This window comes from Nomascus leucogenys, chromosome 12 (assembly GCF_006542625.1).
Source record: "Nomascus leucogenys isolate Asia chromosome 12, Asia_NLE_v1, whole genome shotgun sequence".
Classification (NCBI taxonomy): Eukaryota; Metazoa; Chordata; class Mammalia; order Primates; family Hylobatidae; genus Nomascus; species Nomascus leucogenys.
Window position 1 is genome coordinate 75,635,366 of NC_044392.1, and position 72,089 is coordinate 75,707,454.

Sequence of the window (72,089 nt, forward strand, 5' to 3'; positions counted from 1 at the left end):
ACAGTGAAATAAAAGTCACTTCTATATCAAATGGCTCATCTAAATATTCTTTCAACTTGAGAGCATTGTCAATGGGGATCTTCTATAAATAGATCTTACTTGTAATCTATATACTATTACTGAAATATATGCTTTCTTCAAATGGGAACATTTGGTCCTAGGGCATTTTAGAATCTTCTTACAGAATAAAGGCAGAAACATATTTAAGCAGACGAAATGAAATATCCAGTCACAGACAGGCCTTTGGCAATTTTCCAAATCATAGTTGTTGTTTTTTTAGATTAAATCATCTTAACTCATTTTGATCTTTTCATTTATATTAATTACATTACTCTCTGAATCATGCATACATGTTTATATTCCCTTTGACCTGTAATATGGAATTACCCATAGACATCAAGTAAAGACTTGACCTACAAAAGACAGAAATAGCAGGGCCCTTAATGATAGAATCTACTCACCTGTTGCCTCATGATAACGGTACTAGGACTAGGGGTATGTGTATACAGGCCACCTGTTTTCATATGTTATGTGGTGAAATAGTTGACATAGGCTTTCAGCAACCCCAGTTGGCTTGCTTCTATTAACCTTGTAGTCAAAGATGGCAATACTAATTAGTTACTTATTTTAGATCATCAAGTTATTTCCTATTTTCTTACCAGTTTTTGCTTATTGGATAAAATACATAATGATAATCCATAGAAATTGATAACTTTAGGACATCTTTTAGAAAGGGAAATATGGCTGAATGTCTCCATTTTAGAAATGAGAAAATCAAGACCTAGAGAAGTTTAATTTAAAGACCTAGAGAAACTGTATTTCACCCATTATATAAGATACACATTGTTTTTTCACATGTTAACTTCTCTAAAACCAGGATGTTTCCTACAATCAATAGTATCTTACATTGGCTGTTGGCCAGGTAGTGATTGTGATATTGTTGCCTGGTATGTATGAGCTTGGCTGCGATTGGACAGCTACGTGAACTTGGTGGCATTACTGGACATTTGTAACTTCACATATCATTCAACAAACTCCTTAGGACCATTTGAGTAAATCGTAAGTTCTGGTTGTGGTCTAAAAACTTGTGCTAATACCTTCCAGTGAGATGTACAAATCATCAGCAGTAAAATTCATATAATGAGTCTTCAAGGCTTGAAAGAATATCATGGAGTTAATGGTGAAGCATTCTTTTAAGAAAAGCTTCAATGCCAATGGCCATGATGACATAAACGGCGCTACTGTTTGGGAAAATAAGTACATCAACTACTCTTAGTCGAGTCCTTCATATTTTCTTTTTCATACACTGTAACATTGACATGCAAAAATATGTGTAAAGTATAAAAGAGCTCGTTTAATAAGCATAAAAGAAAATTCTAAACAATAAGAAAACATGTCATAGATTGAGAAACTTTTCTTTCTTAATTGTAACCCATTCCTAAACAATTATGAATTTAATCAATTCTGATTTTTTCTTATTTCCTCAGTTATTTTCCTATAAGCCAAGCTATTATCTATTCAGACTCTGAAGTAAAAACCAAACTATTCCAATTTTGATGAAGAAATCTAATCTTTATTTCTATGATTTTAGCACAATATACTCACACAATAGCTTTTATCTGTACTTAACAAAATACATTTATAGCACTTTACAAACTTTATCAGTTTGGAAAACATTGCATAACATTTTTTTAAACACAATACTTTATATATACTATATATATTTTCATAATTTTATTTACTTTAAAAAGATAATTAACTCTCTTTATTCAATACTTGGTTTTATCAGTAAAGCACAGCCTAACAAAGGAAGAAGTGCTCCCATTAGCAAATAAGATAAATAGAACACTAAGAAGAGATACCACCTTTTAGTCTGATTTATTTTAAATTAAGGTACCAGTGGAATGTAAACAAATTTTTTTGTAATTTTTTTTTACAAAAGACATGTTATCAAATATACATGCAGAGGTCTGAGTTCTAGTGTCTATCATTATATGTCCTTAACAATGTGGTACAATTTGTTAAGTCATTAAAAACTGTAGCCTTTGGCACTTTGAGTAGAAAAAGAATATATCAATATTTATGTAAAGAAAAAAAACTTCAATGACTAGAGAAGTACTTTAAAATCTTTTGTTAAGAAATAGGAAAGATTAGGAAATATCATACTGCACCTGAAATGCTGTAGCAGGGGTTTTTGTTTGTTAGTTTTTGTCCTTCAGAGTACTAAAACCAGCCCACCTTTCCCTCTACAAACTGGCAAAAGCCAGTAGGAGCGTCATGATGGCGGAGGTGGTGAGAAGTGGGGAAGGCAACATTTTATTCCCACTCCCCTCTCTGAGAAGGAGATTGCCAGAAGGGATATGGTTGAGTCCATGTTTTATTGCCAGAGTTTTCAATTCTGCTGGTTTCAGCTAAATTCCTAATGCCTTAGAGGTTGCTTTTTCTAGAAAGCTCCGCCTTTTTCATGTGGAAATTGATAATGATGTGATACTATTCATCTGTAAACAACTCCTTCTGTTATTGGAAAGTGAGCTAAGATCAGATCAACCATCTCTGTTGTTTCCTTTCATCCCCTTGGCAATCATCAAGTATATGTCGGAATTCTTATGAAATGGCGTAAAAAAGTTTAATACTAAGTTCCAAGAACTGAGTATGTCTTCATACTTTAAGTTGGAAAACACTCCAAAATATTTTGTTTTTATCTTCTTATCAATGGTATTGGTTTGCTTTGATTTAGGCTCAAGGCTTGATTCAGGATAGGTAGCAACAATGGTTGTTTGCATGTTAAACTAAAACTGCACCTATTCAGATATTTTGAAGAAAGTCATTCTTAATTTATACCGTGAGATACTTTGACTTACCAACATGCATTTTTTTCAGATTCTTCCTCTTGGTGTCCAATTAACAAAAATGTTTTAGAGACAAGAGTCAAACTTAACCAGTGTGTCTCTAATTTACTGGTCATCAGGATATAGAAAAAAAAAAGTTAATAATGTAGAACCAAATGGGACTTTTAGATTACTTGTTAAGATGGCAACCTATGCCAGCTAGTTGTAGACATCTAAGGGCAAACTTGACCACCATTTCTGGCAATGTGACCCACAATGTCAAGTTTTGGCTCAGATTTCTTGTTTGCAAACTCACAGCAGTATATTTTGCTCAAGGAATGTCAATTGTTATTTTTGCTTTTAAAATAGGAGAACATATCTATAACATCAAAAAAATTAATCAATAAGTTAAGGAGAAGCCATAGAAAGCAAAATATGATCACAACAACTTCAAAAGATTCTCTAAAATAATAATATTTATAAAATTATGCAAATTTACTCACTAAGAAAACAGATTCGTTAGCAGTACCTATACTTAAATAAAAAGTAAGCAGCAGAAAAACTATGCAGAAAAGTACTAGTTATTCTCTTTCACTGAAAATATTCCTACACAATTTTTGATGTTGAAGAAAGCAGAATTTTGAAGAAACGCACAAAAACCTTTTCATTTTTTTGACTGTGACAGAGCCACTACAGAGAAGCTGCGGGGTGTTCTATTCTAACACAAAGCAGCCAGCATCTTCTTAATAAAGTAGCATTTCTTTAACAAGGAATTGCACACCACTATTTCACAGCTAAATAGAGTTTGAGAGTTTACATGGTATATGTACTATAATAATCAGCACCACCCGTATTGAGCTGTAGGTGCAGATTCTGCAAAATGAATATATAATACTGCATGGCCTCTGCTGTAGGGAAAACGTGTGTGTTCTGGGTTCCCACAGCTCACTATAAAGAAAAATCCCCAAAGTTGGCACATTCAGGAAGTAAAATAGTACACATTTGAAGAAAACCACTTTCTTTTGATACTGCCCTCTGCAAAACCTTTTAAGTTTGACGACAGGTCTTAAGAAAACTCTTCACATCATCACGTTAGTTAGGTTCTTGCATTGTGCTTTTCCCTCTCCTTGATGTGAGATCTACAAGTTTGAGTATAGCAGTTCTGAAAAGTTACAGAGTTCTGGGCTGATGGTAGACAATCTAGCTTGGTGAGACTTCCCAATTCGCTGGAACAGAACACAGGTAGAATCAACATATGGTCTTTTGGGAGTAGCGCAAATGATGGAATGGACATCACTCAATCCTTATAAGCCCGTGTGGGGGAGGTTCCTTTGTAGAAGATATTTCTAGTGTTTTCGGGGCTGTTGCTTCTTTCAGGGATTAGAATGATGTTGCCCTTTCTCCGCAAGGTGGAGTCGCGGGAAGAAGAAATGGACAGCGTCTCTGAGCCAATTTCGCTGCCCTCTACTGGGGTGACGCGGATGGTGGTAATTCCGTGGTGGTGATGCTCATTGCTATCAATGTTGCTTCTCTTGCGATCTCCAGAACCAAAGCTGTCTTTCAGAGACTCACAGCTTTCTGAGTCCCTGTTGAGATCGTTGAGCTCGTAAGTTTGGCGAAGGCTGCCCTTTTCAGGGGCTTTCCACTTCCAGGAGCCACTGCCTTCACCTTCAGTGGACGGGATCTGTATGATGGGCCTGTTGTTCTCTGGGTGAGCCTCAACCCTCACTATCCCACTGGGCTCATGGTCTGTCAAGGTTTTATAGCGGATGGAGCCAGTGCAGGAGACCGTGCTGCCTTCAGTGTTCTTGGGGCTGCTTTGGAGGACACCCTGCTGCTTGGACATGGCTATGACTTGCATGATTCGGGGCTGGCTGTTGCTTCTGTTACAGGCCACAGTCTTCTCAGCAGCTTTTAACCACTTGGCCCGAGCAGAGCTGCTTTTGGGGGAGGTGCTTATGTTTTCCTGAGTCTCCTCAGGGATGTGCACCAACTGTGAGGACCCAGGGCGGGACTGAATGGACACTCTTGGCCCTCCAGGCATGCTGTTGTTACATCCGGGGACAGCGCCAGGCTGGATTTTGAGGTACTGATTGCCAGGACCATGGTGGTCTCCATTCACCCCTACCCTCGATGGCTCTGAGCTTGACCTCATTTCTATGGATCTGGGTGGTGACTGTCCAGGCTCAGGCTCTATGACTTGCAACGACAACTTTCGACTTTCATTCTTATTCTTCCACTGGGTGAGGAGCTGCTTTGATCGAGCGGAATCCATAGAGGCGTGAATGCTCGCATTTCTTCTGACAGGGTCTTCTACAGATGGGGTATTGGCCCGCGGCAAGGTATTGCTGAAGGTAACCATGTTCTCCTTCCCCATGGGGCTTCGTGGAGTAATGATTTCCACATCAGCATTTGCTCTTTTGAGATTTGTCAAAGAGCTAGCATCTCTGTGGTTTCGGTTGAGGATGCCTTCTGTGTGAGCAATTCCATCACTGCTGCTACCATTTTTAGCAGATAAAACTCGGTTGGGATCTTGATTGAGGTCTGTCAGAGACCTGAGGGCGTCTCTGTGCTGAAACATACTCTCATCACTGGGCAGGAAATTCCCCACAGCATACAAGCCCTAGTGTTTGAGAGAAAGCAGTAAATATCATGCACTAGAAGACAGTCGCTAGGGTTTCCTTAGAGTACCCACTGAAGTACATACATAGGTATATGCTTCCTGTACACCATTGACTAGTACAAATAATGAAACATGAAAACTATATTTTTGCAGGGAAATACTTTGTAAGTTATATCATAAATCACTGCATGAATTGCTCAGCAATGTGAACCCCATTCTTTTCTCCATCCTACTGGATGTTTTTGTCAATCTTATCCTGTGTATATTTTCAGAAGAAAAAGCAGACAAAAGAGAAATAAGGACATTTTTTTTCTGCCTTTCAAAGCAATTCATTTTTCTGGATTTAGGAACTTCTTGTTCAGTGACATCTCAAATGGCTTAAATGATTTATTTTACCTTCCATTTTCAATCATATGATGGAAAATAGAAGTGTACAAAATATAGAACAATATATCATTTATAAAAAATGATATCTGGTTTTGAAATAAGGTCAGAGACATATGTTATTACTACTCACACTGAGTACAGCCTTGTGTGTTCTGCATTGTACAGGGTGCTCTTGGAAGAGAGGGCAAAAACCATCGCCAGATTGGGGCACCTAGATTCTTTCCTGATTTAAACTTGGTCATAAATCGGGAAATACTATTTGATCAATTTAGTACCATTGCACTAAATTTGAGCCAGATTTTATTTAATTTTGTCTTCATACACAGTGTATCTTTTTTTGTTTGTTTTCGATTTGGGAAGCAAAAATTTGGAAAAAGGCTAAGTTCAGACTCAAAATCATTACCCTTTAGGCACATAGAAGATCTAATCCCTGCTGGAGTTTGAGTTTTTGAGATACTTGGTATTACAGATAAAAATCAAGCAGCAGACACCTATTTGTGTGCTAATTTCAAAAGGAGGTAACCACTGTCTACTATTCAAGTTCAAAACAAAAATATTGATTTAACATTTTATAGAATGCTTAACAATGAACAAAGCGTTGGCTTAGAACTGAAAATTTTCCAATTTTAGGGCAAGAGTGCAGACAGAAATGAAATAGTCAAGCTCCTGCCTCTTCAAGTATTTTAATTCCTGGCAGAAACCTTCTTCTAAATATCTGTCTATGCTCTCACCAGAATGAGCAATCCCTACCTCATGTTCTATTAATAATTGTACTTAAATTTGTAAGTTGGGGAAAATCCTCCACTAAACTATAAGCTCTCCATACAAGTACAGCCATGTGTCACTTAATGACAGGGATACATTCTAAGAAATGCATTGACAGGTGATTTTGTCATTGCACGAACATCATAAAGTTCACTTATACAAATCTAGATGGCATAGCCTCCCACACACCTAGGCTCTATGGTATAGCCTATTGCTCCTAGGCTACAAAATCCTACAGTGTGTTACTATACTGAATACTCTAGGGAATTGTAACACAATGATAAGCACTTGTGTATCTAAATATAGAAAACACATAGAAAAAAATTCTGTACTCTAATCTTATGGGATCACCATGGTATTATATATGGGGTCCATGGTTGACCAAAATATCATTAGGTGACACATGACTGTAGTTGTTTAATTCTTGTTATGACATGGGACAGAGAGTTAGTATCTTTATTTTGTAGGTGAAGAAACAGGCTTCTGAGAAGCTGTGTAACTTGGCTAAGTGGAGGAAAATTTGGATTCATAACCAAATCCTTTGGGCTATAAATCCCATGCTAATTCCAGGACATCATGAAATGACACACATGCGAAAAGCAATACATAAACTAGAGAGTGGCATTTTCAGTCTCCTTTATTTCTTCTGCAATGCACATTGCCAACTAACACTCCCATGGGCAACCCAGGCTTATGCACAATTCCTGGCACACCAACTTTAACTCGATCCCTTTCTCCTGCAGTGAAGAACGCATGCGAGTAAGAATAACTTTTAAGGTGACAATCTTGACTGTGCCAGTTTATGAAAATAAAAAAGCTTATAAAATTATAGCACACTTCAGTACTTTACCTGTATTTCGGTAATCTTTTTCTTGTAATACATTTCCAAGGGCACTAAGACCACATGATTGAGAACTTTGGCTACAGATAATTTATTTTTATTTCTGTCAGCTCTTCTCAGTTTCTTTAATTATTGCCTTTTCCTCTGCATGTCAGTTGTTTATTGGTATTCCTTGGCTACCTTTTATTTTTATGACCTGGCAATTTTATATACCCGTAGTAACTACAATGGTACTTCCATTAAGTATCCTTCTCCAGTACTGATTGCTCTTTTGAACTCCAGAAGCAACTACTCAAGTGCTTATTGATTCAGTTGATCCCCTCTACTCCCTTAACCCCCACAGATCTGCTTCATCTGTCGTTTACCTGGTCTGCTAATGAAGTCGTCATCTGCCCAGTGCTCCATGCTGGAAACCTGGCCATTATGTCTCATTCCTCCTGTTCCCCCACCTTCCACTTCCACTTGCTCTTTCAGATGCCTGTCTCTTTGCATATGTAGTTTCTTCTTCTTGAATGCCCTCCCTTCTTTCTTTACCCCATGGAAGTCCCATTAAAAACAACAACAACAACAACAACAACAACAACAACAACAACAACACACATACATCACTTTTGTGACGTCTTTTCTAACTTCCTCAGGCAGTTTGCTATTCCTAAAATACTTTGTTCATACCCTGTTATATCGTTTAACATGTTGTAACCATTTATATTTATGTTAGTCTTTACATTGTAAACTTCTAAAGAATACATCTCATTTCTCAGTGTTACAATGTTCAGTATAATCCCTGGCACAGAATAGATATTGAATAAATGTAAAATGCATGAATGCATGCATGCATGACAAAATGAAATGGACAATCTCAGTTTCCTTATGCTGAGGATATTTCCCTTAGAGGGAGACCAGGCTTGAAAAAAGAGTAGTGTTAAAGAAGTCAGTATTAGTTGGATCACAGTTACATTCAGGTGCTAAATCTGTGGTGTTGGGCAAGTTATATAACCTTTAACTAAATTTTTGCTTTCGCTAACCTTACTTTCGGCAATAATCACTTTCCTCATCTGTAGCATTATAATTATACTATTAATAGTAGTCCCTGCCCACCTCCTGTTTGGTTGGCATAAAGGCAAAATTCAAAAATCTTTCTGAAATTACAATTTCTGGCTCATAGTAAGAGTTCAATAAATGATTTTGTTGAAAGTGGGATATGTGTTTTGGCATAGAATGGAGATGCGGCCAGAGATTTTCTCATGAATATAAAATATATCGCAAGGAAGCTATTATAGTGCAAAATATTCTATGCATGTTTTCCATTTTAAACTTGGGTTTATAAGATAATAGTAAATTATTTACCAAGTACAGTGCAATTCCTCCTCCTATTAAAAAGCCACAATAGACATCAACTGGGTGGTTCTTATACTGAGTTATCCGTGTTAGCCCGCAGATTATTCCACAGATGATAAATGTGAAGACCAAGAGAGGTTTCAGAAGCTTAGAGGAATCCGTTAATGTGGAATTGAAGTACATCTTAAAAATGGAAGAAGTGGGTTAAGTATGTTAGAAAGGCCATTTTATTAGTAAATTATAATTAAATAAAAAGTTAAAAGTCTGATACAATTGACTTCAGTTTTACTGTTTCACCCCCTCTTCCTATGGCTACGTTCTGTACCTGCCAAGAAGGGATATGCATGATGAAATTTATCAAATAAATAACAGATCTCTCATTTAATTACATGAAAGTTGGAAAAATACCAAAACAGTAGAGTTAGCCATTTAATTGTTTAGTCTCCATGTTACTTGTCATATAATTTTGCTCATTTTTCTCAGGAAAGACTTCACGGACTATTGTACAAATTAGATAAAATGACTATTCATTGTACAACATTTCTAAATTTACACTGACCTAAAACTTATTGTTACAGAAATACTAAAGTAGCGTATGTTTGTGTGTGTGCGTGTGTGTGTGCACACTGTATGTCTTTGTGGATACTTATTGTGATTCTTTCAAGTTTTGTAACATTCCTATAATTCACAATATCCTTCTATGAAGTATAATATTAAAGGGATACCAGAATAAATGAATACTATTATAACTGTGTAGAAAAATTCTTTTACTGTACTATTTTTTATAGTAATGTTTGATTTCTGCTTTGGATGCCATTGTATTGAAAGGCTGCAGTGCTAAATTTACCATTCTGTTATTACATGGCTATATCATCTGATTAGTCACCTGGAGAAAACACTCATTCCTCAGATTTTCTATAGAACACAACTTAACAAAAAAGAACCAGTTACTTACCGAAACATACACAGCTGCAAAGGCAGCAAGGGTTGCATGTTGAGAAGGGAAGGACTTTCTGCCAAAAGAAGATAGTCAAATTATGCCTTGTAGTTCAGATACACTGCTAGCAATCATCTCAAAGACACTGAGTGGTTAAAATGTTCAACTTAAAAGTCACAAGGCAATAAGCAATAATTTTACTTTCTGTTCAGCTTTCTGGTGAAAGACCTTAGTGATAAAATAAATACTGCTAATCACCATTAATATTAACAAATAGTAGTGATGTACTTTCCAGTATAAAGAACTGCTAGCTTGGCAAGGGGCCACTTCATTACATCACTAGAAGGATGATTGAAAGTAAAAATGGATTGGAAAACACCATTGTTCTTTGGTGTAAGAATTATACCAGTTCTAAGTAACAGCTCATAAAACGTAGGGGTTTAAAGCTTTAAACTTTTTCTATGCTCCTAAACACATTGTTTTATTTACATAAAAATTTTAAAAAATGAAGTTATTTTCTCATGGCATTGGATCTAAATGTGTTTTGTTAATACTGTAGAAAGCATAAGAAAAGTCTAATTTTAACAAAATGTTTCTCTACAAAATTAACAAAATGTAGTACACTTTACAATAATTTCATCTCAAGAATCGTAGATCATCTTATTTAAACAGTTTAAAGAGCAGGCAAAGGTAGTGAAGAGACACTGAAAAGGGCAGGCAAAAGAAGAATAGAGATTTGTTTCAATGAATTAAAAAATTAGAAAAAATAAAATTCACTAAATTAGTGCCTTCCTAATTATTTGGTACCATGATAAAGAAGATCCCCATTCAATAGAGATAAATTAATGTAATAGGACTGAGAAAAAAATAGAGGACATAGGTCTTGGCTGTAGGCCCAAAATTATTGAATGATACATGAGAAACTTAATGTGTATAATCACATAACATCAGGCTTTAATTATTCAGGCATACCCATTAACTTATTTTTGACTCTTTAGTCAATATTTGGGAACTTATTGAATGGAAAATTCAATTCTTTCAATAATTGATTGGCCCTTATCCCTCTGCAATTTATTTCTTTTGAGTCTCTAAACTACTATCTCTTGTCATGTAAGTTTATTTTTACTTTGTTTATTAAAAAATTTAATGCATTGGTAACTTCTTGAGTTTCCTTTATATTCTGACATGTAAGGCCAGAAGCTATGCACACCTGGGTTCATTCAAAGAATGAATGAACTTATGGCACAGAGTCTGGGGCATGAGTTATATCTGATTCAAAGAAAACATATGCAATCCTAGATGTTACCCCTTCTCAAACTTTACAAAAAGGAAAATTCACATTTTTTTATAGAACATATAATGGAGATATAACTTTCATATGTGTTTAGTCTTTAAACCAGTACAAGAGTTATATTGACTGCCAGCCATGACTGACTGTAAATATTCTGAAATAAACCATTTATAGCAACCTAAAACCATAATGAGTATAGGATTGATCACAAAACATGGTGAAGTTTGGCGAAATAGGGACTAGTGGCAAAAATGTGAGGCTGAAATTTGGAGACATAGAGAATTTGGAATAAGCCCCCAATGAGTTTCTATGGTTTAGTAATTGAAGAGATCATTGAATTGAAAAGAAAAATAAAAACAAAATCATGACTGAAAAAGGCATGCTTAAAGTGATACTCCAAGCAGCAATTGAATAATGAAAACAATGATGCAGAGTGTTTTTAGATCTATTTCTAACCTGCCACTGTTGATAACTGTGAGGTCAGATCCTGAGCAAATATCTTCCACAATGTAGGAATTTTCTTTGCAAGATACGTTCAGAGAGGTATAGTTTGGTTTGCACACAGTCAGAAAGTAAGGTGCTTGATATCCTGTGGACAGCTGTATGATATCTGTAATGAGAGCTGTAGAGCATAGTCCAAATACATGAACACCTATAAGCAAAATGAAAGAAATTGTTACCAAGTTGGTGGTTGTGTCAGCATCAAACATAATCATTAAACATTAATGAATTAAGATCTTAAAATCTATTGTGTTCATTTTCTCTAAGTTAATTTCAAGAAGACAGTATAGAAAATTCCTAAACTTCTAAACAGATACTTAAGGCCAAAATAAAGGCAATGAGTATCTCCAAAGTAGTAACTTCAGGCACTTTTGTTAATTTGGTGATAAAGGGCCAATTCTTAACATTAACTGTAAGTCACTTGTCAGACACTTGGAGCATGCTAAGGTATGATTTAAGAGGGATGACATGTGTGGAATGAAGAAAAATTTAAGGTAGTTTTAATTTGCTTAGCATTTCTAAGTTGCCAGGGTTATTTCTCCCTAATGGTCTCTAACACTAGCCACAGTTATCACACCCTACAGAATCCATTCTAATTCTCTTCAAGCTGTGATCATACTAGGAATGCTAATTAAAACAGAGAAGTCAGACAGGCCCTAACGTGGAAATGACAATTGTATCCTAGGTACACGAATGTAGGGAGCCTACGTGTGTGTTTGGAATTTGGACGTGATGTTCTTACATCTCTTGGTCCAAATTCTTTTTTCTGTCTCTCCTAGGACCAGTCTTAAACCATGAAATAAAAAAATCCTCGCACTTGTACATGCAAACTCCATGCCTGCTTAAAGTTGTTTGCTTGGCCTTATCTTTGGGAGTCCAGCTCTCTGCTCACAGGCACATGATCTGGAACTTTCTCACTCTAGGTTTTCTTGTCACCCTAGATTCATTCTGACTTGACAGCTTGCATTCTGATTCATGAGTTACTCATAGAAATCATTATGAGAGGACCAGGGTAATTCTTCAGTCACCGCCTCCAGACCAAGAGTGCTGGCTTGCACATTACCCTGTTTTGCATTTTTCTTCACTGCTTACTGTCACCTAACCACCATTCCTCCAATTGCTTCTCCACCCACACACCTGGGATTCATGACACAGAAACTTTATTTCTACATTTTAATTCCTAGAAGCATGCAAAGGCGTACTTTTTCCTTTGGATAATGGACTTTCTAGACCTATCGCTGATGCAGGCTCTGGAACATTGTTCTCTAGGATAGAATGGATCATCCTTCCAGTCGAGGGAGGGTATGTGGCCCTCTGTCCAGAGTATTTTGTTACATTAGGGAATATTTTCTCTGTGAGCAGCTACATGTCCTGGAGTTTTATTTCCTTGCCTGAGTTTGCGATGCTGTTAAGCTGTCTATTGTTTTCTTATCATCTCAATGTGATGGTAAGAAAATGCTTAGTGGAGCAGAGTCTGGGGCAGGAGTTAGACCTGAGTTTTCCTCTGAGAAAGAAATTTGTGTATAATTATCTATTAGGGATTAAGCAAAGCCATCAATTATTTTGAGCTTACATGTTACAGGTAAAAATAATTTTATGCTGACTTATTGGGAATGAATAGAAAACATTCAGGTTGGTGTGATGTATTGTGGGTGACTATTCAACTATATTAAAAAAATAAAAGACCTGTGACTGGAACAACATTAAGATGGTCCAATGCTAAGCAGAAGAGATGAAGGTTTGAAAACTGGTTTGATTCCGATGCTGATATCCAAGTCTATAGATTTTCTATAGGTCTCATAAAAGATGAAAGGTAACATTAGGGGCTACAACCAAGGAAAAATGGCCATGATGCAGTACTCAATGGTGACATTTTAAAGTGTAGTAACTTCTGGATGAAAACGCTCTAGGACAATTGAAATGGAATCACTAATGTGGCTAAAGTAATTTCTGAAGAGTTGTCTATTCATTCTGGCCTGCTGACGTTTGTTCTCCATTTTAAAAAACTGAACACAGATCCAGTGAAACCATTTTAAAATAAATTCATACTTCAACCAGAGCTAAGGCAAAAATAAGTTGAAACACATGGCATATTAGCTCTCAAAACAAGGGCTACGACTGTAAATAATACATTTCAGATACAAAGCCCAAATTTTGGTGTTTTAACAGTTTCTTGTACAATGTAAAACTAATCATGTACTGAAATTATACCTCTAAATTATACTGTAAGAGACTTGATACCTATAATTAAATATAACATTTCAATTTGAAAAAAAACATTTCTTTTCTTTGTGGTTCCCCACACCCACCAACGAATCTGACGGCTCGTCTGAGGAAGGAATTGAAGTTGCAGCCTCCAGCATTAATGTTGGGCTCTAGTCCGACCCCATTTCTTCTTTTGGAGAGGCAACAGTAGAGAATTCCTTCTCCTACCATAATCTGCAAAGATAGAAGGGTATTCAGGAAGAGGCATGTTGGAATACCTATTAAGCCAACAGGTATAAAGGAATTATATATCACTCTTTTAACGTATCCATTCAATAAAGTAAAGATGTAAATTTTCTTAAAAGCTTTAAGGCACAGCAATTTCTTCTGAGAATTTGATCAAGCAGTGAGAAGTAAGTAATCAGGCCACTCTGATGAGATTTTGTAGGGTCTTCTGGACTCTCATGTACTGGAACATTTTACCAGCAGATTAGGTCCATAAGCCAATTTGGGATTGAGCAGAAGGATCAATCCATGGAAAGTATGTGAGTGTAGAAAGGTGCTTTCTACAGCATAGCTGTCCCATAAATATTTCTGCAATGATGGAACTATCCTTTGCACTGTCCAATACAGTAGCCACTACCCATATGTGGGTATTGATCACTTGAAATATAGCTACCGCAAATGAGTAGCTGAATTTTTAATCTTATGCCATTGTATTAATTATTTAAAAATTAAATACACTTAAATATAAAATGAAGTGGCCACAGGTGGCTAGTGGCTGTCTTATCAGAGAATGCAGACTACAAGAGAATCTAGGTCAGCAGGGTAGTATTTCCTAGATATAGACATTTAGACAATGTGTTCACAATGTCATACAGTAGTGTCAAGAGGACTGTCTTAAGATAAGGAACAGGGCACTTTGCTGCAGGATTTTAGGAGCTGTGAGATCAATGAAGGAACTCAGTATGATTTAGGCATGATTTCCTTCAGTAAGTTTTCTTTGAAACCTCTTACTGTACCCTGAATTGAATCACATCTCTGTCTATGTGGCTCCCTTAGCATCTTATCCTTCCCTCTAGCATAGCTTTATGAAATTGTTCATTTGGCTGTCTCTCACTAGACTAGGGTCCTCTGAGGGAAGAACCATTTCTTGTTTACCTTTCACCTTCACTGTCTAGCACAGTGCCTGGCACAGTGAGATTTGCATTTTTGGCTTTTACTGTGGGACTCACATTTGCTAACTACCTTAGGCCTTTGAGTTGTCAATTACTTTGTACAACAGAAGCAAGATTTAAAATTATCCATTTTATTCATGAAAAAGTCTTTCAAATATTTGAGATAATTGTGCCTAAAAGATTGTTGTGAAATTAAATATTGGTTTGCTATAAATGTGTGGAGCTGAGGAAAGTACAATTAATGAGATACAAACAGTCTCTTAAATGAGATACTAACAGTCTCTTAAATAGAAATAATCATGGCACTGTAAATATTATAACCCTGATTTGGACTGAAACAGGTTTTCCATGGAAAACCTCTCAGTTGTCATTACTAGCTTAACATTTATTTTATGAAGTGTTCAAAATTATATATATATATTTTAATCTAATGACAGTAAGCCTATGGCCTTCTGCTTTGAATGCTTAAATTGCTATATTTACTTCTGTATGGAATATGGTACATGTTTAATTATAAACAATCTTACTTTGTATTAAAAATTTAAAGAGTAATTATCATAGTAGAACTCTACCCATAACCATATGTGTGAAAATCGTGTGGCATAATAAACTCTTCTAAGATCAATCATTATATCAATAATCAAAAGTAATTCATTTCAAACCATTGGATGCTGAGTTAACCATTTATACTTTTTGAAAAATATAGTCCTACATTAGCACTTCAAGTTAGACATGGAAATTCAATAGGTTCTATACTCTGTGTAGACAGATACAACGTAGTACAACAATTACACAGAATAATATAACTGCTACCTCAAATTCATCATTTCCAGAAAATTAACCACTTATTCTTGAAATGTATTTAGCTAAAAGAGATTAATTTCACCTTCACTTCTTCAATAAAAATTCTGTGAATAATTTTGTTTTTCTCTTTATAATTTTATTTGTAATGATTCACACCTTGTCCATGACTGTTGAATTACATAAGAATTTATCTGTATAGAAAAGTGTATTTTGTCATACAATACAATAGTCATTATCTCAAATGACCTTGAGACCTTGAGATTTCAGGAGTTTTTTTTTTTTTTTTGAGACTGAGTCTTGCTCTGCAGGCCAGGCTGGAGTGCAATGGTGTGATCTTGGCTCACTGCAACCTCTGCCTCCTGGGTTCAAGCCATTCTCCTGCCTCAGCCTCCCAAGTAGCTGGGAATACAGGCATGCACCACCAAGGCTGGCTGATTTTTGTATTTTTAGTAGAGACAGAGTTTCACCTCATTGTCCAGGCTGGTCTCAAACTCCTGACCTCAGGTGATCCACCTGCCTCTGCCTCCTAAAGTGCTGGGATTACAGGCGTGAGCCATCGCATCCTGCCAAGAGTTTTATTTTAGTTGTTTGAAGATGTTCAAAACTCATATGCAAAGAAAGTGCATCAACACTTATTTGTCTAGACCATGTAATATGGATAGAGGTTTCTTGTCAGTATTCTGACATCACCCACAATCCAAAAAGTCTTTCTTGTAAAACAAAACAACAAAAATTGTTATAGTATTCATCATAGTATCTTCAATGTTTCAATTTTCAATGAATGTTTTTTGGAAGCCCTAACATGTCTAATATTCTGCATATTGATTGCATAGCCTCTTAAAGCTAAGGCTATCCCAGGACCTAGGATTAAATTCTGATAGAATTCTTCTGTAAAATTAGATGTATTAATTCTTTAACAATATGTAATAAAATTATATTTCCAGGAAGAAAAAGCCCACTTTTTTTTCTGTTCATATAGACTTCATGAAGATTTATGATAAACCCAAATAGTCTTTCTTGTTTTCTCTGAGAAATAATCTCCAAAGAACCTAAAACAGAATGCTTGTTTTATCACTCTAAAGTAAATGCAAATTGAATATTAAGGAAGAAATTTTTCAATTTAAGGGCAATTTCAGAAAAATAAAAATATACATTTCACATAAATGAAATACATTTTTCCATTTTCATGTATAACATCACGAAGACAAGTTATTTTTAAACATCTCTCAAAGCATTAAAAAAATCTGGGAAGCAAATACTGAATGATTCATATTTAAATTCCTGCATACAAATCAGCCGATCTTTTTATTCATATGAAGGTCCTTTTGGAGAATCTGGCTGAAGCGAGGCCTTTTGTTTTGCTTTGCCTTCCCCCCACTCCACGCGGCGGGTGTCAGCTCTCCTCACACAGGTCCTTTTGGACACCCATTCCCAAACGGAGAGTTCTGCTTACCTCCCTACCCCTTCTTATGACCCCATTTTTGGAACAGGGGCTTATGCCACCCTAAAGATAGAAAAGAAACTGGCATCCTTGAAGTCAGAAATTAGAGTCTGTTATTTTTACTTTCAGGAAGAGAGAGGGAAAGGAGTTAGCATAGCTATATATGTAGGAAGATTCGAGATAAAATTATGGTTCTAGAACAAGATGACTGCAGACACTAGAGGATCACTGCTGAGAAAATGTATGTTTGGGGAGAAGGCCTTCAAAACCAAGAAAAAAATGAAATTAGAGTGAAATCTAGAAGTATAGTGTATGTTTGGAGAGAAAGCTGTGACAAAGTGTTTGATGTCAGCAAAGTCAAATCTGTCTCACCATCCAGTTGGTTACCTAAAACCTATAAAACCAGTGTGGTGGGAAAAAATTGCTGTCATCTTGGAGTATCCTGAAGTGATATAGGGAAATCAGGGATCCTGAAGTGTAAATAGTCCCCTAGTTTGCCTTTCCTTCCATGAAGAGGCATGCAGCAGCTATGGGGGTTCTGTGGAGATGCAGGAATTGAGTGGCACCTTTCTGGAAGGAGTTGGCACTGGACTTCCCAGGTCAGCCTGGTGGAAGGGAGCCATAGTATATTTTCCCTTTTATTTCTCAGGCCTCAAGAAAGAAAGTTTTAATGCCAAATCCCTCAGAAAGCATCTCAAATTTGTATATTGAGAATTTATTATAGGATGTGAAGGAGTCAACACAAGCAGGCACACAGTGATGACACCAAGGTTATTGTCCCCAGGACATGTACCAGTGTCAGCAAAGGAAGCAACATGAAATAAATAGTGCTGGCAGGGAGTGCCACAACTAAATTTGCTTTCCTAGCAACTTGATAAAATACCCTGGAGGAGAAAGACTTCTAGATATGTACAAAGCAAATTGTTTCAATGATTAAATATCAATACAGCTTTTATAACAGAGGCATGATCATTTGTGTAGTATTTTATGTAATTTATTTCAAATTCAAATATATCAATTATAATAATTTTGAGCACTTTACCCAATTAGGATAAGCGCTTTCTGGTGTGACAGTATGATACATTTAAAGCATCTATTTATGCAAAATTTATATATATTATAAACTCTGTCTATCTATTTATTTAAACTTTTATTTTAAGTTCAGGGGTACATGTGCAGGATATGCAGGTTTGTTATATAGTTAAACACATGTCATGGGGATTTGTTGTACTGATTATTTCATCACCCAGATATTACACCCTGTATCCATTAGTTACTTTTTCTGATCCTCTTCTTCCTCCCAGTCTCCACCCTCAGGTAGGCCCCAGTATGTATCTTTCCCCTCTATGTGCCTATGTGTTCTCAATGTTCAACTCCCAGTCATGAATGAGAACACGCAGTGTTTGGTTTTCTGTTCCTGTGTTAGTTTGCCAAGGAAAGTGGCCTCCAGCTCCATCCGTGTCCCTGCAAAAGACATGATTTCAATTTTTTATGGCTGCATAGTGTTCTGTGGTGTATATGTACCACCTTTTCTTTATCCAGTCTGTTGATGGGCATTTAGGCTGATTCCATGTCTTTGCTATTGTGAATAGTGCTGCAATGAATATATGTGTACATGTGTCTTTATAATAGAATGATTTCTGTTCCTTTGGGTATATACCCAGTAATGGGATTGGTGGGTTGAATGGTAGTTCTGACTTTAGGTCTTTGAGGAATCACTACACTGTCTTTCACAATGGTTGAACCCACAACAGTGTATAAGCGTTCCTTTTTCTCCACAACCTCACCACCATCTAATATTTTTTGACTTTTTAATAATAGCCATTTTGACTGGTGTGAGATAGTATGTCATTTTCATTTTGCTTTGCATTTCTCTAATGATCAGTGATGTTGAGCTTTTTTATCATATGCTAGTTGGCTGCATGTATGCCCTCTTTTGAGAAGTGTCTGTTCATGTCCTTTGCCCACTTTTTAATTGGATTTTTTTTTTTTGGTAAATTTAAGTTTCTTACAAATGCTAGATATTAGACCTTTGTTAAATGCATAATTTGCAAAAATTTTATCTCATTCTGTAAGTTGTCTGTTTACTCTGTTGAAAGTTTATTTTGATGTTCAGAAGCTCTTTAGTTTAATTAGATCCCATTTTTTAATTTTTGCTTTTGTTGCAGTTGCTTTTGATGTCTTCATCATGAAATCTTTGCCCATGCCTATGTCTTGAATGGTACTGCCTAAGTTGTCTTCCACAGTTTTTATACTGTTGGGTTTTGCATGTAAGTCTTTAATTCATCTTGAGTTGATTTTTGTATATGGTGTAAGGAAGGGGTCCAGTTTCAATTTTCTGCATATGGCTAGCCAGTTATCCCAGCATCATTTATTGAATAGGGAATCCTTTCCCTATTGCTTGTTTTTGTTAGGATTGTCAAAGATCAGATAGTTGTAGGTGTGCAGTCTTATTTCTGGGTTTCCTATTCTGTTCCATTGATCTATGTCTCTGTTCTTGTACCAGTACCATGCTGTTTTGGTTACTGTAGCCCTGTAGTATAGTTTGAACTCGGGTAATGTGATGCCTCCAGCTTTGTTCTTTTTGCTTAGGATTACCTTGGCTCTTTGGGCCCTTTTTTGGTTCCATATGAATTTTGAAATAGATTTTTCTAGTTCTATGAAGAACGTCATTGGTAGTTCAATGGGAATAGCATTGAATATATAAATTGCTTTGGATGATATGGCCATTTTTGTGATATTGATTCTTTCTATCCATGAGTATGGAATATTTTTCCATTTGTTTGTGTCATCTCTGACTTATTTGAGCAGTAGTTTGTAGTTCTCCTTGCAAAGCTCTTTCACTTCTCTTGTTAGCTGTATTCCTAGATATTTCATTCTTTCTGTGGCAATTGTGAATGGGAGTTTTTTTTAATTTGGCTTTCAGCTTAACTGTTATTGGGGTATAGGATCGCTAGTGATTTTTGCACAACAGTTTTGTATGCTGAGACTTTGCTGAAGTTGCTTATCAGCTTAAGAAGTTTTGGACTGAGACAATGGGGTTTTCTAGACATTGGATCATGCCATCTGGTGACTAGTCAGCAATAGTCTTACTTCTCTTCCTATTTGAATGCGCTTTATTTCTTTTTCTTGCCTGATTGCTCTGGCCAGAATTTAATACTAGGTTGAATAGGAGTCGTGAGAGAGTGTATGCTTGTCTTGTGCTGTTTTTCAATGCAGAATGCTTCACGCTTTTGTCCATTCAGTATGATGTTTGGGTTTGTCATACATGGCTGTTATTATTTTGAGGTATGTTCCCTCAATACCTAGTTTATTGAGAGTTTTTAACATGAAGGTATGTCAAATTTTATTGAAAACTTTTCTGCATCTATTGAGATAATCATGTGGCTTTTGTCTTTAGTTCTGTTTTTCTGCCCTGGTAAAATGACTGTATAATATGAATTTTTTGTTAAAACTTTAGTTAATAATAGGAAAATAATGGTATTCTGAGCAATACTACACTCCAAGAATGTTTTATTAGTCTCAGAGTCTCAGCTTCTTCCAAGTACATTATTAATAGTTCTAGTAATCTGACAGTCACTATAGAATAACTCATTAATTTTTAAAGTGTTTAGAGACTTCTTAAATATGATAAAGTTCTATTAAAATTAAGTTTCAATTTTATCTTCTGAGAATGTTTTATACACTATGTATTTAAATTGTAAACAGCATATTATAATTATTTAATATTGGGGAATTAAAAAAATCCATAGCTACATATAAGTATAGAGTTTAGAACATCTATGCAGAGACTCTTCTTAAACTGCTGCTGTACTGAACCTGAATAGGCCAATTCATTAGAATGTGAAGCTTTCAAATAAAGCTTTTAATTTAACAGCCATTTCCTTTGACATTCACGAACATGCTAAAAGCAAAACAAGAGTTTTTCACTGTAGAAGTAAATACCATTTCCCTTGAAAAGTGTTTCTTGTCCTCTTAGGTAGTATTTTTGGGGCAAAAGAGGTGGTGGAAAGGGTTGGCCAGTCTTATTTATTAATAGATTTATCTAAAAGTGTGTTACTCACAGTGTATATTAACACATTAAAAACAACTACGTTTGAATTCAGTTCCAGTACGTTAGAGCATTTCTTTATGTACATATTTTATTTATTTATTTTAGATTTTTTATTGATACATGATAGATGTACATCTTTTCAGGGTATAGCTGATAATTTGATACATTCATATAACATGTAAAGATCAAATCAAAGTAATTAGGATATTCGTCATCTTATATATTTGTCTTTTCTTTATGCTAGGAACATTTAAATTATTCTCTTCTAGCTATTTTGAATTCATGAACATATTTTAACATGTAAATGCCTTTTCTGAATATAAAACAGTTTATTATTTGAGTATGTCTGTATGTATGTGTATGTGTGCATGCATGCATGGCTGGAATGAGTTTTTCTATCTTTATAATTATTTATGCTCAGTACCCATAATCAATAAACAGTGATAATCTAGTAAAAAATAAAACTGTGAGTGGTAGCAAACGCACTTTTGGAAGAAAGTCTGTTGGGTATGTAATTTCTCCCCCATTTTTTCAGGCTTCAGATACCAAATAAACACATGTAAAGTAAGTTAATTAGGAAGTGTATCAGAAATGTCCTATTGGCCATTCAAAGAGAATTATAAAGTTACAAAACTTTTCATAATGATTTATAAACATAAACACTAGGAATCAATCATTTCTCCAATCATAAAATGTTTAAATTTTAATGCCAATAATGTTAAGCTATTAACTTCCACATGATACTGTGAATATATCTCAAAGACATGACTTTGATTTAGGATTTAGAGTTCACGTTTTGTTTGCTTTGAACCCATTTATTATACAAATGTGGTGATTTTTAGTTTTCCAGGACTGATAAACACAATTTTGGGGGTAATTCTTACCGTAATTGCAGGTCCAGCAAAAGCCAAGCTAAGCAACATGAGGAATGGAATTGCCTCCTGGGTTGGTTCAATGTACGGCATGCTAAGACTCCGGTCATAGCAGCTAAATCCAGAGTGTACAGGTTTGAAGACATCTGTGAGTTCGAGGAAATAGAGGCTAACCACCGATGATGCCAATATAGGCAACTAAGAATGAAGGACAAAGAAGATCAATTTATTCTACCTGATATACAGGGTATACAGAGAAAATAAGTGGCTTTCTCTCCTTCTCTCACTATTCCTCTCCAATTCCAGAGTTAAAAATCATTCATAAGTTCTATTACTTCTACGTTCAACATGGATTCCAATTCACCCCCCTTAGTCAGAGCCTGTTACGCGTCTATGTTGACCCCCACCTTCTAACTGGTGCTACACCTCCACTCCTACCCTCCCACCATACCCATTCATTTTCCACACAGCATTCCAAAGGGTCTTGTAGAAATATTTCAGATCAGACAGGTCAACATCACTGACAATCAGAGAAATGCAAATCAAAAGCACAATGAGATACCACCTCATGCCAGTCAGAATGGCGATTATTAAAAAGTCAGGAAACAATAGATGCTAGTGAGGCTGTGGAGAAATAGAAACGCTTTTACACTGTTGGTGGGAATGTAAATTAGTTTAACCACTGTGGAAGACAGTATGGCGATTCCTCAAGGATCTAGAACCAGAAATACCATTTGACCCAGCAATCCCATTACTGGGTATATACCCAAAGGAATAGAAATCATTCTAGTGTAAAGACATATGTGCATGCACGTTTATTGCAGCACTATTTACAATAGCGAAGACATGGAACCAACACAAATGCCCATCAATGATAGACTGGATAGAGAAAATGTGGTATATATACACCATGGAATACTATGTACCCATAAAGAGGAATGAGATCATGTCCTTTACAGGCACATGGATGAAGCTGGAAGCCATCATTCTCAGCAAACTAACACAAGAACAGAAAACCAAACACACATATCTCATTCATAACTGGGGGTTTAACATTGAGAACACATGGACACAGAGAGGGGAACAACACACGCCAGGGCATGTCGGGGGTTGAGGGTTGAGGGGATGGAACTTAGAAGACAGGTCAATAGGTGCAGCAAACCACTATGGCACACGTATGCTTATGTAACAAACCTGCACATTCTGCACATGTATCCCTTTTATTTTAGAAGAAATAAAGAAAACAAACAAACAAACAACAATAACAAAGTATTTCAGATCGCATCAGTCTAGTGGTTCCCACTTAACTTGAATAAAATCCAAATGCCATCCCATGCAATGCAAGTTGCTTCATGCTTTGGCTCTTGATTCTTCTTGTACTACATTTTCACCACTCCTCAGCCCTCTGCTCACTGCAATCTAATTGGTTTTCATTCTTTTCCTGTAATATTCAAATTCATTTCTGCCCAGGGTCCTTTGCACTTGCTGTTTCTTCTTCCTTTTGTGCTCTTTTTCTGGCTGTTTATACTACTGGCTTCTTTACATCATTTAATGATGCCTTTCTGCACACTCTACCCAAGGTAGCTCTTGATCCATCCCTCACTCTCTATCATCTTGCTTGATTTTTTTCATGACACTTATCATTAACTGAAATTACCTTGCCAATTTAATACTTCACTTATTTATTTTTCATCTCTTCCAGTCTCCCACTGAAATAAGTGCTCTATGAAGTGAGAGTCTGCCAGTGTTATTTATAAGTCCTGGCACTTGGTAGGCAGGGAATACGTAATTTAATAATTTAAGGAGGCAATCAATACTTGTTGATAACTAGATAATTGAATAAATGTGTAAACCTTAATTTAATTACAATAACTAGATTAGAGTTACCAGAGTTAGCCAATAAAAATACATCACCCAGTGAAATCAGATTTTCAGATAGCAATGAATAATTTTTAGTGTAAGTATACCCCATGCAATATTTGAGAGATACTTACACTAAAAATTATTCATTGTTAATCTGAAAATCCTGACTTCACTGGGTCTCATCTATTTGGTCTCCCTAAACTAGGCACAGTGTACTTTCTAGGCTTTGTGTACCATTTTTGTGTTTAATTGTTTATTCATTCATGTGTGAATGTGCCAGGCACTAATGTAGGTAGATATAATATAGTGAATAAGAGATAGACTTGGTCATCAAGGAGAAATAGCTTAGTGAGAGACCTGCTCTCAGCTAAAGAGAAAATATCACACATGCTTAACCTAGTGCCAGACCTTCCAGAACCCAAAAATGTGGACTTACATAACACTTAAAGAACTGCTTAATTTAAGGCTTTGTTCCTTTGGAGGATATAATATTTATTTAAGCAAACAGGAAATGTTTTTGATAAAAACAATATTAACTACCCATGATTTCTGATTGTTTGGTTTGAAAAAACAGTTTTTTTTAATTTTTATTTTTAGAAGACAGCATTATGTCTTCTATTCCCAAGAGGTCTTTTTTTTGTAGTTAGGAAATAATTAGGTTTACTGGAAAAAAAAAGAAATACATAGTGAGTAAACTTGCATTATCTTCCTGTTTTTCAGATGGATGCTATGCAGAGAACAAAAAGTATATCAAAAACATTTAGTTTTTCTTATCAGCTATTATTCAATCACTTCAAATATCTGATCATTTCGCCTCACTACTTCGCTCTCCTATAGTGCACGAATAGTAGCTTTCAGTCTTGACCAATAAATCAGCATTTCATGGTGCATGCACATTATTGAAATTTCCACTTAAATCCATATAAATATATTTAAGTATTAATTTAACAAATGCTTCATAAAGTGCTTACTATGCGCCAATATTATGTTTTAGAAATTTTAATTAATTTGACACATTTTAAACCCATTTAACCTAAAACTTTCTGTTGTGACATAAGATAATTGCTATCAGTATCCTCATTTTGCTGGTGGATAAGTAGTTAAGCAGTTACCTATCGTAAGTGACAGAGGTGGATTTTGAATCCATGAATTCTAGTTCCAAAGTCAAAAATATCTGGAATAGTTTATAAATATTATTAAGTATTGTTGTTATTGTTATAACCAGTAACAATAATATATTCATTAAACCTCACCTTTCTCATGAAGCTTTACTGGATAATACCTTTTGAGAGTGATTTCTTCAGTCTTAATGCCCTAGTACTTCTTTTTAGGAAATATTTACCCACTGCTCTTTTTTATCTGCTATAAACTAGGTTTAGCCTTTTGCTTTGCTTCCCAGACTGAAATCTCCTTAAGGCAGGGGCCTAATCATACTGATTTCTATGTTGCCACTGATATACATTATAGTGACTGCCAAATACATATGCATGTGTCTCTATATATACATATATGCTACATTAACATATGAATTAAAGTAATTTGTCATTAATATTATGCATTAGTCTTTTCAGCCAGTAGCCTTCCTGAAACTGACAATTTTTCCAATTATATCATTTTCCATATATGTATTAATATCTTCTATATTTCTATAGAAGCATGTTTTAAAACCTTCATTTGTTTTCCTAATAAGAATCTTTTTTTCTCTGGGCATGGTGGCTCACGCCTGTAATCCCAGCACTTTGGGAGAGAGGCGGATCACGAGGTCAGGAGTTTGAGACCAGCCAGACCAACATGGTGAAACCCCATCTCTACTAAAAAGAACCTTTTTTCCTTTTTGATGTTTATTTATCTTATTTTTTTAAAAAGCATATTTACTCTGTTCCTTACATCGTTTTGTTTGTAATAAAGAGTTATTTGTATAAAATCTTCATTATATTCATTATATTTTGGAAATAAATAATTGTATACATGGTGTTCCCATACTGTAGTTTACTACCCAATGTAATGAATTAAATGACAATGTTTATTTCTAACATAATTGTCTTCAGAGTTACATTTTATCCTTTGAAATGCTCAACAACAGATTTTTTTTCGAGTATAAGGAATTTAACAGATGGTATGTGCCAGTTTCGGCATACATATAGAATTGATATGCACATAATAAAATTACACAGACTTGTTTTGATTGCATTTAAAATGAGATTTTGAAAATGAGATTTAAAGAGATTTTTTAAAAGTCTACATAGCAGCCAAGAACTACAAATTTTATTCTCTAGTCATGATACAGCCCCCAAAAAAGTGTGAACCAAGCTTTTTTTGTTTTTTTTGTTTTCTGAGACAGAGTCTCACTCTGTCACCCAAGCTGGAGTGCAGGGGTGCCATTTCGGCCCACTACAACCTCCACCTCCTGAGTTCAAGCGACTCTCCTGCCTCAGTCTCCCGAGTAGCTGGGACTACAGGAGCGCGCCACCACACCCGGCTAATTTTTTGTATTTGTAGTAGAGACGCCGTTTCACTGTGTTAGCCAGGATGGTCTTGATCTCCTGACCTCAGTGATCCTCCCACCTTGGCCTCCCAAAGTGCTGGGATGACAGACGTGAGCCACCGTGCCCAGCTGAACCCAAGATATTTTTATGCAGCAATAGAAAGGAGGGAAATTACCTGAGGATTTATTTTCAAAAGGAAAAGATTGATTCTTATAATTATCATCTGCTAAGGAACCTGTGAGTGAAAATAATAGGTCAATTTTTAAGAAGAAAAATTATAACCGTTTCAAGAGAACAGGGCAAACAAAAGAAAGGTGTTTCAAAATACCACATTTGCTACATAATATTGATTTTTTTGATGCCAAATTTAAAAAGACAAATCTAGATTATATATCCATTTTAGTGAAACATTTTATCAAATCTATCATGATATTTTATCTAGATCAGATAGTTTACTTGTTTTTAGCATGATTATAATAAAGGCAAACTACTTTTCATTGGGGAAAGATCACTTTGCTCTGAGCCTAGGGCAATACAGATCAGCTCCATTCTTTGCTTTTCTCATAGCCATCGTGAATTCAGAGTCCTATAAGATCCTTTTGAACTGGTGGAAACCATAGTCACAAAGGGCCAATTAATATGTATGGTATTGGTGCCTCATCCATTTATTCATTCAACAAATATCTTTGATAGCCTGCTAGCCCCAAGCCTCGTCCTGGGAATACAGTTATGATAAAACAAATTATTTGTTCCCATGAATATTTCATTCTAGTTGAGGAAGCCAGGTAAAAAATATATATTTCATATATATAATATATATAATATATGAAATATATATTTCATATGTATGATATATATTATATATGAAATATATATTATTATAATATTAAATATTATATATCATATGATATATATTATATATGATATATATATTTCATATGATATATATGATTTCATATATATGATATATGATATGATATATAATATTTAATATTATAATAATATATATTTCATATATAATATATATCATATATATGAAATATGTATCATATATATGATATATAATATATTAAATATATATCAGAAAGATATATATATCAGAAAGAACACACACTATAAAGAAGAGGGCTGTGTAATTAAGTGCCTGAATTCCTATTTTACATCAAGGAAGACCTATTTGAGTAGGAGCCATTTAAGCAGAGACTTGAATGGGCAAGAAAGAACTAACCATATGAAAACCAGGTAAAGAGCATAATCAAACGGAGGAAGTGATACAAAATGAAGTCAGAGAGGTAGATTTGGGACCAGACGTTGCAGAGACCTGAAGTCCAAGGAGGAAGTTAGAATTTTATTTAAAGTAGGATCAGAAACATTCTGGAGGGTTCAAGCAGAGGTGTAATATGATTTGAAATATATTTTACAAAGATCACTGGCTGTTAGATTGAGGATGATCATGGTGGGTCAAAATTAGGAATAGGGTAAAAATTTAGAAGGCTGTTCAAAACTCAACAAATATTTATTAAATACCTAGTAGGCATCGGGTACTTCTCTAAGTGTAAGGAATGCAGCAGTAAACCAAACAGAGAAAACTCCATGCATTCACAGAGCTTACATTCTGGTGGATGCATGGCAATGGTGGAAATCCAGGAGCAATGAGGCAGCATGTACAAGAGTTTAGTACTGGCGATACAAAGAAATTGGCAGATTGTTGATATGGTTTTAGAGATAGATATGACAAACCTTGTTTATGGCTTGGTCAATGAAGAAGATAAAACAGTAAAGGCTGATTTCAAAGATGGGGTTTGAGGAATTAGGCCAGTGATGTCATTCCTTGGGATAGGGAGAAGTTTGGATGGAAAGAATAGAAGATTCTGTTTTGAAAATATTAAAACTGTTATGTCTCTTAGTTATTAAAGTAAGAGGTCGATTTGGAGCTAACAAGAGAGTCCAAGGCTGGAGGCATAAAGCTGCAAATTATTGGTACAAGATGATTTAAGCAGCAAAATCCTCACTTTTGGGGAATAACAGTAGCATGAGATTTCAAAGTTAAATTATTTTAGTTTTGATATAAGTAATGTCACAAGAAGTCAAAGAAAATAATTGTGTATATTCATGCCAATCATATGCAAGAGCTATTCTAAGAGATAAAGGAAGATTTTAATATTAATAACATTTAAAATGAGAGGCTTAGAACCAACTTGATAAATATCCCAAAATCATATAAATTTGAAACAATAACAGAATACATTGAAATTCAATTAAAACTGGGAAAAATACTAGCAGATCAAAGCAATCGTATTAAAGCCTGTAGCCATGAAGAAGCTTGTCACAGGTCAACACACACGTGGTGAGGGAATTTTCTACTTCCTACAGTATGATCTTTAGTGGTATTCTGTACTATTTTTTGCCTTGTAGCTAATACAGATTAATATTTTCTTCAAATATTGATAATAATAACATAATATTAGGCTTTATGGTCTATAAAACTATCTTCACTCTAAGTATAGCATATTCAGATTGGCTGCAAAGAACTTCAAAAATATAGATTATAAACACACACTAAAACTTGAAGTGTCATTAAGGGAAATAATTGGTCAGAATGAGTCTGCAACATTACTTAAGGTCTAGAAATCTAAACTAGTTTTTATACATAAAACATGTGGCTTGTATGACATGAATAGATACAAACTGAAACAGGGCAGTGTGATTGAGGGAAACCAGTGCTGGCCTCGACCCAGGAGAATCCAGTTTCTCCCCTCATTTATTCTGCCAGCTTCTGGGATTTGGGAAAGTCACTTAACGTTTCTGGGCTTCATTTGTTATCAGTGAAATGAGGGGTTTTTTTACATTGCCATCTAATACTGAAATGCTTCATATACTGTCATGAATTAAGAATCATTTCTCTCATTTCTTTCACGCTGTCACTGCCTTATATAAAGCATCAGGGCCTTTAAAAAAATCTCTATTCTCTTCATAATTTGTTTCATCCTCCATAATGCTTCCAAACTAATTTTCCCAGAATTCACACCTCATCACACATTTAATGGTGCCTCATTAATGACAAAATACAGTGCAAATTTTTTAGAATGATATTTATGACTTTTTAAAATATGGCCTTGATCTGCCTTTCTTGGTCAATTTTGCTTTCCACCTACTCTCCACTCTCCTAAACCAGAAAGACAGCCCATGTTCCCACTATATTTATATTTCAAAAAGACATGTTCTAGTCTCTGCTTCACATTACAGTTCCACATTTATTTCTCATAAAAATTGTACTTATCCTTTCAGGTTGAGATCATGTAATTTTTTTCTTCCTGAAACTTTCTCCAGGCTCTCCATTCAGAATTGAAGACTCCGTCTCACATACTTCATATATAACTTTATCGAAGGATCTGTTAGTCTGCCTTTGATTATGGTTATTTATATATTACCAACCCTTGCCCTAAGATCAAGTACTCAAAAGTGAAACTTTGCAATTCACCCAGTGCTTTTAATGTTTTAGGTGTCCAATAAATGTTCACTGAATTTAATTGAAAGAAATCAAGAAATTATGATTAAAGGAACAAAAAACATAGGCAATTTCTGAAAAGTACACAGCATGTGTTGAGGACTTAGGTGCCAGATACTAGTTAAGTTTAAAAGATCGCTATATTTGATCTACACTGTATAAAGTATCTATTAGTATCCCCAGATTACAAATGAGAAAACTGAGGCAGAAATAGGTTACATAAATTGTGCAACAGTCACAAAGCCCCCAAGTGGGAACACCCAGACTCCTACCCAGGTGTCTAAGTTGGGAAACATGCTCAAAATTCTTTGCTCATGGAACTCAACTGGCTTTCCTCCTCCACACCACTAAGATAACTGCCTGTGGGGTGCCCGTGTGGGGAGAGGCGGTCCTAGGGGAAAGGTGCAGTTTGAAAAAGGCCACTCTGTTTCTCTTAATTCTGATTACTCTTAAACACATTCTCTACTCACTTATTCCTTATCACCCAAACATGAAAATTGCTTTGTGTGTTCCAATCTGAGATCTGTCTTTTCTAGAGCTCCTCTCAGTTTCAGCAGAATTTATTAGGTATGTACTCAGACCTAAAAAGCAAAGGACATTTACTGAGTTTTTATTTCGACATTTCATCCTAATTATCTAGTTTAATTCTTAACCTCCTTGGGATTCTTAAGATAAATTTAAGATAAGGACCATGCCCCAGATAAGTAAAATAGCATGCCTGGCTTCAAAGGCCAGAAATTGAAACCTGGTCTGTTAAATTCCTGGAAGCATGCACCGCCGTGTATCCTGCTGCCATTCTGCCACATGTCACCATCTGGCACTAGTCTAGTGCTTTTCAGGAAAGGATGGCCCCAGGCTTCAATGAGATTGCCAGTTTAAAGGACACAAGACAAGAGATAGCCATGTGTCAAGGGGTTTCAACGGCAACAACAGCAAAGGGGTGGCAGGCACTGTCAAATCACACTCTCACTGATGTGGTGCCCTCAGGTCCTGAAGGTTGTTCCTTGTGCAGTTTCTTTGAAGTTATTTGTATTATTTTGGTTTTTGGGAATATCTTAAGAGCATTTAATTATATTTTGGATATGGTCTGCTTTTATTTTCACATTTGTCTTCCCTAATGAATGATTTCTAATATAAAGTATCAGAAATTAGGCAAACTTAAGGCTCCAGATGTTTTCCTGCTTTTAGTGCTTCCTTCGGATCACTTTCTCTGACCATACAGAGATATCCTGATGAATGCCTGGATCATAGCAATTGTCATATGGGATGGCAGTTGTTCCTTTACATTCTCTCCTATTCAGCGACAAGATCTTTGAGAGCAGAAAAGTTGTCTTATCCATCTCTTTATCCCTGACATACTAGGTGTCCTCAATATGCAATAAACTAATACATACATGGATAATTTGAAGAGAGATGCCAAATGTTGAGACATTCTTGCAGTGTTGTTAAGAAAATATCCGCCATTTAAAAAGATCTTCATTTATTCTACCACAAGAAAATGCTTTCTATTTTGAATTTCTAGAATTCTAATGATTTCATTAGCATTAAAAAATCAAGAAACTTAAATTGGATCTTCCATAGCAATGATAATTAATAGAGAAGAGCTACCTCACCTAATAGATTGTATTAGGTTGAATGGGAAAAAATTTGTTCTATGTTTTTATACATGAATATGAAACTACATCTTTACAGCTCTAAAAGGACCAATACAATCACACAATGGTCTAACAGTAAAGTCAAAAATAATGATAAACGGTTGTTTTATTACCTGAATATTGATCTAGCACTAGGCGTGGGGTAGTAGGTTTCGTACTCACCAGCCTTAACCTCAGGTAGTGAAAATTTGTTCTTCTTAAATAATTAGACACTGAAGTATGTGCATTGTCTTGGAAAGTATTTTATTCTTTAAACCATTAGAGACTAAGACCTGAGGCTGAGGATCTGTATTTCAATTGTTATAAGTAATTGCTTTTAAATCCTTTCTTCCAGCTGTAATTTCTCTTCCCTTACAACATACAGCTGACATTTAAAAATTTGAGTAATAATAGTAATTTAATGCTACTAATGTCTGACAGGTACCATTTAAAGTACTTCATATGTTTGAATTCATGCAATCTTCACAACACCTTTTTGATGAAGGTGCTATTATTACTGCCATCTTACAGATGAGGAAACAGATTACATGAGATTACATGATTTGTACAAGGTTATACGGTAAGATTCCATGATTTTTGTAAGGTTATACAGCTTGTTAGCTGGATTACAAACTCAAGAAATCTGGCTTCCCAATTCATGTTTGTGATTATTGTACATATTACCTCTTCCTAGAAGCTTATACAATGGATCAATGGGTTTCCAAAGACACTGAGAAATAACAAAATAAAAAAAGAGAGTATTTCTCTTTATAGATTGTTAATGCTACCCTACAATTTCTATAGTGCATGATATTGTATATATTCATCATATCCTTTAATAAGGTAAGATCTTAATATACTTAGATTAAATAGTGTTTTCACTATTAGTGGGATTGTTTTATTCATACAGAGAAAGCATATAGATGTTCACGTTGTAATAATGTCAGGCAAACGTGACATAACTAAAACTTCTACATAAGCGATCTTCAAAAGTCATGGAACATGTATATTATGAAAAAACAGTGAATGGATTTCAATTTTTTGCACCAAAATAAGCTCATACACACTCATAACATATCTGAAAAAGATCTAGTTTGAAGCACCAAGAAGGATAAGACATCAGTTTGAAAAGAACCCCTATCAGAGCAACATGAATTCTGCTAAAATTGAAGCAAGAACATGCATCAAATTTATGATGAAGCTTTAGTGGAAGAATGGCAAAATCATTGATACTTTGCAGAAAGTTATAAATACAAGAAATCAGCAGTTTACAAGTGGATAATTCATTTTAAGAAGGGAAAAGATGATGTTGAAGATAAAGCCCACAACATCAGACCATCCACATCAATTTGCAAGGAAAACATTTGTCTTGTCCATACCCTAATTGAAGAGGACTGACTATTAACAACACAAACAATAGCCAACAACATAGACCTCTCACTTGGTTCAGCTTACACAATTCTGACTGAAACATTAAAGTTTAGCAAACTTTCCATTCAATGGGTGCCAAAGCAACTGTGGTCAGACTGGCTGCAGACAAGAGTATAGCTTTCAATGGACAAAAATAAACAAGTAGGATCAAAGTCCTGAAGCATTTCCTCAAAAAACTGTAACAAGTGATGAAACATGGTTTTATCAGTATGATCCTGAAAACAAAGCACAATCAAAACAATGGCTACCAAGATGGGAAAGTGGTCCTGGCAAAGCAAAAGTGGACTGGTTAAGAGCAAATGTCATGACAACATCGTTTTGGGATGCTCAAGGCATTTTGCTTGTTCACTTTCTGGAGGGCCAAAGAACAGTAACATCTGCTTATTATGAGAGTGTTTTGAGAAAGTTAGCCAAAGCTTTTGCAGAAAAATGCCCAAGAAAGCTTTGCTAGAGAATCCTTCCCCACCGTAACAATGCTCATCCCTCTCACCAAACAAGGGCACTTTTGTGAGAGTGTCAATGAGAAATCGTTAGGCATCCATTTCACAGTCCTAATTTGGCTCATTCTGACTTGTTCTTGTTTTCTATTCTTAAGAAATCTTTCAAAGGCACCCATTTTTCTTCAGTTGATAATGTAAAACAGATTGCAATGATATGGTTAAATTCCCAGGAGCATCAGTTCTTTAGGAATGGACTAAATGGCTTTTATCATTGCTTGCTAAACTATCTTGAGCTTGATAGAGCTTATATTGAGAAATAAAGTTTATATTTTTTATGTTTATCTTTTAATTCCATTTTTTCCATGAACTTTTAGAAGTCCCCTTGTATTTGAGTTATAGCATAAGAGAAGCAAATTTCTGATTTTGAGATTTAAATAGACATATAATCTTAACATTATATACGCAGGAATGACTGAATTAAAGACTATCAGTGTTTCTAAATTAATTATGTTTTCACAATGTTTATTAAAATAAAGTATGAATTTTATTATTAAACCATTTTACTTAAACATTATGAAAGTTCACATTTTCTATTATATTCAATTTATTTAACAAATACTTTTTAGTATTTGCCATGTGCCTGATACATTTTATTTGACCTATTAATTATCCAGAAAAGGAATTTCTCATCTAATTTCAGAGATTAGAACGCTATAGCATATCACAAGCTTCTCTTCCCTCTAAGCTTGTCTCCTACATACACATCTTTATACACATTTAGATGCACACTTAGATGCACGTTATGAGCCCTTCTTCAAAGTTAAAAGTTTCCGATGCTGCTGAAGGCCTTAGTTATTTAAGTTTCATTTTTGAAAAAGCTTGGTGTATGTAAAAGAGATATTGAAGTTGAGCAGTTAATGTGGGACATTAATAACTTCTGTTTTATTTTCTAACATTTTAATGCTGTGATTAAGTTAATTAAAGTAAGTGGGATTGTGTTATGTGTTTTAATGGAAAATATCAGTCCTTATGATTCTTAGGGTCATCTCATATGAGATATCTCATACCCCTCTCCCTCTCCCTACTGTGCTTCATCGACCTCTGGAGTCTTAGGAAGGTGAAGGGTAGTGGTGGAGGAAGAAACAGAGCCTGCTGAATTTGGTGGGCTGGGGGATTTGGAATGAGCAGTTCTTAAAGTTTTCTGTAGTCCCGTAGAGTAGGCATTTCCTAGGATGTGCTACACTTGGCCCTTCTTAGTCATGTTGGAACATGCATTTGGGCAGTGAAGTCTTAGCAATCTCTTCCTCTATTTCTGAACAGGACTGAAAGGACCACTAGCCTTCAAGGTCAGCCAAAGAATAATGTGGCCAAGGCCAAGGCCGAAGCTGAGGTTCAGTCCAGGCTCTGTTTCCCTATATTCATTAATTAAGCTGCTAGATTTATTGACCAACGCAACAACTAATCCATCACAGATTTATTGAGAGACTATCTGCTCTCAGCTATTTGCATTGTTCTGCAAGCTGGAGTTTAAAAATAAATAATAAAAAGATTTTTCCTTAATTACATCCTGGGCCAACCATCTAAAAATTACCAGAACCAATATTATCTATGGAATAACCGCTAGTCTGAGACTGAAATATTGAAAAATGTAACACCATCAAATAATTTTTCTTCATGTATGTAAAATTCAGCTGGAAGCTAGAAACCAAATGAGGTCTTAAAGCAGAAGAGTTTTCAAAAATTCATCTCCCTATAGTATATTGTTTATAACAGATTGCTGACCATCCTTTTTATCAGGTTTTGCCATGAATAAGACATTATTTATGTCCAAATCTTCACAGTTGGATGTTCTCCATGTTTTAATAACTCAAATCTCAGTTGCTACAATACAGGCATTTTCAGATCATCACCCAAGGGATAAGTAACCTGTTAATTCTTCAGAGTGTATCCAACTGCCTTAAAAAAAAGATTCCAATGAATCATACAATAGCCTAAATGAGATGACTCGTTCCCAAAGATTAAATCTAATTTATTCATCATTTTTAGAAAGCATACTATTCTTTATTTCACAGATGGTTCAGTTGAGGCATGGGAAGATATTTAATTTGCATTGAACAGACACTGCTGCTGACGAGTTTATATATGATATTTTAGAACTCTGGAAAGATAAGAATGGCAGTGGCTTACAGATTATGGGCCTACCAACAACCTTGGAATAGAGACTTTCAGTAGAGTGTTACCTGGGCACTGTGTATAGAAGATGCTCAGTAAATGAGAATTCCCCTCCACTGACTAGGTCAAGGTAAGGGTACTGAAAAAAAGTGGTCTCTATTTTGTGAGTGTATGCATATGTCCCTTTATCTATAAAAATGAGCAGGAATTCCAGTAAATACTTATTGTTATTGTATTATACATTGTAATAAACTGCTCCACCATTGTATGCACACTATAAAAAACATACATAAATGTGTGATACCAATAAAAAATAGTCAGGAGAACCAGCCCCTTTCCAGGGAATCAGGTAACATCTAAAGCTACCACAAAGTTTACTTTAGACAAGATGGGAGAGGGGGTGTTGGTAAATGGGAAAGAGAAAATTCATTTACTAGGCCTGACTTTGCTTTAGAATTCTTGGCCATATTTTATAATTTGCATATGATTAAAGGGTCATAATTACTCTAACCTGACCACAATAATTCTATCATTTTCAAATAAGGGAAATGAGGCTTAGAGGAAATAAGTTAATTGCCCAAGATTCTAAAGCTAATTGGTAGATCAAGTGAAAAAAAAAACTACATTATTTTTAAAAAGTAAGAAATATATATATCTAATAGTTTGTTTTACCATAGGCACAAAAAATTGTCTGCTGGTATATGTGCCTTATGTAACTAAAGTAACTTTCTATGAAAATTAAAATTGCAAAGTTCTTTGCTTCAGTGATGCCTTTATTTGAAATTTCAAATCTCAAACAATCCATAGGTAAGTCCTAGATTATAAAATTAAGAGATGAGGACTCATATAGACCTTGGATATTGATCTAATCTTCAACTGTTCAATAATCCACAAGGCTGAGCAATGTCTCTGATAGGGAATTTATGATCACTTTACAAATAAAAATGTCTCCACCAGCTGATAAAAACAGTTAAAGAAAAATTTATGTTCATATGATTAGTCCTATTTTATTACATCCAGTTAAAATTTATTGAAATTCTACTATAGACTAGGAAGTATGCCAGTGATGATCCCATATTGTTTCTATTACTTTTACCAAAAGTCACATCATAAGCAAGTGATAAATATTTATTCAATACATAAATAAATTGTAAGAGTACAAAACAGGTTATACCCTGGAATTTCATTTTAGCATTCCTTATTGAAGAACATTTAATGTAAGATCAGTCTCTTTTGGACTCTATCCAAGAGGACTCAATTTCTGAAGCACGCCTAGGATTTCATCAAATGGCAGTTTACCTCTAAGCAAACCCATAGCACAGACTTTTGGTAAGAGCGTTAAATTGTTAACAATATAGTCACATCTACTTCATTGCTCTCACTCCCAAACATCATTCTTCTGTTAAATGTACTGATTCCATGTTTACCTTTTCCACAAATACATTGATTTTAATTACTTGCCTTTTCACTTTTCTTTAATTTATTCCTAAGTGATCTAAATACCAGTTTTACACAGACAGAAACCATCTTGTTACAGCAAGTAAGAAAGCCATTATCCTCCTCTATGTTGCTTGACAAACAACCAGATAGTAATGGACCTAAGTGCAATTGGTTCAGTCTAATTATTGATAAGAAAAACACCTCAATGTTAGTCATGCCAAAATTAGTATTTCTGTCCTTGGCATCCATATTTCAAAATCCACTTGACAATGAAAAGATTACTCCATTCGATAGTTATCTGTAAATACATTTCTCAGCTAATTCATATGGTAAAAGGCTACCATGATGCTCATGATTAGACATTTCACAGTTTAAATGTCACCTTTGTTTTTCTTCTGACCAAGATGAAAAATAGAACTACTTGAGTTTTAGGCAAGTTTTTGCACTTCCCTGAGTATTCGTTACTTAATTTTTAAAATAGAGTTTATATTTACTTCTCAGTTGCATTTAAAGGATCAGATGAGATAATGCATGAAAAATTTACATTGAAGTATAAGGGAAAATTCAAAGCTATTCCATAAGTGATGACATTAATTATACTCTTACTCCTTCCCATGTTTATACTTTCCTTTACTGTCTGTTAGAGACCTCATGTCAAGGGAGTTAATTGTGAAATTACAGGTGGGCACTTAGGCAATGAGAAAAATCATTTCTAATTTTCTAATCTTTAGCTATTACCATGCTTTTCAAAGAGCCTAACAATTTGGAACAGTGGAAGATCCATTCATAATTGCTTTGACTTGTTTAATGTAAGGTGGTCATGAAATGTGTTTGGAAGTTAGCACAAACAGCCAGCACAATTTGTTCACATGTAGAATTAGAATGACCTGTATTTTAAATGTTATAATCCAGAGGGAAACTTTCTAATATAAGGAATTCTAGAAATAGTAATAATTAGGAAAGAGCACTAGAACAGGAGTCAGGAGACCTAGGTTCTATTCCTGATCTGATATTAACCAGTATGTCCTTAGGTAACTCTGGCATACTTGGCATGTCCAAAGGTTAACTCAGTTAACCTTTTCAATACAAAATTTTCTTAGGTGATAGAAGAAACAGTGAGGTCATATGTTCTTGGGTCACATAATTTTATTAGACTTATTCTCTGTAATAAGACTTTTAAACTCTGTAAGACATTTCCTCACTTTTAAATACAAAAGTTGCTTGAGAAATAGTCTATGCTGTATACACATGCTGAGAGAAAATGTGTTTGCTATGAGTAATATTTGTAATACATTTCCAACATAAACAGCAATAATTGTGTCTCAAATAATCTTTATTTAACAAGCCAGCTTAGAAAACCAAAATGTTTAAAGGGGTCTCCATGGTTTGCTCACAGATTGGATCTCCATCACACACACACACACACACACACACACACACACACGCACACTTCACTCCTACCTTCAATTTTCTAATGCTTTTTCTTCTAATCCTGCTTGGCTTGACCTCTCTCTGTTTCTATTACCTTGTTGAGTTTCTTTCTTTCTATCATTTTGATAGACCTGCATATCCTACTCTCCTAAACTCTATTTAAGTTCCAAGTCTTCCCTCTCACCCCCACCCATTGATCCTCATTAATCTTCATCAGAGACTCACGAGTGCCATTTGTGCTTGCCCGAAGGAAGCTTCTTTATAGGGGACACTGTGCCTTCTAGACATGTCCAAAATTAAACCAGTTACTATTAAATAGGAAATAGCACTAACACAGCCAAGTTTAGTAGCTGAATGTAGAGAAAAACTCTGTTCCAGAACTCTGACAGAGCCACAACCAGACATGTTTCAAATACATGCATCCAGATACTATGAAGCTAGCCAAGTCACAGCACAGACAGGGCTCTCCATTGCACTTCATCACTAGGTTTAGCATTGTTGTTGGAAGCATGTGTGAGACAGTATGGTGTAGTCATAATGCAAGAGCAAGATGGACAAGCTCTGAAATCCTGACTCTCTCACTTCATTGCTATATGTCCCTGGTAAAAACAGTAGCTCTCTGAGCTACAATTTCTGATTCAAAAAATAAAGGTAACAATGCCTTCTCAGTAGGATAGTTTTCTGGCTAAAAATAATGTATCTAGAGAGTCTGCCTTATGAAGAAGACTTGAAATGGACTATTCTTTGTTATTACTATGATTATTATCATTATTAGTAAAATCTCCTTGAAATTGGCAGAAACCAAGTATTTTTTGTTTCCTGATAGAGAAAAGTAGAAAAAATCACATTTTGAGTAACTTGGCTATGAAGAAACAGCAAGATAGTGGTGGTGTTTGGGAATGGAAAATAATTCCCTAATAGCAAGTGCTATGTTCGATGCTTAGATTTGTAGCAATGTCCTCATTTAACTCTATCTCTAAAACTTAGGACTCTATTCTCTATTTACTTTATTTTGCATCAGATTTTATGCATTGTGACTTTGAAAGAGAAGAGACTTGCCAACTCATCTCATTTGGCAGGGTTTGAAGTACTTCTTTGAGCAGACTCTACTTCTATACAATCTAGAGAAGAGAAAAAAATCTACAGCTACTATTTTGGTATATGCAATGCAGAAATGTGATTTTATGTTTCCTACTGATGCTAAAGTTTATGTAAAAGGGAATAAGCTAGCAATATTTCTCAGCAAGAAAATCAAATGAGTTATATAATTTGTACATAGATCATGAGATAGAACAGAAATCTTGTCAATTAATGTTTGCTACAATTAAAAACCTGTGGACACTTTCCAATGGGAAGAAAATAAAAATTGTATTAAGGTTTTGTCAAGACACCACAATTTCAAAATGTGTTTTAAAATGTGTGTCTTTGCTCAAAGGCTTGTTGAACTTCCCCAGGTAGGATGGCAACAGAGTAGCAGCAATGGCTTGGGCTCCTGAACAAACTGTTTAGTTACTGACCTTATAGTAATTAAGCTCCATTAACAAAATCCTGCAACATATCTACTACTAATACACACTCAAAGTAATGAAAACTTTCTGAGTAGGCCAGGTGCGGTGGCTCATGCCTGTGATCCCAGCACTTTGGGAGGCTGAGGCGGGAGGATTGTTTGATCCCAGGAGTTCAAGACTGGCGTGGGCAACATGGTGAAATCCTGTCTCTACCAAAATTTATAAATACCAGCTGGGTGTGGTGGTGCATGCCTGTAGTCCCACATACTCAGGAGGCTGAAGTGGGAGAATCGTTTGAACCTGGGAGGCTGAGGTTGCAGTGAGCTGTGATCATGCCACTGTACTCCAGCCTGGGTGACAGAGCAAGACCCTGCCACACACACACACACACACACACACACACACACGAATGAAAACTTTCTGAGTAATCTTAATTTTTTGAGATTAAAATATTCTGAATTGAAATGCTTCAGATACTGTAATTTTATGCTGAGTGGAGAGAGAGATGATATTCTTACTCCATGTGTATTTGTACATACCTATGCATAGAAGTGTGTGCATACATATGTGTCTTTGTGTGTTTTGTCGTATGAATAACAGGCAATTTCAAACTCTTTTCTGTATCTGTAGCCCTGTCAAAATATATTTGCAATAGGTCAAGCATAACTCTTCTGCCTTCATAAAATTAGCATCAGGTTTGTTATGAAAATGTTACATCATATAGCAGAATATTTAAGTAAAAGGAACCTCTTTCCCATTTATTTCATGTTAGGAATTTATTTTTTTAGGTTTAAAAAGGTAATTTGTCATTTGTTTACATTACATACTGAATTGATCTTTGAGCAGGATGACTAATGAGAATAAAATTGTGAGCCTGAGCCCCAGAGGGACCACTGTAATCCTTTGCATAAAGGAAGTGCACTAGCCCCAGACAACCAGCCTTATCACATATAATATTGGGCTATGCCCAAATAATTATAAATCATTCTACTATAAAGACACATGCACACATATGTTTATTGCAGCACTGTTCACAGTAGCAAAGACTTGGAACCAACCCAAATGCCCATCAGTGATATTCTGGATAAAGAAAATGTGGCACACATTCACCATGGAATACTATGCAGCCATAAAAAAGGATGAGTTCATGTCCTTTGCAGGGATATGGATGAAGCTGGAAACTATCTTCTCAGCAAACTAACACAAGAACAGAAAACCAAACACCACATGTTCTCACTCGTAAGTAGGAGCTGAACAATGAGAACACATGGACACAGGGAGGGGAACATCACACACCAGGGCCTGTGGGGGTTGGGGGGCTAGGGTATGGATAGTATTAGGAGAAATAACTAATATAGGTGACAGGTTGATGGGTGCAGCAAACCACCATGGCACGTGTATATCTATGTAACAAAACTGCATGTTCTGCACATGTACCCCAGAACTTAAAGTATAATAATAAAAAAAAAGTTTGAATACTCTTTTGTTAACTAGGTATACTGCTGGGTGCAGTTGCCACTGTTAGTGATACGGCCATCACTTGCAGTGTACTTGGGAACTTTAAGGGCATGATAAACCTTTTCTCTAGTGGAACATTCCTTTTTACCTGCTTTTCTCTTTATCCTAATAAGGTGTGGGTATGCTTGTCTGAGAGTTCTTTTCACAACTTGACCTTTGTTTTCCCAGGCTGTATAGTGTAAAACTGAGTTATGAAACTTGCTTATAAAATGAGGTGCAAAACTAAAAATCATCGTGTTTTTCAAATCACCATCTAATATTACTGTCAACCATAAGCCATTTCATTAGCAAGCAGCAGCATAAACCAAAGACATAAGAAAAAAATAATTCTATCCCTAAATTTATCCCTTCAACTAATGTGTGCTTTAACATCAGGTATGGTGGTGAACAAGGACAAGATTACTTGGTTTTAGTGGTTGAACACCAACATCTCAGCCTAATGCCCATTGGGGTATAATTAGAGATACCTTGACACATGCAAATGGGCTGCCAACATCTTTACTCCTTCCTTGCATCTATCCATAGTTCTTGTTGAGGGGCACTAGCCACTAACTGATGAGCCAATGTGGGGAGTACTCACTGTCCTCCAACTCTTTGTGCTTGGACACTCCCAGTGGAGGAGGAATTGAGCTGAGGAAGCTGATCTGTTGCCAGAGAAAACTGTATCACCCTGTTTGTCAGTGTGCCCTTGCCTTACTACATCTTCCTTTTTTACCAGTGAGAAACCATAGAAAGTAACTTTGCCTATGTGAATGTTCTTTCAACAAGTTGAGAGAGATTGTTATTGCAGTGGTGAAGAGCATGGGCTTTGAGTTAATACCCAGCCCTGCCTCTAACTTTGCTTTATAAAATTGGGCAAGTTGTTTAACTTTTATGAATTTCAGTTTCTTCTTCAAAACACAGATAATAATGGCCTCTTTCTTAAAGAGAAACTTTGAAGATTGAACAACATGGTGCATGTAAAGCATTTAGCTGTATTGTTAGTACATATATTAAGTACTTTATAAATGTTTGTCATTACTATGGTACAAACTGTAAATAGTACTTCACTCTCCCCATTTGTAGCAATTAATACAGGTCCATTTCAAGAAGCCTGTGGAGCCCAAACTATTTCTAGAAATTGGGGAGAAGATGACTTCTTCTCAACAATGGGAACTCTCAAGCTAGACCTTGTCAGGACTTGATCCCCTAAGTCCAAACTATAAGTAAAATAATTTATTTCAGGTCAAGAACAGTTATAAGAAAGGAAAGGAACTAACATATCTTGATTGCCTACCATATCTCAGCCATGACCCTTTAACCTCATAATATTAATATATTCGATATTCTAAGATGTAGGTATAATAATTTCTATTATGTATGAATACAGGTCTATTTATATTTATATTATGTAATTTCTATTATACATGAAGAAACTAAGGATGAGAGAAGTAACTTGGCCAGAATTATTCATGTAGTATCTGGCAAAGGCGGTGTTTGAACCAAGTCAATCTGTCTGCAAGGCCCAGGTTTTTCCTAGAGCATGCTGCCATTTTCCTGACATAACTCAGTCCATCTTGATTTCAGCCCCCTTTGGCTCGAGTGAAAGCTTCCCTTCCCTCATTTTCCCAATTAAAGTTTCTTCACATCTCATACCTATCATGAATTAGTAATTTAAAACTTCTAAACTCCTTGAAAAAAGGCAAAGTGTAAGTTGCTCATGGTGTCACTGACTTGAGAACCAGGGACCGTTTTCTTCTGAAATCTGTTTTGTTAGCCTCTTCTTGTTACTTAAATTATGGTTTGAGTAACAGAGAAGGCTAAAAATATGTGCTTTAGACTGATATGTGATGGAAGGAGATTCACTCATGTTTCACTTTTCCATCTTAATTTCTAAGGTCTTGGGAAACTATGCTGTAAAGCAAAGTGTCATTACTCTAGAGCATTTTACTAACATGCAAATTCAAGCTATGTTTATTCATCCTACAAAGGAGATGTAAATTTCGTGCATTCTCACCACCTTCAAAATGAGTCATTTCAAAGGAGCATGGTAGTGCATCTGGTCAAACCCTTAAATAATTGTTACACTAATGCAGTCTCCCATTTTCTGGAGGCTCTTTAGTGGTTCATCATGCATTTAATTTTTAGGAAGATAATTTGCAGTCCAGTTGTGTTGATCTGTCTTTGAAGTCTGTTAACCCCAAGACACAGTGTCATCAATGCTCATTCAAACTCCATGAATTGTCTTCAAGTAATTGTTCTATAGCTTGCCCTGCTAAGGAATTCATAGAGGGTATCCGAATGGGCCAAAGTAAAAGTAATGAATCTGGGCTATTTCCACTCACGGAAAAGAAGTAACAATTGTGAGATGTCTGTTCCTAAACACACAATTCAAATGCATTATGAGGCACTTGTACTTTTAAAATTCTTGCTTAAGGGACAGGTACTCCGGTTAAAGGTGCCTCAAAAGTGCCCACATACATTCTGTAAAGGCACATCTTTAATTCTCTGGTTTGCCTCCTCTTTCGTGAGGGCATTTTCCTTGAAGCCATATAGCTGCAACCCACATGTAGTCAGCTTCTAGCTGACCTCAGGTGTGTTCCTTCCTGGAGATGGAACTCAGCCACTAACTGATTTCTCCTAGACAAATGTCATTGATTCAGACACAAATGAAATCACTATAATACAAAACTACATGGATTAGCCATGCGACAAGTGGTCTGATGGATTGAACTTGAAGGCAGGTATCTCATCTTTCTATTCCTTCACCCTTTTCATCATGGAATCTTCTGCTACCTACATTTTTCTTGAGAAAGCTCTTTATTATCTTTCAACAAAAATTACCTAAACCATGTTCCCAAAAATCTCTTGTGAAAAGAGAAAGGATAATAAATGGATTCATTATTTTAAATACATAGGTTTTTTTTTTTTTGCTTCTTTTCTATGGGTCATGAATGAAGGGGTCACCCATCATTTCTCTGAAACTTATGCAAGTCACATACATCTTTCTTGAAACTGAAATTATTTAAAAAATTTATGACACTTCTACAAAACTTCCAAATATATTGTTACCTATAAGAACAGTCTGACAATGTCTATTCTCCCAAGTTTCAAGGCAGTGACTATTCCTCAGCACATATAAGCCTTACAATCATTGAATACAGAATCTACTGTTTGCACTTGGAAGGGCTAAACCTCCATATTTGGCTGAAAAGATGGCCAGAGAAGGATATTTATGATTCAGCAACAGTCTTATAATTCTCTATGCAGCCCAGACTCTAACTAAACAGAATATAGTTTTATGCCTAAAACCGTCTGATTTCCCTAAACTTATGCAATACAACCCTTTAGTATCTGTAATTTAATAAACCTTTTGCTTAAAAATGTCTTCCTAATGCAATGGAGCACAGTACATGGAATCACTGTATCTGCCAGTCTTTATAACACTCCTATGAATTGTTTCTCCCTCAAATACTGCATTTTGGTAAGTTAGAGGGTCATTATGGATACATCTGCATTTAATTGCTTATCTAAAATACTGCTCAGCACAGTGAATACTCAGATACAAATCATGTAAAATCAGATGATGTCATAGATTTAAAATATTATATATAGTTATGTATACACACATATATAATATGTATTTTTTACTGTGGAAAGAGGCCAGTACATTGATGGTTGATGTTTAGAGATGCAGTTCCAATTTCAGAAGCGTATGTGAGCACCATAATAATATAATAGGAGAAGGATTTGGGGGGGCAGGGGTAATAAAAGCAATTAACAACATTTGTACTATGTAAACACCTTCAACCCTCATATGCCCTAGGCATAGCTGTGTGCACACGGAGTTCCCGACACGTACTCAGCATGTTGAAGACACAAATCCCGAAATATGGGCATCATGGCCCCTCTGGGGCACTAGCGGACGTTGTGCACACAGGCACTAAAGGAGGGCCAAGGAACTAAAACCGCACTCACTCACACAGGTATCCCTTCCCTGCAGGCCACCCAGCAGCGACACCTCTATTGGTAATCACCCCGGGCTGACAGGTATTCACAGGCACATTCCGGGAGCTGCTGTGAAATCTAGGGGAAGAGGGGAGGGTCGGGCATTTGGGGACAGCGGCGCGCGCCTGGCAGGATCTCTGCGCCTCCAACACTGTCCAGGACCTGAATTCGCTCAGGAGATGCCCAGAGGATCTGCATTATGCCAAGGCACTGGGCCAACTCACCTCGACGAAATAAAAGCAGGGCAGGAGGGTGACGCTGTCCTTGATCACTTTGCCCTTTGGCCTCTCCTTCGCCGACATCCCTGCCGCCTGCCGGGGTCTGCGTCCTCCCCCGGGCGAGGTGTGCACAGCGCAGCTGAGGCGAGCTGCCTCCTCCAGCCCCAAGCGCCCGGCGCCGCTGATGTCACATTCCCCGCGGCCACCGCTGGAGCCAGCGCGCTGCATGCAGCGCCCCCGCCTTCTCCCCGCCCCTTTTTGCAGCAACCCAGCGATTCCCTTAGCGGGCCAGTCCTTTTCCTCCCCTAGTCTGGCTCCTGCTCCCCGTTTTTCTGGTGAGAGACGACGTCCAGCTCCCTCCTCCAAGCTGTTGCTGCAATGGCTTCCCCTCCCTGTCACCCTCCCTCAGCTCTCTACCGCCCTTGCGAGGCTCCAAGGCTGTCGGAGCTTGACGTCAAGAATCCGAAAAGGGGGACGCACTCCTGGTTTCTGCAGTAGCGAGGCTGAGGAGCTAAGCCACCTAGTCCCCTCCTGGGGAGCCTCCTAGGTCACTCTAGGAATGCTATTAAAGAATGCTAAGGATCAGAAGCCCTGCTCCAGCGCACTGACCCATAGCAAGAAAACCAACCCCTACCTGCACGAAATGAGATCTTGGATCCCATACTGAAAAGTAGGCCGAGGTAGGCATTCACTGACAGCTGGTTGCTACCCAGGAATGACAGCTCCTACGGGGGATTCTCTGCCTAGGAGACTCCTTAGCTCCCTTCCACATCGAAGCACCCACTAACAAACACTATCGGTTGTGTGGGAATGATGTGGGTTCCTTGCATCCAGAGAGGCAGATGTGCACAGGTAATGGGCATCCTCATTGAGCCCAGAGGCTACTGTATGTTCTAATCTCACTGTCACACCCCCAGAACAGTGTCAGTATTACAATCATAACAGTAAAAAGAAGTATGTCTTCAGATATTAATAATCTAAAGTCCTTCATCTTGTTGGCAGTATACATGGCTAGTCTCAATTTTATGATTACTTTGGCAACCAGAAGTATCAAGTTGATATAGAAGAGAGAAAAACCCAGCAAACATGAGACATTGTATTATACTAATAAAGATAAGCTACTTTTGTGATCACATGTCCCAGGCCATTTCCAATATCTCCAAGTCTCCATTTCAAGCATGTGATGGCCAATTCCCAACTCATTTATCCATTTCCCTTTTTCAGTTGCTCCTCCAATAGGTCTTTGGCAATATGGGACCACTCTACCTAATAATATACACATTTCACTGCCAACACCACCTCTTGCCCCACTTTCGTCTGCCAGGCTTGGGTTCCAAAGTCTAGCCTTATAATTGCTTGTTTCCGCCTCCCAATTTGCCATACTCATCTGATAATATCCCGGCTTAGTTGAACCCAATTCTCTGCCCTTACCACTGAAAGTGGCTGGAGAAAAACACACAACCGCATGATCCTGTCTCACATCCAACTCATGACCACAAACTCCAAGTAGGTCGTGGAGTTGCCCCCACAATTCTATAATTTTTTCTGTCCAGCCATTTTCCCATTCACAACTTCTCACTTCTCACATCTCCTCATTCTCAGTTCATGACATTAAATCTTATTTCACTTAGAAAATAGAAGTAATCAGAAGAGAGCTACATCTTCTTCCCAAACTCACTACTTGCCCCCACCCCCCACCATGCACAGCGATCGCCATCACTTCCCAGACTGGCATAACGTAACAGCCTTCTAACTGTTCTACCAGTCTTTGCCCTTGCCATTCCCACAACCTACAAACCATTCCTTATACAGCATCCAGAAAGGTCATTTGAAAAGTAAATCCAATTGTGTTATTCCCCTACCCAAACCCTCCAAGAGCTCTCTTCCACTTCAATGGAAAGTCCAAACCCCGTCTCTTCCTTAAAGCCCTACCTGGCCACCCTGCCTGGTTCTAGGACCTCATTCACATCACTTTGCACCTCAATGGTCTGGCCATTCCAGCCTAGCCTTTCACTGCTTCAGGAGCTTTGCCCTTACTGTTCCTTTGTCCAAGAACTCTGTTCCGCCAAAATTACATGGCTTAACCCCTCACTTAATTCATATCTCTGCTCAAATTTTAACTCCTCAGGGAAGTTGTGTTGGATGCACCAACTAGATTCATAATCTCAGACCTCTGTTACTCTTTATTCTTTTATACTATTTTACTTTCCTTCATAGAATTTATCACCATTTGATAGTATATCAAATATTTCTGTGTCCTTTTTTATCTTGCCTGCCTCACCCACTAGTAAACTCCATAAAGTCAAGCACATTTTCATTATATTTTCTGGTAACTGGAAGTGTGCCTGGCAAAGAGTAGGTTGTCAGTATATAGTGAAGAAATAAATGGAACAATGAAATTAAGTGATGCATATATAACCATATAGCATAGTTTTTCACATAGTATATGTTCATTAAGTGCTTGTTGATTCTGTTTAACTTTACATTAATCAGTAATTATACTTTTCATTAGTACCAATGTTACTTTGTATTGTGGGGGGGGGGTGCTGGAGGCCTTTCTTTTTTCAACCGCCTTGGTGCCTCAAGAAAATTTACAATCTTTGGTGAAGTAAAAAATAAGCTAGAACATATTTAACTTAAGAGAGATGTTATCATCCTGGAAACTCAGTGTTTTTATTTAAGAAGAGGTGAAATATAAGACTAAACCTATACCCGCCTAATTTCAATAGCAAAAAACCTAAAGGTATGTGATAAAATATCAGAGAGGTATGCTGACCATACCTCAACAATTCAACAAATTGTCAAAACATCAGAAAGGTACCCTTTTTTTCCTCCCTAGCTGGTCTGCCCAGATTGACCTGCTCACATTGTCAAGGGTTAGGAAATGTTTCAGAATTCAAAGTCAATTCTTATTGTAAATCCTTTATCTTTCATTAGGTCAGATTCTCCTTCCTTCTGTCTCTCTTCTTTTGAATTTTATTTTTCTAATGCATAGCATTTCGTAAAACAATCAAGCTAAAGATTCCCTTAAATACTAAACACAATAGTAATATCTTACATTGGGGTAACAGTTTGATATATATTACCTACTTTCACTTTTGATGCTCAAAACAATGCAATGAAGTGAACAGGGCAAATGATTTCTCTATTTTATAAAAAAATCAGTAGACAGAACTCAGGGATAGAATAAATAAATAGAAAAATTTGAACCAAAACAGAATGAAATTTGGAGTCAGAAGACACGAACTTGAGCTCAGGATTTGTAATGTTTGAACTCTGTTCATAAGCAAATCACTTAGTATCTCCAAGCTTTAGTTTTCTATTATGTAAAATGAGAAGAGTACTGGTACTATCTGACAACAATGCCTGGTAGCTTAATTGTGACAATATATGTGAAAGCACTTGGTGAAATGTAAAACTAGCTCATCCATTCATCAGTCCATCCATTCAACCTACGAGTATTTATTGATCCCCGGCTATGTGAGAGGCATATTTCTCACAAGACACCCACTGGAGAAAAGAATATATATGCTTGTTGTCTTCATAGAATTCACAGGCTAATGTAGGTGAAGAGAAGACAGACACAGACAATAAATTAGTAATAGTAATAGAAAACACCTCCATGAAGCTCACTATGGAATAGACATCATTAACAATACTTTGCATCTTACCTCACACTGTACTCACAAGATCCTTATGAAATTACTCTCATTATTATCACATTTTATAGTTAAAAAACTGAGACTCAGAGGGGTAAACTATGATCGTATGGAAGGACCACAGATATAATTAATAGGGCTGAGATTGTTGAACTCAGTAGGTTGCTGCAGGCTATGTGATCTTAAGGGCTACACCTACTGCCTCTCTTTACAAACATATAATTATATCTTGTGATATAGACTACTAAAGAAACAATTAAGGTGCAGTTGTAATCACTATGAGAAACTTCTTAAGAATGGTGGTTGTGGCACTATTCACAATAGCAAAGACTTGCAACCAACCCAAATGTCCATCAATAGTAGACTGGATAAAGAAAATGTGGAACATATACACCATGGAGTACTATGCAGTCATAAAAAAGGATGACTTCATGTCCTTTGCAGGGACATGGATGAAGCTGGAAACCATCATTCTCAGCAAACTATCACAAGAACAGAAAACCAAACACTGTGCATGTTCTCACTCATAAGTGGGAGTTGAACAATGAGAACACATGGACATAGGGAGGGGAACATCACACACTGGGGCCTGTCAGGGGTGAGGGGCTAGGGGAGGGATAACATTAGGAGAAATAGCGAATGTAGGTGACGGGTTGATGGGTGCAGCAAACCACCATGGCACATGTATACCTATGTAACAAAACTGCACGTTCTGCACATGTACCCCAGAACTTAAAGTGTAATAAAATAATAATAACAATAATAATAAAAAGAAAAAGAAAGATAGTCAAGGAAGTCCATGAGAGGAGTTGACATTCAAGCCATTTACAGCACAGAGGCTACTAGAGAACACTCGAAAACTAAAAAATATATTTCATCCCATCTTTACCACATAAATTCACACTGAAGCCAAGTGCAAAACTTATATTGAATGTTGCTTCATGTATGCTAGTTGCAGCCCTACATTATAATAGTGACATTAAAAACAATTTAATGTGCCTCACAGAACTTGAACATTTTCAATGGAAATGCTGTTTCAGTGCATTCAAATGAAAAATGGCACCCACTGAAAAAGCAGCCCTCTGACATTTCACGAGACAGAGTACTTCATAGCACAAATAACGTGGAAAAAATATGCCTGAAAATGCATTTGACACTATTATTTAAAGTGTCAGACTTCTCAGATAAGAAAGAAGTCGTTTTTCTCTATGTTGGATTTGTGTGCCCATAGCCAAATGCAAACTGCTTTTCTGTTTCCTGGCAACTATTTGCCCTTTGGGTATTTGCATGACATTTATTTTTAAGGTCATAAAAATATACTTAGTTACGTATTTCTCAGATATCAGCCCACTCCACCACATTTTAAGGGGACAATGTAAGATTTTATTGCATTTTTCTAAATGGAAGAGACTTAACATAACTGAATATGCAGATGTGTGAAGTAGGAAAAACACTGAAATGAGAAGCTTCTGAAGGATGAGAAAGTGATGTTTTAGTTCCAGCCTCATCATTGACTAATTCCACGGCTGTAAATAAGAGCATTTTAACTCAGGGACTCTGTTTCCACATCTAAAATGAATAGGTTAGAGGAGTGAAATGGACATCTGTTGTGTGTTTGTTCAGGAGCCATCATTCCTTCTTTTTGTGATGGTTTCTTGAATTTTCATGATAAACTGTCCCACTTCTACTGTCCAAACTAGGACTGTAAATGAAGGTATTCAGTCCGCCCTAGGCCAGATAGGATACTGACCAAAATGTGAACAACTGGACCCTGTTCCCCAGGAATCTGAATCTTGAGAAAAGTGATACAGAGACAGAAAATTGTTGGTGTTGATGCATGATAGAAGAAGAGAATGATAATTAATGCTGTCCTTTTTACCTTTCCCTTAAGAAGTCTGGCTTTTTTCTTTTCTTTTGTTTCTTTTTATATCCCCATTGTCTTTCCAAAGATATCCCTTCCTCTCCTCTTTTCTGTCTTTCTCATTAATTTAGCCAGAGCCCATTTTCTGTGCCCACAACAAATAAAAACATTTTCTGTGCCCACAACCAAACAAAAAAGTCACATACCTTTGATAAGAAGACATGACTTTTTTGTTTTTTAATCTAACATCAAATTTACCTAACAGGAATTCTTCTGGCAAGAGATTTTTTTTTTTTTTTGAGGTGGATTCTCACTCTCTTGCCCAGGCTGGAGTGCAGTGGCACGATCTCAGCTCACTGCAACCTCCACCTCCTGGGTTCAAGTGATTCTCCTGCCTCAGCCTCCAGAGTAGCTGGGACTACAGGTGTATGCCACCACGCCAGGCTAATTTTTGTATTTTTAATAGAGATGGGGTTTCACCATGTTGGCCAGGCTGGTCTTGAACTCCTGACCTCAAGTAATCTGCCTGCCTCGGCCTCCCAAAGTGTTGGGATTACAGGCATGAGCCACCATGCGTGGCCCAGGCAAGAGATTTTTAAAATACAATTTTACCTTTTTTTATTTTTTATTTTTTTTTACTATCAATGACTTTTTTCCACTATGGTCCTCTGTGATTCCCTATCAGGATATGGTAGAAGCTGATTTACATGAATCTATGGAGCTTCATCCCACAGGAACGTATCTTTGCCCTCGAAATCAGCAGCTACCCCAAGATAACCTATAGCAGTGATACAGGCAACAAAATAAAAAGTTCATTGCAGAGATGTGTTGTGCCTTGTCATACTAGTGTGTTGTGAATGGGTTTCAACTGTCCCATAAGATATTGATCCCCTCAGGGCCTTAGCAGGGTCTGTGGAAAGTCTCAGTGCAGATTGCTTCTGGTTGCAATAATCCAGGTTCAAGGTGGAACAGTGCGTGACAGCAAGTTCAGAAGGCTATAAACCAGGAGAGAAACAACTTCAGAATTTGCTGCTGCACCCCAGTGTACTAAATATAGCCAAGAGGGAGCCCCACTACCTGGAAACCCACTGGACAACCAGCTGCAGCATATGTTATTGCCCAAGGAGCACTGGGCACACCCCTAGGTGTGGTCTGTTAAAGGTGCTTGGAGAGTGGAGAGATCCAACGGTTCTCCTCATGGGTACAACTGAGGGAAGTGATTGCTATTTCTGTCTTCTCTCTGTAAATTCTGTCCATGGGTACAGATATGTCTTGTATATGGCTTCCATGCTACCTGCATAGCAATGGCTCTAAAAATGAATGTATATTCTGCAAATAAAGCATCATTTTTCTTTTGCAATATGTGATAAAAATATTTAATTGGATTTAGAAACATCTAAGTTTATCACAAGAAATTTAAACATTACTTTTGTCAATGAAAGCAGTGCTATTGAATTCTTCACATGTAATTTCAAGGGTTGTTATATTTTTAATGATTATAAAGCAATGATATCAGATTTTTATCACCTACTTGTGCAAAGTTTCTCTTCAATGGTTACTATCAAGAATTTAAAGAGGTCAAAAGTAAAAATTCTGATGAGAAAATGTATGTAGCCATTCTCTGTACAAGTAAGCTCAAGTTTCTCATTTAAAAATTGAATAGATTTTATTTGGAAGTTTTAAATTTAATGTATTTCTCCAAAACTTTATTTTTCTTCATGTTTACATACTATAAAAATGTGATGCTTTTCCTACTAAGTTCTGCACGACTGCCCTCAATTCCCTTTTAAAACATTTACCTTATTGTGCTGTATTAATACACTAGTTTATGTGTGAAAGGGTTGAGAAGTACACACATATAAATTGGCCATTCCTTTTTCTTCAGTGTCACACTGCAACTGGTTCTCTACTATCTTCCTGGAAAGTAACAAGCAGCAGCTATTTAAAGTATAAGATGATCCAAACCACTCAATCTAAAAATCTTGTCATCATCCTTGATTTATGCATGCCTGTGTCCCTTATATTTAGTCTCCAAACTCTTTTGAGTTTCCAATGAACTTTTGCCCTTTTGTATTTTTCTCTTCCGTATTAATGCCTGGTTTCCTACAAAAGTCAGCTATGGCCTTCAGGCTCTTCCATCATACAACACCCCTCTGGGTAAGTCCTGCCCCACTAGACACTTGTCTTGTGTCCCCCTCTGCAGAGATGTGTCCTCTCCTCTGATGAGCTTGTTTGAGCTGCACTTGCACCATCTTTTTTCTGTTCTGTGCCTTCTTACATGCTGTTCTACTCTCCTGGAATGCATTCCTATCTCACATTTCTGAATTTTGTCCTTGCTACTCTAGCTCTCAAAGACATCTCTCTGAATACCAGTAGACCTTATTTTGACTGCACAATCTAACCCATGACTATAAATCATTTTATTTTATTTGATATATTCTCATCCTGTACTTCCAATTGTAGGAGTGAATTGGAGAAACAACACGTCATTTCTGTTTTCTCCATTTCCTCTTTTCCATGTCTGCTCTTACCGTTTTGTTCACTTCATTATTTCAGTGACAGTATCATAGCCTACTGGCTAATTTCCCTAACTAGGAATCTTCCATTTTCTGATCAAGTCTATATCTTTGCACCATGAAAATTCTCTTAAAGCACAATTTTGATCATGCCACTCTCTTGCTCAAAAGTGCTTTATGATTCTTCATTGCCTATAAAATTGTATTCAGTCTTCAGCCTGGCGTGTAAGGGCCTCCGTGGTCTGGCCTCCAGCAATCTTTCCATCTTACCTCTCCTTCTCCCTGTACAGACACTAACTCCAGACATCCTAGGCTACATGGCATTTTGTAAACCATATTCTCTTGCATCAAAGCCTTTTTTGTACTCTTCCTTTAATGATTTTTCAAATTTCAAACCAAAGTAACCTCCTTATAAGATTTCCTCAAACTTTCCCTCCTATGTGATCCTTTAGAGCTTTCTTTGGACATTTTTGTAGATCACGTGTAAAAATTTTGCCTTGATTGTCTTATTTTCCCCCAATAATATTTTTCTTCTTGAAAGTATAAGCCATGTCTAATTCACCTTTTCTTCCTTTCTGAACCCTTAACATAGTATTTTGTACATATCAAGAGTTCAGCGAATCTTTATTGAATAAATAAATTTCATTCCCTTTACCCTTCCTTCTACAGTGATGAGTATGACACTGGAACAACATAAATATTTTGAATGTACAATTACTGATTTTATAATTTATATAAATTAATAAGCACCCTATCTCTCTCCCTTTCTCTCTCCTAACACTATGAGAATGCTATCGGCTCCAACAAGAAGTGCATTCTCTCAATCCTTTAGTAATTATCCATTGGTTGCATAGTTAGATTATGTATTATAATTAGTACAATATGGGAATTTTGAGCATCTCTTTGGAGCTGCTGAGAAATATGCTTCAGTAAAGTAGATCTTGATTGTCCCCTCTTCTCTCTGCAGTTTCTAGCCCCATGCCTTCTTTTAAATATTGCATCTTAAATTCTACTGAAGATTTGTTTCCCCTTTGAAGTTTTCCGGGTTTGTTCCCAGGTTAAGAGAGCTCCAAATGGTTCTATAATCTATATGTTAGTTGTCCTCGTTTTCTCTACCTGTGCGTCTATGTGGCTCTTGCATACATCTTCCCACCTGTCCTGTTCTCCTTACTTGTTGAACCCTTCTGTGGGCAGGGACTTTTATTTGTCATATTAAAATACAATTTTTCTTTACACGCTCTCTTAATTTGACTGTTGTGATGATAGCCATTATGTTTCAGAACCAATTGTAAGAAAAATTAGGGCAAAAGTCCAAATGATTTTAGAATAAATTAATAAAAGAAAACACCTTCCTGGATATGAAAAACCACCTTTGCTAACACTCATACAACTTTCATGTATACTATCTGTTATCGAAGCTCCTATCAAAAGAGCTGAAGCAAGATCATTCCTAAAATTAAGATACTTCATAACTTTAAAATAAAACATATAGAATTAAAGTTTATTTAAATTTCACAGCAATATATAAAATACATAAAAATTGGCCAGGTGTGGTGGCTCATGCCTGTAATCGCACACTTTGGGAGGCCGAGGCAGGCAGATCATTTGAGGTGAGGCGTTTGAGACCAGTCTGGCCAACACAGTGAAACCCCATCTCTACTAAAAATACAAAATTAACCAGGCATGGTGGCATGCACCTGTAGTCCCAGCCACTTGGGAGGCTGAGGCAAGAGAATCACTTGAACCTGGGAGGCGGAGGTTGCAGTGAGCTGAGATCATGCCACTGTACTCCAGCCTGGGTGACAGAATAAGACTCTGTCTAAAAATAATAAAATAAAATACATAAAATTATACAGTTCAAATAATTTTTAACCCTTTAGTTACTCCTTTGATATAGACTTGTTCATTGATAGTTGAAAAATGACTCTATTTATACTGGACTCCTTTTTGATACATAAAAGTAACACAAACTCGATTTCTTTCTTTCTTTCCTTTCTTTTTTTTTTTTTTTTTTAATGAGGTCTTTCTTTGTCACCCAGGCTGGAGTGCAGTGATGTGGTCATGGCTCACTGCAGCTTTGAACTCCTGAGTTCAAATGATCCTCCCACCTCAGCCTCCTGAGCAGATGGGACTACAGGTGTGTGCCACCATTCCTGGCTAATTTTTGTTTTTTCTTGTTTTGTAGATTTGGAATCTTACTATGTTGCCCAGGGTGGTCTTAAACTCTTAGCTTCAAGTGATCTTCCCACCTCACCCTCCCAAAGCACTGGGATTACAGGCATATGCCACCACTCTTGGCTGCAAATGTGATTTCATATAGATGTGGAGTCACAAACAACAGAGAATCTCTAGTCCTGTCTCTGCAAATAGGGAGACTATGCTCACTTAATCTTTAGAATTCTCAGATTCATTGACTTGCCCTTCACGTGGAATTGTATGTTATTAATTTATCATTCAATAAAATGTTCTTTCTTAAAACTTTGACTTTGATTCCACATATAGGAAATATCTGTCGCTTTGGTTTGCAACGACCCCTTCTTTTGAGAGAGATCCTGTCTTCCAAATACAAGCTAATATGTGGTCCTGGGACATCCGGACGTTTTCTGTTAGATTGCACCACACTAATAGTGAGGTGAGCACACAACTGAAGTGAAGCCTATCATTTATGCTACCCTATATCCTCTGGCCATGGAGATTTGTCCAGAGATGATCATGAAACCAGTAGGAGCCTATCTGAATACCCAGGAGTTTTCTAACTAGAATCAAAGGAGAAGAGTGAGTGTTCTCCTCTTTCTGGTGGCAAAGCTGTACAGATGTAAGTACCAAAGCTGCCTATGGTCATGTCTCCTTAAGCAAATGAAGAAAGTCTTACACTTGTGAAACAGAATAAAACTGGCATTAATAGAGAGGAGATGGGATATAGAAATTGTCGAGAGTTTTTAGTCCCTGAGTTCAATTACTTAGAAGAAGAGCTCCAACACAACCTTCTGTTGAACCTTTGAGGTTCAGTATATGAGTTAGTAATCACCTCCTCCCCCAACTATTTTTGCCTAAGTTACTTGTTTGTGAGTTCCTTTCACTTATAAACAAAAATCCCTGTGCAATATACACTTTATAAAGTGCAAACAATATAGAATAATACTAATGATGTTGTAAGATTTTTTTCTGTGGGAGTAAAGTATGAAGTGTTACCAATCAGTATCTGATTTAAAGCTATAATCAATCTTACTATGCCATCATCCTGAAACGCACCACAATAGAATACAAATTAAGCCGTAACACAAGTTACTCACCACTGCATAATTTGCTGCCACCCACAACTTGCAGGGAGAGGTGATGACAAGAATGCCCATCAACCCCTCTTATATAGTAATTCTGGAGTTTCTCTACTTGCAGGCACATACGTCTTGCCCGTGGGCGCAGCTCACTGGGGTTAACTGAAGCTGGCAGATTTTGAGTGGTGAATTGTGCAAGTTGTGTGAGAAGCAGCAGGTGTGAGGTGATGCCAGAATAAAGATAAGTAGGGCACTGGCAAGTTAAAAAGAATCAATATACAAAGTGTTTGTTTAATTTGCATTTTAAAAACTTGAGCTTCTATTCAATTTAGAATGTCTAGCCCTTCCATAAAGGACTTCTTGAGTCCCAGGAAAATGAGCTCACACCTGAATAAGAGTTTCTTTTGAACAAGGCTAAATTTTATCTTTATGAAGACAAATTGCAAATTCATTCTACAGGAAAAGAGGAAAGTCATCTTGGAGCAGATCTTTACTTTAAAAAGAGTTGATGCAGGCAAATGTAAATAGAATAGGACCCAACATCCCTAAGGAAGACTTTTAAGGCCAAGGAAGCCACGAAAGTTGTTTGCTCTGGTAATTTGAAAAATGAATCTGTTTGATTTAATTTAAAAAGCTAGGATCCTCATGTAAGAAAGTGAAACCAGCCCAATTGTCTCATAGAATTGATATTTACAGTTTAATAAACATAGAAATTGAACCTGCTAGTCTTAATGTTTTTTTTTATTTTTTAAAACTTTTATTTTAAATTCAGGGTTACATGTGAAAGTTTGTTACATAGGTAAACTCATGTCACATGGGTTTGTTGGACAGATTATTTCATCTTCTAGGAATTAAGCCCGGTATCTAATAGTTATCTTTTCTGCTCCTCTCCCTCTTCCCACCCTTCACCCTCAAGTAGACTCCAGTATCTGTTGTTTCTTCTTTGTGTTCATAAGTTCTCACTGGTTAGCTCCCACTTATAAGTCACAACATGAGGTATTTGATTTTCTATTCCTGCATTAGTTTGCTGAGGATAATAGTCTCCATCTCCATCCATGTTGCTGCAAAGACATGATCTCATTCTTTTTTTTGGCTGCATAGAATTCCATGGTGCATATGTACCACATTTTAAAAATCCCATCTGTCATTGATGGGTCTTTAGGTTGATTCCATGTCTTTGCTATTGTGAATAGTGCCATAATGTACATTCACGTGCATGTGTTTATATGGTATAATGATTTATATTCCTTTGGGTATATATCCAGTAATGGGATTGCTGGGTTGAATGGTAGTTCTGCTTTTAGCTCTTTGAAAAATCACAATAATGTTTTCCACAATGGTTGAGCTAATTTACACTCCCACCAACAGTGTGTAAGTATTCCCTTTTCTCCACAGCCTCACCAGCATCTGTTATTTTTTACTTTTATTAAAAAGCCATTTTATTATTTTAAAATTATTAATTTAAAACAGTATATTAATATATAATTAATATTAGAGCAATATATTTTATTAAATTAATATTATGTAATTATTGTTTATTATTAAATAGCCATTCTGACTGATATGAGATGATATCTCATTGTGAACCGTTCAGTCTTAAAGCTTGAGAAACATATTTGTCTTATCTGGATAGATAGATAGATAGATAGATAGAAAGATAGATAGATAGATAAAGATGATAGCAATGGAGATGATAATTTCCTGCATTCCTTTCTCAGGAAATCGACTATCAGGAGTCCCAAGTAGTATCAAGGAATTGAAATTTACTAGATCACTGCTTCTGGACCAGGAAACACCAGACCCGTTATTCATCATGATTGCCTAACCAACCACCTGCTGCCTATTGACCAACTCCTCTTACCTACCCCTCCCTAATTCTTGTTTTCCTGCACTTTAGCTACATGCCTGCCCCACTATATAAACCCCCTATTTTGATCAATTGGGAAGATAGATTTGAAACTCATCTGCCATTTCCTCAGCTGCAGCACCTTGTGTGGTGTTGTGCTTTGAGCAACCATGAATCGGCATGAGATTGTGACATGATAGAGCTCTAGCCTGGCAGCCCCAAGGTGGGGCAATACTGGAGTCTGTGTCAGGCTCCAAGTGAGGGAGAGAGCCTCAGCATCCTCGAGGTAACCTGCACTGGACCGTGGAGGACCAGGATGCAGCAGCAAATAGAGCAAAAATGCCTCTGGCAAAAAGAGGCTTTTCAGTTCTGTGTCTTCTGACATTGGAAGTGGACTGAGCTCTTTGATGAAACAGTTAGACCTTGGGGGTTTTGGAGCCTCTAGAGCAGGGACTGGTGAATGACTGGCTCGCAGCCCGAATCCAGCTTGCTTTTGTAATTAGTTTTATTGGAACACAAATACACCCATTCCTTTCTGTATTGTCTGTGTCTGCTTTGACCCTACAATGGCAGAGTGGAGTAGCTGTGACAGAGATTATGTAGTGTGCAAAACCTAAAATATTTACTCTCAGGCCCTTTATAGGAAAGTAAATCCTGATCCCTGACATTCAACAGCTTCCACAATTTCCATCACTTCATCTATCCTAATTCTCACTAATTCTGAATTTTACTCTCTGAGTTTGGTCTGAACCCATGTGATTGATCTTACTGTCCCTAGTATGGACCATGACTTTTTCATCATATACCATTTCTCACTAATTTCCCTCATAGCCAAGTTCTTAAACCACATTCTACCCAACCACAATATATAGTGCTTGACTCTTTAATGTCACATTCTATGGATGTGAATTTCCTAGTGCAGTGAATTTCCTAGTGCAGTGAATTTCTGACATGACTTCAGACACACAGGAACAACAAGGACACAAAGCAGAGTTTAAAATTTATTTTTATAAAAAAGTTGACAGAAATGAAATATATTCCCTAATATGCCATAAAATACGGTGAAGTTATATTATAATATGATATTTAAATTTCAGACATCTACTTGCCTCTGCAAATATTATTCAGAGCCAAATATAAACCTTAAAATGTCATAAAATGGCAAAAGCCACATTATAAAAATATCTTTAATTTATTCAGTCTGTGCTGAGTCTTTTGTAAGTTATTTAAAATGCCATGCAAATTGGAGTAAATCAAACAGTATTTCAGGAAAAGCAGATTTTTAGATGTAATCAACATGTCATTTGAATAACAGTCTTAATGTTATTTAAACACCGAAACCAAATGTTGTATTGATTAGAAAAGAATATGACTAGATTTAATGAAAATAATGTCATCTTCTATTGTTGACCAGCCACTCATTACCATCATAACACAATAATAATTTCAAAAGTATATATAAAGATATACATATATATACACACATATGTGTATGTACATGCACATATAAGAGAGAGATGGCTACATTTTCATCCATATTTATCAATCAAATTTAAGCTAAACTAAAAATTTGATAATTGAACAAATATTTATTGAGGAGTATTCTAGACAAGGTATTGCACCAGCCATTAGACTTACAGAGATAAATGAGCACAGCTCCTTTCCCAACAAGTTCATACTATACTAATGGAAGTGATACGAAGTCAAATACTTAGAATAACAGACTTCAAAAGTTTTTCTCGTATACCTCTTAAAATGATATTTAAAAATGCTTTCTTTTGACCATTCTGTATCAGCATCTCAAATTTTAACAAATGTTTAAATTACTGCTAATGATATAACTTTGGCAAATATTGATATTACATAAATTAACACCCAAGTGTTATATCACTTTTTAAAGTGTATGCAATAGAATCAAAATACTATTATTATTTAAAACTTACATTCATACATTAATAATGTAAATAAAAAAGAGGTGCTTCCAGTAGTGGTGATTTAGGTAATTCAGACTAACATTCTTGATAAGAACAAATAAAAAAGGCTAGACACAACATGGAAAATATCCTCTTTTTATTTTTTGAGATGGAGTTTTGCTCTTGTTGCCCAGGCTGGAGTGCAATGGCAATCTTGACTCACCACAACCTCTGCCTACTGGGTTCAAGTGATTCTCCTGCCTCAGCTTCCTGAGTAGCTGGGATTGCAGGCATGCGCCACCATGCCCGGCTAATTTTGTATTTTTAGTTAGAGACGGGGTTTCTCCATGTTGGTCAGGCTGGTCTCGAACTCCCAACCTCAGGTGATCCGACCACCTCGGCCTTCCAAAGTGCCGGGATTACAGGCGTTAGCTACCTCACCCGGCCTGTAAAATATCCCTTAATGGCATGAAACATCCAACAAGTTAGTAAGAAATAACTAATCTTAGACTAGCGAGAGCATGACTGTACAAAGAGATGAACTGGAGTTGTTGACACCGGGGCATTTGTCCACAGAAGGGAAGTGACTCATATGAGGAAGACTAGGGTAACTGGGTGGGAACTCCCTGGTAGACAGCTGAGAGTCACCTGTGCTTTGGGGCTGACTTTCAGAGACGGGGATTGCTGAGCCTAAGCTCAGGACTAACAAAGACAGAAACCTAGTAGAACACACTCTTGTTTTGGGCAAACACCTCAGAGGCTAAATTCAGGAAGGAGAATGTAAATATAACTCTGGGGATAACCCAGGCAGATAGAGAATCCTGAAACCTTGATTTTGTAGTACAACTGCCCATAGGTAACTGGAAGCAGGAAACGAAATCCTCTCTGAAGAAGATAATACCACACTCAGTCACAAACTTTGTCTAAAGATAATTTTTCAAATAAAATTGGCTGGCAAATAACTTAAAATCACAATACATGTAATGAGTTAAGTTCACACAAATGAGAATCAGCAGAATTAATAGACAGAAACAGATCCAAATTAACTCTAGATATTGGATACCTGAATAAAACAAGCACTCTGTAACTGTTCACGGAGATAAAAGTGGAACCAATTTTTTCAAGGGATTTAGATTTGCATATTTGAAGAGGAACTATCTAAAAATTATGTAACTGAATGATTACATAGATAGGTTTAGCAGTAGATTAGACCCTGATAAAAGTATCGAAAAAGAAACATAATAAAAATAGCATGTAAGTCAAGAAAAGGTTAAATAGATCTAGAGTATTCTAAGTCTTTGCATTTTCTCATAGGAAACAAAGAGAAAAGAAAATATAACAGGTAGAACAAATTAAAAGCATACAAGGAAATGGAAAATATATATTTAGAATATATAATATGCATACTGTATATATTTATGTATATAATTACATGAATTTATATTGACTAAGTTATATAGTTAAAATGCAAGGATTAACACATGATATTTAAAAATTAATTTCATCTTGTTCACAAAAGATTTTGAAAATTTAAAAGTAGAGATAGGAGAAATAGTAAACCATACAAAAACTTAACCAAAAGAAACTAAGGTAGCTGTGTTTACTTGCAACAGTATAAAAAAATTATTCAGGCCATAGAAATTAATTTAGAGTTGTGCAGGACTTCTATAGTAAAAGTTAAACATTTTAATGAGATAAAATAAAATTCTCGATATTATACTAAGGGAGTAATACTTTTTTTTTGAGTGAAACACTCAATAATAAAAAATTGTTAGTTCTCCCGAACTCACCTATAAATTCAAGACAGTCTCGATAAAAATCCAAAATATTTATTTGAGCAACTTGACAATCTATTTCTAAAATGTATATAAAAATTAAATTGCCATGAATTTTGCCTTTATTAAAAAATTGTTGATTAGACATTATGGTCATTTGTTTCCTCAATTTCACAGAAGTATATTAAAAAATATTACCAAGACATAGCAAATGACTCTAAAGTATACCTTGCTCATTCACTTAAAACCACTTTGTTTATCCAGTAAAACTTATATGATGAAGGAGTAAAAGTAACTCTATAAAATTGGGTATTATTTACATTTGGAGTTTGCCCATTAATTACTAGTAAAAACTTATATGTTTATGCCAAAACTGTTTGAAACGGCACTCAAAGTACTTTAAAAATATAAAAAAAGAGAAATTGACACAAGAATTCTTACCAAGAAATTGATAATTTTTATGATTAAAACTTAAATTTACAGTTTTGAATTTGACTAACATAACTCTATCTGAGGAGGATCAATCGATCCTAGTTAATTGAAGCCAGTTGTTCAAAGTTCAACATATTAAATCCTAGATTGCATTTGGGGATCTTGTCTACTGCAACAAGTCAAGGTGTCTGAAAATTATATCTGCCTTTTATAAAGTAAGAGAAAGTTGATTGCAATAAGCAGATGAGAAAGGAGAACAGCATGGGGTTTTCGGAGGTAGACCAACTTTAGGAAAGAGTTTATATGGCAATTTAGCACTTGGACAATATTTTTTTAAAAAACTATGCAATAGAGAAGTCTTAGTGTATGGAACAGGATATCCATTACTCATTTTGAAGACCTCAGATATAAATGATATGGTAGAAGGGAGTACATGGTATGACTTAAAAAAATTGGACTTGCTCTATATACTCTTACTGTTACCAAGACTTTAAATTTTATGTCATGCTAGTGACACCCAATCCTCTCTCTAAACTGACATACAGCTGCTGGTGGAAATATCATTTTAGTGCTTCCCAACTCCCATATGACTTCACATGATTTATCTTTCCTAAAAAATGTTCTTCCTGTATTCCTTTATTCGTTTCACCCAGCCACCCAAAACACTTTTCTTATTTACCTCTCCTATTGGCCCCTGAGTCCTGCTAATTTCTTGAGGTATCCTCTCATTTGTGTCACAATGCCCTAATCTCTTCTCATTGAGAATACTGCAAAATCCTTCCAACTGTTAGCCCTGTCTCCAGTTTTGTGTCTGATTAATCACCCTATTCTATTGCCAGAGTAATTGTCGAAAATGCAAACCTCAGCATGATATACACCTATGATCACATTTTAATGGTGTCCCATTCCATTCAGCTGTACTTGTCAAACTTTTCCATTTTTCATAAGAGGATAATAAATTCATATCTACAAAAGAGATAAACTTATTTGAAGACTTGTATTTTATTTTTTAATTCATGTGAATTAAGGTGTCATTCTGTAATATAATCGTGTGTGGTGTTTTTAAAATTTTATTTATTTTTAAAATCATCACATTGTAATTGCACATCGAATCATGTGTATTTTAATTATTTACCATTTAAATCTGTTCACTGCCTCCAAAGGCCTCCATACTTGCACTGATGTCTTTCCTCCTCTCCCCATTATAAATATTGAAACTCTAGAAAGTTGTCCTAAATTGTGTTATTTCTCTGGCTTATCAGATATCTTTTGCACATGAATGTATCCAATCCCCACATATTTAAGAATAATGAATCTACAAGACAAATATAAGGTTTTACTTATATTTTTATTTTGCTTTTAAAATTGTAAAATATAATCACCCATATTCAAAAATACAGAGACAGATGTATAATTTAATAAGCTACAACATGGTTAACTCCAGAGTAATTTTCAGGTCAAAAAATAGGAGGTTGCCAGCCTACCAGAACCTCCCGATGTGTCCTTTCTCTAGAGCTTGATTGTTTCACTCAACATGATGTTTTTAAGAGTCCTCTGTGTATGATATGTAAATGTAGTTCTTTTTTCTTTTGCCTTTTTTCTGTTGATTCTCCTGCCTCAGTCTCCCGAGTAGCTGGGATTACAGGCATTCACCATGATGCCTGGCTAATTTTGTATTTTTAGTAGAGATGGGGTTTCTCCATGTTGGTCAGGCTGGTCTCGAACTCTCGACCTCAGGTGATCCACCTGCATTGGCCTCCCAAAGTGCAGGGAATTTAGCATGTGGAAATACCACAATGACTTAGGCATTTCAAAGATTACAGCTAGTTAGGTTAGTTTTTGTTTCTGGGGATTCTAATCAGGCTTCTAAGAATATTCCCATGCATGTCTTGTGGTGCACATGTGCACTAGTTTCTCTAGGGTGTATACTTAGGAGTGGAAGTGCTAGTCTTAGAGAATGAATATTTTGATTTTACTACATAACATCAAACTGTTTTCTAAAGTGGTAGTACCAGCAATGTGTGAGAATTCCCATTGCTCCACATATTCTGTATTGTGAGACTATTTAATTGCAACGAATGTGGTTGTTGGTTTGCGATACCTCATTTCAGTTTTACTTTGCATTTTCTAAACTTTTTTTTTTTTTTGAGACAGAGTTTCACTCTTGTTGCCCAGGCTGGAGTGCAATGGTGTGATCTCAGCTCACCACAACCTCCACCTCCCGGGTTCAAGTGATTCTCCTGCCTCAGCCTCCCAATAGCTGGGATTACAGGCATGCACCACCACGCCTGGCTAATTTTGTATTCTTAGTAGAGACAGGGTTTCTGCATGTTGGTCAGGCTGGTCTCGAACTCCCAACCTCAGATGATCCACCTGCATTGGCCCCCCCAAAGTGCTGGGATTACAGGCGTGAGCCACTGCGCCCAGCTGCATTTTCTAAACTTCTAATGAGGATGATCACCTTCTCACACATCTATGGGCCATTGAATAGTCTGTTTTCTGGTGTGCTTGCTCAAATCCTTTGCCAGTTTTTCTATGAAGGTTCTTGTCATTTTTGTTTTTCATTTGTATGCAGATTTTTAAAAATAACTTTTGGATATGTTTTCTTTGCCAGTTTTTTTCTGACAAATGCAGTCTATCACTTTTTATTTTCTTTATGATATCTCTAAATGACATCATAAAGCTCTAAATCTTAATGGTGTCCTTTTGATTAACTTCTTTCTTTATAGTTATGGCTTTTTGTGTCTGGTGTAAGAGTTTTTCATGATCTGAAATCAAGAAGATAGTCTGTTAATAGACTACTAAAATCTTTAATATGTAGGTCTATAATACTCCTGAAATTATTTTTAATGGAATGATTTACAATATTTATTTCCCAAAAGATACTCAAATGTCATAACATTATGTATTGAAAAGTAAAACTTTCCCTTTTACTTGGCTATAATACCACTTACATAAATCAAATGTCCGTATATGCATGAGTCTCTGTGTGAGAATTCTATTTTATTCAGTCTATTTGTCTACCCAAGCACCACTGCCCTGCGATCTCTATTGTTACTACATGACAATAAATCTTGATATAAGGTAGAACAATTCCCTTCCACACTGTTCTTCTTTGGGGGCTTTACTTATAAATTTTAGAATGAACTTGTCAAGTTTCACAGAAATAATAATCAAAAACAAGAAGAGATTTTTAATTGAAATAGAATTAAATCTATAGATCAATTTATGGAGAATTGACCTCTTTACAATATTTAGCCTTCTAATCCATGGATACACCTATTTTTCAATATATTTATGTCTCCTGTAAAATTTCCCAACAATGATTTTACAGGGTTTTTTTTTTGGCAGAGGTTTTTTGTTTTTCATCTCTTTTCAAAATTTATTCGAGGTATTTGGTATTGTTGGTGTTATTGTGTACATGGTATTTTTTTCCTGTTTGTTACGGTTGTATAGGAAATGGGTTACATCTGTTTATTGATTTTGTATATAGAAACATTGTTAGACTCTGTCATTAATCCTCAAGATTTATCTGTAGTTTTCTTCATGTTGTCTGAGAATAATGACAGTTTCTCTCCCTCATTTCAAGCTTTATACTATCTTCTTTTCTTTCTTTTTTTTTTTTTGAGATGGAGTTTCATTCTTGTTGCCCAGTACATATTCAAAACACAGATGTTTTATAATTTATCTCCAATACTTCCATTATATGAGATCCTGTGGATCTTTGTTTTGTCTTTGTTTCTGCTGGTTGTCACCATCAACTTTTGTAGGCCTGATTGTTTTTAAACATATTGGTAATTATAATTGAAAAGTTGTTTTTCAATGTGTTGAGGGGTTTATGTTAAGGTCAATTCTGACACAGAAGTTTTGCAGTTGCTCCTGCTGGGTGACTGGCAGGATTATCAGCTTGAAATCATTTTAAGTCAAGTTGAGATTTCCCGATCAGACAATTTGAAAAGGGGCTGCAATTCCTTGAAAGGGCTGTACTATTTCTGGTTCACCTTTACCCTGAGGATGTATCCTACCATGGTCCCAGCTCACTGGTAGGGGTAAGCCCCACTTGTTGCGTGCTCTGGGCTTCTGTCACTGTTGCCTTACAAGCAACCAAGATATAGGTTCTGAATTTCCAGTATTAACAAATGCCTTAAGACCAAAAGTAGCTTCTGTGCTTACCTATGTCTCCAGGTTCTTGTTTTCTTTTTCAATTTTGGCTTAGTAATTAATCCTTACTCTCTATTAGCTCTTCAGTATTTTTAAGACAGCATAGGGAAGAAATATATATAATATATTTTTTATATATAGTGTGAAAAAGCTAGGATTGCTTCTGGCTGCAAGTTATAGAACACACACACACACACACACACAAAAGTGCCTTAAGCAAATAAGGAGTTTGCTATTTTTCACATGACAGTACCAGAAGTTGGTAGTTCAGGGTGGGTACAGAAATTCCATGAATCCTTCCTGAACCCAGGTTTCTTTTACTCTTTCACTCCTGCATTCTTACCTTGAGCTTATTTAGTCACAAGTTGGCTTCTCCATCTAGGAGAAGGGGAAAAGGCCTAACAGCATCAGAAATGGGGTAACATAATTTTCAAGATGGGCACATTGCCTAACCCAACAAAATCACAATTCTGACATTCAGGTGAGTAATTAGCAGTTTCTGTCTAGTGTTTGTGCAGGTAATACGTGAATGCTAAAGAAACAAGTAAATGTGAGGCAATGTTTTTATATTTGCTAAACATGTTTTCTTCGAATAAATTTTAGATATATTTACTTTCAAGAGCATATGAAAGTTGGAAGAAAATTTAAATTTCGCCTAATTCAATCTAGAAATTGGATGCAGAATGTTTTTCTTTAATATCACTAATAGATGTTTACTAGTTTCTTCATGATAATTTCTGACTTCAGGTTGTAAAAGTTATCTGGTTAATAGATTATAACCAGCTTAGCATATTTTCCAGAAAACATACTAATGAGAACAGAAAAATAAATAATAAAATAATAAAAACATACAACACTGAACATTATAATTGTTAATCTTTTGTTAGAACCAGAGTAGATTTTCCATTAATTGAGAAATGTAGTTGATATCTTACTCATGCTTTGTTTCAAGAAGCTAAGCAATTCTTCCCATCTGAGAAAAGGTAAAAAAATCTAAATTCTTCTTCAATCAAATGGCTCCTGGCTCAAATAATTGTTTTGTACAAACCAGGAAAACGAGGGGTTATTTTTTTTTCCTCTGGAATTGCTACTTTGTGCGATTATCCTAGTGTTCCTACATTCATTCAGAGACTACAACTTCCAAACACAAACAGGGAGAGACTTGAAATGTTGCACTGAATTCAGATAACTTAATTCCCCAAGTTAAATACAGTAAGCAGGATCAGAGGAAGTCTGAAGAGCTAGATTAAAGTACATCCCAAGGATTGCAGTTTTTCCTGGATTCCAATACATTACTGTGGGAGAGAATCAGCTAGGAGGAATTAAAAAGGATTTACCTCAGTATGGCAGAACTGCACAAAGGGAATGCTTTGTACACAAAAAAAGATGGTGAGGTAGTCATGCATGTATACTAGCCATCCACTCATTCATTCATTTAGCAAATATTTACTGAGCATCTACTACATGGGAGAATAGGCATGGGACATACAGCAATAAACAAAACAAAGTTCTTGCCTTTCAAAGAGCTCACATTCTAACAGAAGGAAACAGACAAATATAAAAATAAAGATTTGTTAAGTAGTGACAATAATGGGGTAAATACTACAGAAAGGCAATCTTATGAAAAAATGCTCAACATAACTAATCACCAGGGAAATGAAATTAAAACCACAATGAGATACCACCTTACTCCTAGAAGAATGGCTATAATAAAAAATAATAGATGATGACATGGATGTGGTAAAAAGGGAACACTTTTACACTGGTGGTAGAAATGTAAACTAGTACAGCCACTATGGAAAACAGTATGAAGATTTCTTAAACAGCTAAAAGTAGAACTACCATTTGATCCATCAATCTAACTGCTGGGTGTCTATCCAAAGGAAAGAAGTCATCATATGAAAAAGACACACGCACACGCATGTTTACAGCAGCACAATTCACAATTGCAAAAACATGAAACCAACATAAATGCCCATCAACCAATGAGTGGATAAAGAAAATGTGGTATATATACACCGTGGAATACTACTCAGCCATAAAACGGAATGAAATAATGGCTTTTGCAGGAACTTGGAAACTTGGAGGGAGCTGGAGGTCATTATTCTAAGAAAAGTAACTCAGATATGGGAAAACCAAATATTGTATGTTCTCATTTATAAGTGTGAGCTAAGCTATGAGGTTACAAAGGCATAAAAATGATATCATGGACTTTGGGGACTTGAGGGAAAAGATGGGAGGCAGGTGAGGGTTAAAAGACTACATATTGGATACATTGTACACTGTTAGAGTGTACACTGCTTGGGTGATGGGTGGACCAAAATCTCAGAAATCACCACTGAAGAACTTATCCATCTGACTGAAAACCACTTGTACCTCCAAAACTATTGAAATAAAAGACAAAAAAATGAAAGGAAGTCCAAGATCAAGACACCTGCAGATTTGGTGTCACCGGACACCTTGATCTTGGTCTTCCCAGACTCCAGAACTTGAGGAAACAAATTTCTGTTGTTTATAAACCACCCAGTTTGTGGAATTTTGTTGTACCAGCCCAAGTGAACTAAGGCATTTAGTTTCACTTTTTTTTGTGTCTTGATACAATGATATCTTTATTTTATAAGTCATAGACTTAAGCTTTTGCAAATAAAAGCATGAGCAACTAATGGAGCTAGAAAGTGCTGGAGTCAAAAACCAACATTTGGAGGTCTTTGTAAACTTCCAAAGACCATAATATTTTCCTTTTTTAGGGCTGCCATGCTGCTTAATTGCAAAGGATACTATCCACAGAGCATTCTATATCTTGACCAAAAATTGTACAGTCAGGCTACTTTCTGGCCATTGTTTTGTTATCCAATGACACCATTCAAAAAAGAAAAAGCAATACACAATCTAGCCTACAGTTTCAGTTTATCACTCTCTCACATCTCTTCCCATCGTACTTTGTATTTATTTGAAAACTCTATTCTAGCATCTATTTCACTGTGGTACAATTGTTTGTATGCATACTGGTACCTCTCCTTATGTCGTAGGTTACTTGAAAACCTACATAGAATATTAGTCACCTTTGCTTCCTCCGTCTTACATAAATATTAAGTCAGTGAACCAATAAATTTTAAAAATTAGAATTGTAAGCTTCCATTTCTTTTTTTCTTGTCTGTGTATGTCTTTTCTAACATATTTCTAAGACATGTGACACAATATAATTTAGCATCAATTGCCAAAACAGCTTCAAACAGTTTTATCCTCTTATTTAGGGCATGCTTGTGAATGGTCTTTCATGTGGTTTTAGTAGTCATTCTTTTAAGGGAAGCTGGTATTGTAATCATAATCATACATCTGGACAGACACAGATAGTCCATTATTTTTCTAAAGCCAACGAAAGAGTTTTTCAAGCTGTTTGTCAGAACCGTTGAAGGCAAAATATTTGAACTTAGCTTAGGCAACAGTGGTTGTGTGATGAAGAAAATGCACCAACATTTTTAATGATTCTTTCTCTACACATCTTAAATTCTCTATGCATAAAACACGTTTATTTCACAAGTATCCGATACATAAAATTTGGCAAATCTAAGAAAACACTCAAAACACTTTGCTATATAGTGATAATTATTTACATATTCATGCATAGAACACATACTCTTTAAATTTTGTTGGACATTTGAGTTGTTATCATATTTTTTGTTCTCATTAAAGAATCCACAACTCTGATTATTTCTTTAGGATTAATTCCCAAAAGTGGAGAGGGGTTTGATTAATTAATTAGCACATTGAAAATCTAATACATGGTGTTTGGAAAGTTTAAGTGGCTTAGCCGATTTGTGGCAGGTCTTCTATGACTACCTTGATGGAAAAGCTACATACATTAGCCCTTCCTTCTCTCTGTGCCAGTGACTCTGCGATTCTGCTAGAAATAATGACATTTATCCTCCTTCGTTGCCCAGCTGTGGTGGCGTTTCCTCCATTCTGTTTTCACTCTTAATACAATCACATAAGCTTTATGATTTCCAGACATTAGAAAAAATTATTGTTGGCTCTTCATATCCTGTCTTTTCAACACTGATATACATTTATTATTTTTATTTGGATTATGCAGTCTCAATGGAACTCTGCCAATAAGAGGAATCAAATGTGCATCCTCAGCCTACAGTATTAATTCTGCAACACAGAGCGGGGATGGGGGGAATGAGAAATGCTGTTGACTTGCTCCTCCTGGGGGCATGCTACAGCCCGCAAATGGGAGCTGGAGGGAGAGAGAGCACATTGTTCTTGGCCTCACCTGCCTGGAATGGAGTGTTCATGATGTCGAGCTTGAAAGGAAAGGGAGGGCACCTGTCATGGCTCAAATGCCACAGACTCATGCTGTTCTTCAGATATTTAGTACATTTTCTTGATTGAATATGTTTGCATTTGCTGTATGCCCTAAGAACAGTTTCCAGAGATTGTTAAGTGATTTTTAAAATATAATTTTCCCAGCTATGGTTGTGACACTGGGAAAAGGATCTGCTGAGCTCCTCACACTGCTATTCTGGAAGTAGTTTTCCATCAGTTTTTTTTTTCTTTTTTTTTTTTAAGCTTCTTAGTTTTAGGGTAGTTTCTATGCAGCAAAGGGTATCTGAGACATCTGTTATTACTACTATCATGATTATTACTCCTATAACTATTTATTTCATTGAGTATATATACTCTGTCTATGAGTACTCAGAACAGTAGGGATGTATATGGTGATAGTAAAAGACACTACTTGTATAACTACATATTTAACAATTCAGTTGGTGATTCAAAAGATACTCATGAAATATTGGGAGAAGGGAGATGGAATTAACCAATATTTACTAAACACATCTTATGGGTCAAGAGTTTGTATACACTATTTTTTTATTTTCCTAAAAGCACTGAAGTAAAAATAACATTCTCATTTTACATTTAAAGAAAATGAAACTCAGAGAACTT

General features: G+C 36.1%; 1 protein-coding gene across 2 annotated transcripts; it reads right to left on the bottom strand.

The window, feature by feature from the left end:
- Window positions 1-1,551: 1,551 nt before the first annotated feature.
- Window positions 1,552-46,081, bottom strand: PLPPR4 (phospholipid phosphatase related 4). Of its 2 annotated transcripts, XM_030825008.1 has the most exons (7): window positions 45,708-46,081; window positions 22,078-22,263; window positions 13,821-13,950; window positions 11,467-11,662; window positions 9,738-9,795; window positions 8,792-8,965; window positions 1,552-5,451 (listed from the first exon to the last, which is right to left on the bottom strand). In XM_030825008.1, exons 1-7 carry the CDS (start codon window positions 45,927-45,929, stop codon window positions 4,126-4,128), a joined length of 2,292 nt encoding a protein of 763 aa, XP_030680868.1. In that variant the 5' UTR covers window positions 45,930-46,081; the 3' UTR covers window positions 1,552-4,125. The 2 variants fall into 2 exon arrangements, with proteins under 2 accessions (XP_030680868.1, XP_030680869.1); XM_030825009.1 differs by lacking the exon at window positions 8,792-8,965.
- Between the last annotated feature and the right edge of the window lie 26,008 nt (window positions 46,082-72,089).

Excerpts from the sequence above, each read along its gene's own strand:
- PLPPR4 (XM_030825008.1), bottom strand. The coding sequence starts at position 45,929 with ATGCAGCGCGCTGGCTCCAGCGGTGGCCGCGGGGAATGTGACATCAGC. Across the intron at positions 13,951-22,077 it reads TTGCTGGACCTGCAATTACG|ATTATGGTAGGAGAAGGAAT; the intron begins GTAAGAATTACC and ends CTATCTTTGCAG. Across the intron at positions 11,663-13,820 it reads ACGAGCCGTCAGATTCGTTG|GTGTTCATGTATTTGGACTA; the intron begins GTGGGTGTGGGG and ends TTTTGCTTATAG.